The sequence below is a fragment of the Lygodium microphyllum genome, chromosome 25, assembly GCF_053477565.2.
Source record: "Lygodium microphyllum isolate KBCC chromosome 25, Lygodium_microphyllum_v1.1.10, whole genome shotgun sequence".
NCBI lineage: Eukaryota > Viridiplantae > Streptophyta > Polypodiopsida > Schizaeales > Lygodiaceae > Lygodium > Lygodium microphyllum.
In genome coordinates, this window is record NC_141159.1 from 24,406,511 (window position 1) to 24,478,599 (window position 72,089).

General features: G+C 36.6%; 1 protein-coding gene across 3 annotated transcripts; it reads left to right on the plus strand.

Moving 5' to 3' along the window:
• Positions 1-24,689: 24,689 nt before the first annotated feature.
• On the plus strand, positions 24,690-58,948 carry EMB1379 (embryo defective 1379). 3 transcript variants are annotated; one of them, XM_087666782.1, is made up of 7 exons: positions 24,699-25,051; positions 25,152-25,357; positions 25,467-25,547; positions 25,749-25,979; positions 57,986-58,063; positions 58,158-58,358; positions 58,521-58,926. In XM_087666782.1, the coding sequence occupies exons 1-6, from the start codon at positions 24,943-24,945 to the stop codon at positions 58,350-58,352; spliced, it is 900 nt and encodes a 299-aa protein (XP_087522908.1). In that variant the 5' UTR covers positions 24,699-24,942; the 3' UTR covers positions 58,353-58,358; positions 58,521-58,926. The 3 variants fall into 3 exon arrangements, with proteins under 3 accessions (XP_087522909.1, XP_087522908.1, XP_087522910.1); XM_087666784.1 differs by having other exon boundaries at positions 24,722-25,051; positions 58,451-58,948; XM_087666783.1 differs by lacking the exon at positions 58,521-58,926 and having other exon boundaries at positions 24,690-25,051; positions 57,986-58,073; positions 58,158-58,294.
• The last annotated feature ends 13,141 nt before the right edge of the window (positions 58,949-72,089 follow it).

Here is a 72,089-nt window from a genome sequence, read left to right on the forward strand (position 1 = left end):
CAATTTAGATCTCTTACTAGAGCTTCAAGTTAAACTAAACTTTTCCAATGGTAGTTCTCCATAAATATAACTCAAGTAATGCCATACATGTACTTTAATAAATATAACTCCAGTTATGCCATACCTGTACTTTAATAATTGTGAAATTGACACACCAAAATAACAATTCTATGCAAGTTAAGGCTTGGTTCATCCAAAGAAAAAAAAACCTTATGACCAAAATTAGAATTTGCCAAACAATTTTGGACTTTATTAGTATCACAAAGAAATACTAATGTAAAAATTGAGCTAAGTACCATCTTTGACAACCTATGGGTTACTTGTCTCAACCTTCCCTGGCCTTCTTGCTTTTCACTTTCCTAGGTTCTGCCTCTATTAACTAGCATGCTACCTCTCAACGCTTTTATGTATCTCACAACCCTATTTTCATGCTACCTCTCAGACCTCCCCTCCTAATAATCTTACGCTCAACTTCCCAGCCTTACCACTCTTGTTTAGACTCCTTTTGTCTTCACCTAGTTTTCTCACATGTATCTCAAGCTACCAACCATCACAATAGCCTCTTACATCCCTTTTTCATTTTTCTTTTCTCTCTAGCCACCTTTATCTTGATTCTCTCAAGTTACCTATCATCACAATACCCTCTTGCCTCCCTTTTTCATTTCTAATGCTTCTCTCAAGCTACCCACCATCATAATAGTATCTTGCCTCCCTTTCACCTTTATCACATCTCTCTCAAGCTACCCAACCACCATCACAATATCCTCTTGTCCCCTTCTTCCCTTCTCTTCCATACCCCATGGCCTCTACTCCTAAAATCCCTAGTATCCCTCATCCAAGTCCTATCCATGGCTATCTTTGTGCCTTTTCTCCTTTCTCTTCTATCCCGTTCAATCATCGCTCAACATGGGTCCCTTGCCTTAGCTAAGGGACTTAAATGTAGACCTCATCATTTCCACATCCAATGCTTTGTCACCTCTATCAAAATTGATCCTCACATGGAGTTCAACATCATGCACAAAGTGGTGGCCATGGCAACATCATATCTAAACTACAAATTGGTGAGTGAGAGCCCAATACCACACATATTACATTTTCTAGGTAGCTCTCCTAGGCACCTACACAAGGGTCATGAATGTGATGCCCTAGGAAATGGGCATTTCAAGGTCAATTTCATCACTCTTCAATCCTCAAGGTAGTAATTGCTAACACATTGCTACATATTCAACCCTTGATATCTATCTTTAATAGGTGGATAGAGGGAAAGGATTATCCCATGCCTGGTGATGGCATGACTATCACAATCCATCTCCTAGCTTTTGAAGAATACCTCATCCCCCCTATTGATAGAATTGGTAAAGCCTTTGGACAGGTCATTAAGGGGGGCAAGACTTTTGTGAATGCAATCTCTGAGGGGGGTGTCCTTAGTAGCCTTGATAGTCAAGGTCATAGTCTCTAATTCAAAATAAGAATCCCTTTTTAAGGCCACAACCATCTCCTAAGTGCATGGGGAATATCTAATTTGGGTAAGTTACAACATTAGCCTTTGAAGGTAATGTTTCCCTTACAAGATGTTGGATTAACAACTTTGTAGTGCATTATCACGATGGGGATATCTAATTTGGGTAAGTTACAACATTGGCCTTTGAAGGCAGTGTTTCCCTTGCAAATGTTAGTCCAACCACTTTGTAGTGCATTATCATAGAAAACACCAAATATAGGTTGATCAATAGGTTTCCTTCAAAGATAAGAGAAGGAAATCCAAGCCTTACATAAGAAGAGAGGGAGAGTGAGAGAGAGAAGATAGAGATAGAAACACGGCAAGTGGTTACAGAATGGCTAGGGATAGGATAGTTAGTTTGAGATAAAGTTGAGAGTTCTTAAAGATCTTATGCATCTATCGCCTTTCATAAGATAGTAGCAACTATCCCCTCACATCAACCCCTAGCCACCTAGGAGCTAAGTCAAGTTCAGCTTTCTCCTATCCACAAGAGCCAAGACAGTGAAACTTGCACCTCCATCTCCACCTATGAACATGGTTTCTTAGGTAGTTGCTAGCCAATTATTTCTTCCCACAACTCCAAATCCTACGCATATAGAAATCATGTTTTGAGAACATTGAGGATATGCCATCCAAATGGTTGAGACTTTTGACAATATAGGGACAAGTGTATTAACATTAAAGGAGGGAACAAGGAACCTTGGATAAGTTTACTTTTCATATTACTAATCAAGGACCTTGGTTTATGTTGGAGCTCTAAGGGAAGATCTTATAAAGATGAGAGAGAGAGAGAGAGAGAGAGAGAGAGAGAGAGAGAGAGAGAGAGAGAGAGAGAAGATGTTGTATTAATGGTGCCTCCAATAGCTCTCTTGAGTGTATCATATTATTTCCTTATCACTAAAATAATAAAGAATAATTGTATACATGTATAGTTAGGGTTAGTGAAACGAGGAAGATGGGTGGCTGGCCACATTGGCCTTTACCCCAACAACCTCCCACTTAAATGCCAATGTGCCTTTAAGAGAAATAAAATAATACATTAATATGTGAGAAAAATATAGTTGAGTTACTCTCACCTAGTGAACATCAAGTCCTTCCAATGTGCAAACTTTTAAAAGGGAAGACTCTTGGTGAGAAGGTCTACAGGGTTATCATCAACATGAACTTTGACAAGCCCAATGCTCTTATCCTCAACCATCTAACAAATAAAGTGATACTCACTTCTATCTACTTGGTTTTTGCATGAGACACCTGATTCTTTGCCAATATTGTGACATTGTGATTATCACTATGCAATAATGGCATGTCTTTGCCAAGGTCCAAGTCTTCCAGTAGATGAGTATGCCATATTGCCATGCCTTTGTGGCTACAACATACTTGGCTTCGCCAAAGAATTATTCATGATAGTAATATTTGACTGCATACAAAGTGATCCATCAAGATCCCATCACATATTGTAACATGTGTTTCTCTCCTTGCATTTTTGTAACATTGAGCCATACTCATCCATTTGTCTTTTGAGAGCTTCGATCTTGTAACCAACTAGTACATGCATCATTTGCACAATGAAGGGTTCAAGAAAATCCTTACATTGACCAATACTATCTTCCAGAATAGCATAAAATAACTAGTTTAGAGAACAGTTCTTCAAAATGAGAAAAGACCACACTTCCCAGAGTGGAACTGTGGTACTCTCAAAATTCAGCACTACTTGCAATAACACGATAAATCTAAGTTAATAAATTCAATTTTCATCACCAATGTGTCAACAAACCAAGTAAATTTAATTGTTTGAAAGTGTTGATAATTGTTCCCACCAAACTTCCTACACATGCCAAGGTTGGAAACCCATCAAACAAAATAACATTCACAATATACCATAGAGAATAAAGACCATAATTGAATGATTAGATCACTACTCTAAGAGCAAAGAGTAACCAGATCAATCACTCTAGCATCTACATCATAATCTTTCATAACTCCAATTTGCATTAGATCAAAATCTTTTTGAACATCAACCCAAACTAATAAAACTTGTATTTGTTGATTTTCAAGCTCTTGAAACTATTGATCTTCAAGTTTGTGTTGTACTTATTGTTATTTAGCTTGTTATAGCACTTCTTGCTATTGTAGGAGTTGCAAGAATGTAGATTGCTATTGTAAGAACAGTAAGAATGCTAGTTGTTACTACAAGAATGGCAAGAATCCTAGGTGCAGCTATAGAAATTACAGGATTGTGGATTCCTACAAGTCTTCCTACAAAAATTTAGATTCTTATAGTCCTGCATGTAATCCTAACACATTCAACAAACTTGAAAACTCCCTAATTCTTGAAACCTCCTTCAATTTTGAAAATTTACTTTTGCAAATAAAAATCCTAAAACTTTATTAATGTAGAAAATTGTAACATATTTTTGCAACTAGCATTTACCTCATTTAAAATCATCATTGTCATGCTCAAAAAATAATTAACATGAACAACACCAACAACCATTTCTGTTGTAACATGAATTGCATAAATATCCAATGTAGGTACTTGCATAATTTTAATTGCTCCAACTTCAATGATAACTTATCAGAGTCCTCAAGAACTTTAGAAATATCAATCTAAATTAACATATCAAAAAACCTCATCTTTGATGCATACAAATCCTTAATAATAACATCCAGATTTTGAATATAAGAAAATACAAACTGAGTATACAAATTAGCAATTTCATTATCCTTCTACAAAACAACTTACTCAAGAGCATTAATAACCTCAATATAGTGAGAAACTTGCAAATCCATTGCATTCTTCATTCTTCCTCGAGAGCATTAATAACCTCAACATAGTGAGAAACTTGTAAATCCATTGTATTCTTCATTTGAGAAACCTCTTGTTGTAGCAATGTTTTCTCTTTTTGAAGCTGTTTAATGACCCACAAAGCTTCAAGTGCTATAATTTTTATTGCACTCCTTTACTTTTCAAGCTCAAAAGAAAGCCATTGAATCATCTTAGTTGAATATTGATTGATTGATTGAACAAAGCTCATACAAAACTTCAAAAAAACCATACAAACTAGTTGAACTTTGCAATTCTTGACATTTAGCTAGTAACTCCTACAAATGAAATGCAATATCGATCATGGTATGCTCAAATTTCAAATTTGTATCAATTATTGCATGTTGATTGGCCTTCTTTAGAACCTCTTCAATATCTATTTGTTGCTTATCTTACACGTTCTAAATTTATTCATCAATATCTTGACTTTCTTGCATGGAATTAGTGGTTACTACTTTTTTGCATCATGTTACCATTTTCCTATATTAATTATACGATTTTCTACAATGGGTTTGCTGTTCCATGTAACGGATTTCTAGTTTCCTATAGTGGGTTTGCAATTTCCTACAGCAAGTTTATAGTTTCATGCAATAGAATTACAGTTTCTTGCAATAAAACACTGTTTATTTTTTTAATTAAATAATGCAATGACCTAAAATAGTATTTTGCATGCTAGAAACATGGATATCTTTAACAAATATATCCAAAGATGATGTATTCCATACTATGAGTAGTGGCATTTCAAGTGCTTACAAAGCCTCTTTGTTGAAATCCAATTTACTAATTGCATTATCTTTCTCAAAAGTAATAAGAGAACCAAGAAAATTATCCATAATAATGTATTCATTGAGAAAAATATAGTCCTCAAGCTTTTTATCCATGACAACAGTATCTTCTTGAATACATAACTTATCTTCTCGATCAAGTAACTTTTCATCTTCCTTATTGACAACTTCATTCCTTCTTCCATCTTGAGTAAAGATTATTGAGGATTGATTATGACAATTTAAAAGATAGCAAACATGGAAATATCATCAAAATTTTTATGTAAGGTATATGATATTCCACTCTCCCATCAATAAGCTCCTTTGTTGGGTTTAGGGCACTCAAGGATCCTTGGCTTCTTTGGCTCTTGTCCTCTCTGATTCCCTTTACCTTCATCTTTGGCAAAACCATATGCAAAGAGCACCAATCATCATCCTCATCACTTGAACTTGAATCTAAAACATCTTCATATCTTTTTCTTAAGCTTTTCAACTATTGTAAGCAATCTCCCAATATGCTTAACACTTGAATAAGACCTAACTTTCTTGCCTTCCATATCATCATGCCATTCATAAGTATCATGAAGACTATTCTCAAAAGAAATCAACTTTCCTCATGTTTTATCCATCTTTGAACTTGAATCCTTCTTTGCTACCATTGAAAACTTCTTGTGTATACCATTGAACTCCTTATATAAATCAACTATGTAGAAATACTTGCATGATTTCCCTTCTTCATAAGACTTATAAATATAATGACAATATTTCGAGATATGTCCATGCTCTAAGCAAACTTTACACATTTTTTTCTTCTTGGATCTTCCTATTGTATTAAACTCAAAGGTTACAAAAACCTCAATGCTTTCTAGGTTGTGCAAAACAAATTTGCTTTAAGTACTTGTGAATAAGTACGACATTTATCCTTGTCTCCTTCTTTTCAAGTTGCCCACTTAGCATTGTGTATGTCCTTTCCACCACGCAATGAGCATTTTCTTCCTCTCTTTTTAGATCTTCCTTCTACATCTTCTTCTTTATCTACATGGTTGCAAGATGCCATCATCAATCTTTTGCCTTTACTCCTCTAACTGCTTTTCTGCATACATGAGCCACCACTCCTTTTTCTTCTTGCTACTCTTTTCTACAAGAGGGCATACTTCATCTTTGTTGTGATGCTGGAACTCTAAAGGCTTCAAAAGAAAACATATTGCAGGTTGTTAAACATGTTCTCCTGATCTACCATTGCTTGGGCTTTGGAAAGCAAGCTGTAGAAAGCACTATTAAGAGGGCTAGATAAACAAGAACCTTCATTATTCAAATTTGTTGAACAAGAAAAGAAGAATTATCAAAATAAATATGATTCTTCAGGCTATTCACCAAAAATAGTCTAGCATTGCATTCCTTCCATTGCACAATATGGGCTCTCTATCAAATAGGTGCAAAGTACTGCTTTTGCTTCTCCATTACTCGTGCAAGGATAATGCATTCTAAAAACTCTATGGACAATCTATCCTCATCCATGAATGAAGGTTCTCATGTGCTTTTTCTCCTTCATTCTACAATAATTGTTGTTGTTGTTGTTGTTGCCTTGCTCACAATTCTTGCAATTCTTTGGAATCCACTACTTGCATATTTGTAAAAAAATCAAATATTTGCATGAAACAATGTCATTTTTGCTAGAATTTTAAACCAAAAATACAAGGAAACATAATTACATCATGTTGGAAGCATAGGCAATGACACGTTAATCTAATGGAGCTACTGAGGATAATAATGAAACACTGTTAAGGTAAAATGAACACGAGACTTAACTAAGAAATGTAATGTGCTAAATCAAGATTCCATTAAGTAGAAGTAGATGCAAAATGACGTAGCCTCACTCTTACATCCTCACTAATGTGTTGAGACTGACACTCTCATATTAATTCTCTAACTTATTACATATGAAGGATCAATGGACTCTTTATAGGCTGAGGCAAATGGATGGATAGATGGCTTGTGACATCATAGATGACTTCAACTTTTATTCTCCTCTAAGAAAATGTTTTTTTCCATGAGCCTAGATGAAGCACCTGATTCCAACACCCTCCGAGGCCCAAATATCATGTAAAGGAAAAGCAAAGTAAAATAGGATGGTTACTTATATATGATAATACTTAGATGGAATATACAAGGACTAGGTGATACTCGCTTTGACTATACAATATAACATCTAGAACTTCAAAACAAGAAGTCTTGTATTACAATACAAATTCCTTCTAGTATCCATGACACTAGGATTACTAAGAAAGACTTCTAGAACTTAAAATAACAAGTCCAAGAATACTAGGAAAACTACTTTTAGAACTTCAAAAACAAGAAGTCTAGGATTACAATATAAAATACTTTTGGGACTTAACTAGTAAGTGCAGGATTACAAGAGGAGATACCAAAATAAAAACCTAGCCTCTAATGTTGATGTAGATCAAAATGCATAATCAAGGTCAAAATATGTTGCAATTTCTCCTTCTTTGTCTTCCACCATGTTTGTTGTTGTAGACTTCTCTGGTGCTCTACAATTCTTTGCTCCACAGCCATTCTTGCAAGGATACTTTGTGAAGCAAATGTCTAACTTGTGATTTGTCTTCTTGCAGTGTTTGCATTGGTCCTTATTTCTCATTTTGATAGCATAGGCTAGCTCTCCTATATAGGATATCAATCCCATGCTCTTCTCTTCTTCAACAGGAGTCTTTATCACACTCTCTAAGCTTGAATGGTTCCTTTTCTTTCAAGATTTTGACTCTTTGGTCAAAGTGGGATGGCACACTCTTTAATATCAGTGCTATCTTTGACTAGTTTTCCAACATTGGAAAGTTGGTTCTTTAAGCTTTTCATTTTGTTAACTACAGAGGCGATACTTTCTTTATCTTTTATTTTTAAACCATAGAGATCAATCTTAACACTAGTAATGGAATGTTTACCATTTGCTCTTTCTAAATGTAGTTTCCAATGTATGCCATGCTCCAAATGTTGCCTTTACCCCATCTACATGATGGACAAGCTCGTCTATAAGACTAGTCACAATGATTCCTAGCACTTGTTCATCTTTCTCCTTTTGCTCTCAGGAGTCAGTTGACAAATGTAGTTTCCAATCTATGCCATGCTCCAAATGTTGTCTTTGCCCCATCTACATAATGGACAAGCTCATCTATAAGACTAGTCACAATGATTCCTAGCACTTGTTCATCTTTCTCCTTTTGCTCTTAGGAGTCAGTTGAGCTACAATAACTTGAGCTACTACGCTTGAGCTACAAATCTTGTAGTGACTCCAAAACAACTTGTTGCAACTTCAAACTATTCACTTTGAGTAGAAGATATAGCATGCCATAGCTTCTTCATGAGATCCCCTTTCATCTTTGCTTTCTAGGTATGGAAGGTAGTTCCATCAAACTTGGTTTTCTTTAAATCCAAGAGAGCAAGATTGATACAAAGTTCATATTGATAGATCTAAGTGTTAAGTTACAATGAGAATGAGCCTCTTATATAGGCTAAGGAAATTGGGTACTTATATCATGAGTGATGTCATGCATTCAACTACTATTTCCAACACATCATCATACAAATACACATGCAAATTTAAGCCTTTAAACTACATCTTCCTACTTTAGGAAAGGTTTCACTATTTTAAGCTTTACAGGAGTTATACTCATTTAAACCTTCTCTATTTGTATTATTGCGTATGTTAGTGTTACAACCCAAAGTAGATAGAGTTTGAATCCTAGGCCTATCACCACACTGATGCATTCCAAAGTGGTACATATTGTTAGATACCTCATTATGGCCTTTGGTCTCATCCACTTGGAAATTATGTCCACCTCGAATTCTTGGTCTTTTATCTAACACACCAACCACACTTTTAGAGATTTTGGGCCTCCAAACGCATCTCACATTCCTCTTTATGTTCTTGCACTACCACAAATTGTCACATTGGTCTAATGGAGTCAATGTGGACATATTGCTATCAAATTCATAAGAATGGGGGAGTTCTTTAGCCTAAGACAACATGGCCTAATCATGGAGGGGGAAACTTTGAATAAAAGCAACCCATTTAATATGACGGTCAGAGATTTGTGGTTGACTAAGGAGATGTTTAATACTTTGTTAGTTAGTTTTGATCATGAATTCAAATCCCATTAGATAGTGCTTCCATTGGCATAAGGCATGTACTACAGCTAACAATTCCTTATCATAGGTAGAATACTTCAATTCAAAGGGTTTAAGTTTGCAACTATAATAGGCTATGGGATGTGAATCTTGCATAAGGACAGCTCTTATTCATAATCCGCTAGCATTAGTGACTACTAAAAAGAATGGTCGATTAAAATCAAGTAATTGCAAAATAGGGACATGTGTTAAAGCATGTTTCAATAAATCAAAAAACTTTTGCTGATTATCAGACCAATGATATACAATACATTTTCTTTAATAATCTCGTTAAAGGCAATGCAAGTAATGAAAATTTCGCACAAATTTTCTGTAAAAGCTAGCAAGACCTAAGAAAGAACGTAACTCATGCACATTTTTAGGGATTGGTCAATTCAAATTTGCTTCTATCTTTTTAGGATCAACTTGAATACCATCAAAAGAAATAATATGTCCTAAGTATTCAATGTGGATTTGAAAAAATTCACTCTTTTCAGGGCTAGCATATAATTGATTTTCTTTCAATAATTTGAAAACCAGAGATAAATGTTCATAATGCTCATTCTCATTCTTACTAAAAACCAATATGTCATCAAAGAAAACAATTACACGATGCTGATATTTCAAAAATATTCGATTCATCATACGACTAAATGTGACTGATGCATTAGTCAAACGAAAAGGCATAACAAGGAATTCATAATGACCAAATTGAGTTCTAAATGCAGTTTTGGAAATGTTAGGTGTATCCAATCGTACTTGATGATATCCAGATTTGAGATTTATTTTGCTAAAAAGGGTGGCTCCTTGTAGTTTATCCATGAGGTCGTCTACCCTAGGGATCGGATATCTATTCTTGACAGTGATCTTGTTTAGGGCACGATAGTCAATGCACATCCTATAGGTATTATTTTTCTTCTTGACTAACATGACAGGTGCACCAAAAGGAGAACTATTGGGCCTAATGAGTCCTCGGGTTAACGGTTCTTCAACTTGGGCTTGGATTTCTTTTTGTTCAATCAGATTGTGTCGATAAGGTGCTTTACATGGTGGTTGAGAACTTGGGATTAAATCTATTTGATGATCTTCTAGATGTGTAGGTGGTAAACTAGGTGGTAAGTCAGTAGCAAAACAATCTTTAAATTGTGAAAGAAATTGTGTATGCCTAGGATGCATCTGATTTTCCTTAGCTTCAATTTCATTCACCCATACTAAGTTTTTTTTTTTTCTCACTACACGTTTAGCTTGTGTGTGACTAAGCAATGGAAAAGTATCTAAGGTGTGCGCTCCATGTAATGTGATTTGTTTTTTGTTAGAATGAATTTTCATTAAATGTGTGAAATAATCTATATTGGGATTATATTTGTGACGCCAAGGCATTCCTAAAATAATGTCACTAGCTTGCAAAGGCACAACCAAGAAATTTATACGTTCAACATAATCACCAATTTTAATTTTTATATCATGAACTTCTTGTGTACCATTGTATCTAGTGCCTAAGAATGCAGCTTTTATGCGATAATCGGTTGGAACAGTATATAAATTCAATTCTTTGACTAATTTTACAAAAATAAAATCATGTGTGCTCCCATCATCATGTAAAACAATCTTTTCTTTACCGTGCACAAGACATTTCATTGTTAATAATGAATGAGGATTTGGCATACATGAAAATATATGAAGCATCGTCGATATCATAATCATCTTCCGTGAAATCTGGCATATCTTGATGGTCTTCGTCTTCGCTCCCAAGTAGTTGATTTGAACCATTGGCTTCTTGGATTGACAGTTTACTGCTAAGTGTCTAGTTCGTTGACACTTGTAGCAAACTATAGGGTTGGCTTTGGAAACATTATTGGTAATGGTTGGAAGTTTAGGTATGTTGGGATTTAGCTAGAGAGAAGTCTTAGGATTTGAATTTGTGTTTGATGGTAAAGCAGGGGTCGTGTCCATGATTTACGGAAAGAAGAAGGAATAAAGTGATTTTAATTGAATCTTTGAAAGTTAGAATTGAATTTCTTTGTACCAAAGTTACCTTTAGTTAAAAATTGTTGTGATCGCTTCTCTCATCCAAAAAATTTGTCTTTAGCATCATGAACATGTTCACCTCCGCATAGAAGTGACTAAGGAAACCAAACATATACTTGTGCTTGTGGATCACCTCAGGAACATCTTCAAGCATTTGAAGTTGCAATAAGGCATTCTAGAAACACTCAATGTATTGCGAAACAGGCTCACAATCTCTATTGTTGCAAAAGATTCCACTATTTGATTGCTTTTTCATGGAATTGAGGTGAAAGAAAATTCTACAAAAATTTATTTTGAAAGGCCTCCCAAGTAGTAGGACAATCAATACTCTTGCGGACAATAGTCCATCATAATGATGCTCTATCCACTAAGTGGTTAGTGGCACATTTGAGTTTATCTTTTTCGGCATACTGTTCTTCATGGAAATAATCATCAAACTGACTAATAAAAGCGAGAATAGTTTTTCCGTCATGTAGCCAATTAAAATTATAGAATTTAAATTTTCTTTTACTTATCTTGGTTTCTTTTCTGAGAGATTGTGCTTCGAGTGTCGCATCGATTGTACGTCGTATAACATCTTCGGGTTGCGGTCCATCTTGATCAATAGTGGATCATTGAAGAGTAGCCAGTTGAGCTTGCAAAGTTTGACGTGCGCTTTGTTCCTCTTATAGTTGCATCATGATTAGGTCCAATATTTGCTCCACCATTGGTTCTGATAAATCACCTTTAGCCATAAAATCTTCCATGGTTTGATCAAACATTCTACAAAATCTCAAACAACCTCACACACTCGAAATCTTGTTAAAGGGATGAGCGTAGCTCAAGTTTGGGTTTACAAGGCTTGCTTTTTTTTTAACATATGGCTTTTTGCAATCTTTCTTATTTATGATTACGGTAATTGATGAAGATTTTCTTCCAAGTGGAAAATAGATTGTGTGTATTAGTTTGCTTGCTGGAAACTGTCTCTGTCAGGGTGTAGGTACGAACAGGGGCTTGTTGGAGTTGCAAAACTAGTTCGGGTTTGGTTCACTGTGAACAGCTGCTAGGCAGGAGATTAAATAGTAAAATCCTTAAGCTTTAATCTAAGTTTAAAACCTTAAGCTTGAGCTTGTAATAAAAAGCCTTGACCAAACAATTTTGCTATGATAGGACGTTAGGAGCTTTTTGACGACGTTGACATCCTGTAGTATGTCCTACCGCCCTCCGTTGATTGATAAAATTAGGAGGTGTAAGCTTTATTATAAAGCTTATTAAGCTTTATAATCCCACATTTAATCAACTCTTCTCTGTCAATAAGACTAGTTTGCAAGAAAGCTTGGGAGGTGGTTTTCTATCGCCAAAGAGTGGTCCTTTGCAATCCAATAGCACAGCATGGGGTTCTTCACTGCCAAGAACACTCTGGTATTCATGGTTCGTCATGAGATTGCATGTAGAGCTTGTTCGTTCCAGAAGCTTCACTTTTGCGTGAGATGATAAGTGATTAGAAGCTCTTGATCTTAGCTTCGCTCTGATATCACTGGTGCACAAATGCTACGTGCGTGCGTAGCTAGTGTCGGAAGGTTCCCAAGAACAAAAGAACTCTACTAAAGCTCATAAAACAAGAAGAAAGATTTGCATGATATGAAGAAAAGAGACCAATTGGGTACAATCTCCCCCCATGCCTTGTGTGAGCGCTCCATAAGGCATATATTTATAATTTATTAATCTCCAAGCTAAAAAATACCCCAATTTACAATTAGCATGCTTTGGCTTTTGTGTTTTCTTTTGTCCAAATAAGGAATAAAGCGACAGGGTGCCCCAAAAGTCGGGATGTGCCCAAATACAATGCCCAATAATGAAATATTTAAATCGAGCACATATAAAATAATAAATATTTGTCAAGCGCTTCAATAAATAAGCGCGGCTAAATAAATATTAGCACCACGCCTTTAATGATAAGGCGCACGCCCATAAAAAATTATAATTTCTTCTAGGTAATCTGAATATACGCTATCGCCCAATGCTTCCCAATGCCATCGTTGTGCCTACTCTACACATCAACTGAAGCATTCATAATTTTTAGAAAAAAATAAATTTAAATTGATAAAAGTGAATACCTAGCAGTCTTTAACTACAAAATAAATAAATAGGTTGGAACTCTGTCCTAATCTTAATTTAATACGAGTGCACTCTAAACCCATAAACATCCATTAATTTAAATATGTATTTTACGGAATCACCCACGTGCACATTAAATTAACATGACGCTTGAAAAGAACAGGTGTCCTCGTCAACTTCTCACACAAGGAATCCACCTTGTGTACGAGCCCCGGCAAATAAATATAGTTTTATGAAATCCACCGCAAAACCTCATGGAATCCACCGTGGAATATGCCTCTTGGCATCAACTTGATAGTATATTCACTTTCTTTTTATACTCCCGCAAAGGCGCATTGGCATTTAAGTGGGAGATTGTTGGGGTAAAGACTAATGGCCAGTAGCCGAGCAAACATGCCTTGTACAAGCACAAATTATACAGCCTTGTATAAGTGAAGATATCTAAGAGCAGGGATACCATTAATTTCTATATACTAAACTCTCTTATCTATTTCTCTCAACCCTCTTACACTCCATAGCTTTGATCTCGCATCCCACCATAGCTTCACTCCCACTAAGGTGGTGGTACACACTTTAGGTGCTTCAATTAACCCCCTACATCCATAATGAGACACATGTCACTAGTCTACTTTTGATAGATATGATTGGGACATGAGGTTTGCCACTATCATTTTGAAGTGCAAGCAAGCCTATGCCAAAACCAACACAAGGATGGTGACTCGTAAGCCAATTGTAAAGTGATAAAGGAGCAATGGAAATGCATTTTCATGCATAAGAAAAGAAGTTTCTTACTTGTTTGGTGCTTTCACAAATGACCTTTGTAAACATACCCTCTCTTGGAATGCAATGGACAACACTAGTGATCTTCCAAGAATCTGATCATTTTTTCAGCTGGTGAAACCTTCTCTCTGGCAATAAACTGGAGACACCAATAATCTTTTATGAATGAAGCCCTCCTTTGAAACGTGATCCAATGATATGAATTAGAACAAAGATGGATAGAGAGCAAATTATAAATGCAGAAGAGAGGGATTGTAAAATCAAATTAACAAAATTATCAAGATTCCCAATAAATGGAAGCTTCAAAACATTGGAATTCATTATAATGTATCTACATGCATAAAAAAGAAGATGCTTACTTATCTAGTCCTTTCTAGATGACCTTTGCAAACATGCCCTCTTTCAAAATGTCAATGAAGTCTTCTCTATTGGATATTTAATGGATAGTAGTGATATGTTAATTTGGCAATCCAAGGCCAACTGTCTATCAGCACAACAATCTTAGAATTTGAGAGACATGTTGACAAATGACAACCAACAATGCAATTTATACTTCCTCTAGATCCTACCATAGACAATCTCCCTCTTAATGCCTACGCAATCTGTCACCAAAAACTTGTTAATTTGGCAATCCAAGGTAAGCAATCTATTAGAACAACGATCTTGGAATTTAATGGTGAAATCAAGACATGACAAGCACGAAAGTAAATTTTTACTTATTGCAAATTCTACCACATGCAATACCTCTTTTAATCCTAGTGCAATTTGTCACCATTGCAATTTGCATCTATTTGTAATCCAAGTGTTTGGAAGCATGATTGCATCTCTACATACTAGCAATGTATGTCTCCACTCTTTGCTAATTGTTTGGAGTAAGCTAATGCAAAGAATGGATATCTATATATCAGGAGTTGCCATAGCCTTTGTAAGAAAGCATAAACTAAAATAGGGCTTCCATAACCACAGGTGCTACTTCTATCTTTGCTCTAACAATCTTATGGGATACCGATGGTTTACTTTGTATCATGTGAGTGAAGATTGTCGTTAGTGGCCTCTCAATCTTATCCCATGTATTTTTGCAAATACGTGGACTTCATATTCAGAGTGCATGCAGTAAGGTTGGGGTCACCAATGTATCAAACACCCACAATTTAGTTTGGGGTTCGTGGAATTAAACATATGTACATTTTTCCTATGCTCCAATTGTTGCATGATCTTTGTCTAACTTGGCAGTAGCAACATCTCACAAATGAGAATGTAGGTCCTGTGAATGTGACCCTTAGATATACATAGGATCTAGTCTACTCAACCATATCCCCTCAATAGGTAAATTGATGCCTCACTTGAGTCATCGAAGCTTGTGTGGCACTAACTACCACCATCTTGGCCTTCCTAAGGTTCATTATCAAACCTCTATCCATGTAGAATACATGCAATGCATTATCTAGGTGTCTCTCTAGGCCATTAGGAGAGCTTGCAATTAGTACTGCATCATATGATTACAACAATATGAATATTAGTATGTCAACCAAGCTCGCACATGGTCCCCCTAACCTATTCACATAATCTAAGCGGTCGCATAAACATCAAAAAAAGTAGGGGAAAGTGGATACCCTTGCTCACCTCGATGGTATTGTTCATGAAATCTGAAAGCCCTATTGGAGCACGTATCCTCCTTGTCATTGAATTATACAAGGAAAAGATCCCCCGTTGTAGATCTTCCAGAGTGCCAATGTGTCAAATGTAGAAATCTACATAGAAAGAGAAAGGGAAAGCTGATACAACTTTGTGAAAGAAAGTAAATGTGAATAACTCAATACTTGACATGATTAGCTCACAAAGCACCAAACAAAAAAGTTTTAGAATAGGTATGTCAACATGTCACATCAAGAAAGGAGAACTAACAATGTGCAACCAAGCTTGCAATAAAGAAATTACCAAAAAAAGAAAAATAGAGCTCAATCTCACATAGAGAAATGACAAGCAACAATGTATATTTTTACCATATTTTGCCACATGCAATCTCCTAGTCAATCCTTGTGCAATGTATCATTAGTGATTTGTCGATTTGGTGATCAAAATCCATATTGCTATAATATTAGCAAAAAAAATCTTTGAATTTCATTAAAGATATTGATAAACAACGAGCAACAATGGATGTTATATTCTTGATGTAGATCCTACCACATCCAATCTCCTTCTCAATCCCCTTGCAATAAAGAATTCCCTCCAACGTACCATGACAATAGAGTCTCCTCCATTGAAGCTACTTTGTTTTCTTGCTATGCAAAAGGGAATAGAAGAAAATATGAAGAAACTATCGATTTTACCTCCATATTATAAATTGAGTGGTAGCTTGGGTCAAAACCTTCAACCATTTGCACTTTTGTGAGTGTTTATGGAAGTTCTAAAATACCCCTTCTAATTAGAGCCTCGCCAAATCCATTAGGTGTGACAATTGTTTGGTGTGGTTTTGAGGGTGGCTATACATCAAGTGACAAATGCTCAATCCCTAGTGAGAGTGTGGGCATGCACTTTTTGAAAGTGGTTAGAGACAAGGTGCAACACCTTTACACATTAAATGGACACAAATGATGAATGCTTAGTCCTTCCTAAGTGTATCAGTGTGCACTTTTTAAAAGTGGGTGAAGACAAAGGTGCAATACCTTTACACACCAAAAGGGCATGCTTAATAAAAACATAAAAAGCATTAAACATATAATTTTATTGATTGGCTACATACATATCCAAAACTTGCACCCTTGTCCATCACATTGTAAAGTGAGCGAGGGAGATTTCCTATCCAAAAGTAAGTGGAAAGTTCACTATTTAGCAAGGGGGGGGGGGGGGGGGGGGCATGTGGCATGCAAATCCCACCCCAAACCTTGTCATGTGGCATGTGGATCTCTCTACTCGAATTGTCATCACTTGCCTATAGAACCTGGCTTGCTCAACTTCTTTGTTGGGGGTAAAGGCGCTTCTACTTAGCCACCCATGTATTACTACACTGATAGTACCCACACCTGCACACTACAGGTGGTGGGCGCCCATCACTTTCACTTCATTATTTATTCTTTCAGTGACATTTGAATAAAGGGAAGGCCGATCACACATTGTGACTATTGGAATTCCCACATTGTGTGTGTGTGTGTGTGTCTCTCTCTCTCTCTCTCTCTCCACCATAGCTCTTGCTCGTGCTTCCACTTCAGGGCTCACCTCCCTTCAATTGGTATGAGAGCCTTCTTCTTCGCGAGTTCTTAAGCTTGGTCCCAGCTTCCTTTCGAATACCTACAGCAATCATCTCTTTGTTGGTAGCCATAGCCACTCCATTCGAGCTTCCTATCGGTTGCATTCTTCTTGGGCACTCTTCGAGCCTTCTCAAGAAAGTTGGAGTAGCCCCCCATATCCCTCACCTTGCTAATGCATCATCACGTTGTGTGAAACATGCCCTTTTTTTAGCAACAACTCATGTTTTTCATCTCCTATAGCATATTTTTTTCATTGGGCAGCTATACAAGCACTTATACCCTTGGTTTTGATGCTTGGCATTGATCCTTCCACTCTTGCCATTCAAATGGAGTGCTAAGCTTCAGTTTGCTTCTGGTTATGATTCGGGTGTTCTATATGCACTCCTGATGTGTACCATTGATTCTACTACATTGGTATATCATATGCCCATGATTTAAGGTAGCTTTGAGATTGATTTGAGGACTGATTTACTCAGTTTTGACTGTGAATTTACTAATGTAGTAACCAGGGCTCAAGCCTATTTAGTCAGTGTATGCTCTATCTATTGGTCATAGGTGCTTCTCGGGTGACTCGTATGACTACATGGATGTATACGGAGGTTGATACATGTCTTGTATTGCTCTGGAATGCCTTTTGAGATTTGATCGAGCTCCATCTTGGTTGGAATTTGATTGACATTGGTCTATAGTGGCATGCTTTGTGATAGTCATTATGCCTATGGTCTATGCTTGACCCTTCAGTACATGCTTTGACACATATGTCGAAATGCATGCTTCTTACATTGTCTATGTTTGATTGCCACTTGGAGCTTCAGTTGTTGGGCTTTCATTTGCATACTTTGCAGCTCTTGGATGCTTATTTGGGTTGTCATAGATTTGACATTGATTGTTGCATGATATATTGGATGTTATAGGTGATGCTTGACTAATCCCTTGCTCTAGATGCTCCATTGATATACAGTCTTGGTTCTATGATGCCTTATGTATTCACATGCTATCTTTGAGCTTGATTGCTCGATTGACATCGATCTTTCTGCCAGTGGGAGCTTCATGCTATCTTTGGATATTACAGAGCTTGTAGTTTATGCATTTGAACTTCTTGAGTAGATGAGACTGGGATCTCTTACATGTCTATGCTCTTGATAGATACTTGTTTGCATTGGATGCTTTTGGGCTAATTTGATCCATCTTCTCTTTGAGTATACACCGACCTTTGTCAGGTCCTATCAATTAGGCATACACAATCTGAGTTCTCTATGCCAGGGCTTGTATCCTCCTATTGACATCGATTGCTCTGATACATTTGGGTGTTTGGCTCATGGTTCTTGGCTGCAATAGTGTTTGTTATATGCATGCTTCATGTAGGATCTGACCTGGACATGATACTTGACTTTGGATCACTGTAAGCTCATTGTTTGCTCTCTGTTTCTCACTACTGTGATTTATTACAACAAGCTGTTGATGTATTTATTGAGCTTAATCATGTCATTTTGATGTACTTTTGGTACTATTTGGTGGATAGTTGGTCATTTTAGCAGTTTCTCTTATTTTTAGCTTGTTTTGGTAGTGGTCTTGGCATGTTTACTACTAATTACAACAGGTTGTTTTTTGCATAGTTTGCCTCTGTTTGACTCATCATCGCTGGTCATCTCAAGGATACGACTTTGTGGAAAAGCATGACACATACGACTGTAGTGCCATAAGATGCGCGATGACAAGTGCATAGAAAAGGGAAAAGAAAAAGTGCAAGAAAAATCCAATGATTGCATCTTATACCTGTGAAGTCCAGCGTAAAGGTTGAGGAGATAAATGTCATGCAGCTTGAGGAGTCCAATGGTGACTACATCTTAGCAGCCTCTTCATGTGATGCCTCTCAGAGCAGTTGATCGATGCTCATTCTATGCATGCACAATGTTGGCTCTTGGATTTGGGTGCGTCTTTTCATGTGACCCTCTACCATGAGTGGTTTCATACCTATCGCAATGTATCTAGTAGTGTGCGCTTAGGTGATGATCAGTCTCTTGCTATTGTTGGCATTGGTGATATCACTCTACAGTTTCCATTTGGTAGCTTTTTTTTTTTTGCATATTGTATGACATGTACTCGCATTGACTAAAAGCCTTATGTCTACTTGGGTAGCTTGATGATGTAGGTTATTATATATGCTTTGGTAATTCTACATGGAAGATAAATCGTGGTAGGTTTGTTCTTACAAGAGGTGCCAAGTCCAGCAGCCTCTACCCCTTAATTGTATCTAGTACTATTGACCATATTTTATTAGTGGGTTTTATCCCACATGTATCTCTCTGGCATGCTCCTCTTGGGCATATGTCGCTTAAGGGAATGAAAATGCTTAGTGCTTTGCAGTATCTTCTACCTTTTGACTACTCACATTTTGAGTCATGTGATCATTGTTTATATGGCAGGCAAACTAGGAATTCGCATAAAAAGTCTAGTATTCCATGCATGGGTGAGCCTTTGGCTCTTGTACATTTAGATATATGTGGACCCATGCCCTCTTAGTCATTATGGGGTGTGAAGTACTTTGTCACATTTATTGACAATTATTCACATAAGGTTTGGGCTTATCCCATAAAGCAAAAATATGATGTCTTGGTTGTCTTTCATCATTGGCTTGTTCTCGTTGAGAATTGGCATAGGTTGAAATGCCTAAGGATCGATAACAAGGGTGAGTACGTCTTACATGCCTTTGAGCAATTTTGTGACGAGCAAGGTATTAAGCATTAATTGATCACCCCTTACACCCCTTCCCAAAATGATATGGCTAAGCGTATGAATAGGACTATCCAGGAGAGGGTCTGCAATATGCTTAGCCAAGCAGGCTTACCATAGCATTTTTGGGTTGAGGAAGTCTCTATTGCCATGCATCTCATTGGCAGGTCACCTTGCAATGGTATTGACTTCTAGGTTGCAGAGGAGGTATAGACAAGAAAGCCTCCCTCATATGCTCATTTGCATGTCTTTGGATGTGAGGCCTTCTGCTATTTGTCCAAGGACAAACACAATAAACTAGATCCTAAAAGTGTGAAATGTATTTTTATTGGCTATGGAGATGCAGGTGAGATGGGATATCGTCTTTGGGATTTGCAAGTGTGAAAAGTGATCCGTAGCCTCCCATAATGTTGTGTTCCATAAGGACAAAATGCATATGTAGCTCGAGAAAGTTGTTGAGATATGTAGGGTTATCTTTCAAGAGGAGCCCCCTGCTCCTACACACCCGTTAGACAATTTGCACTAGCAGCCGATCCTCATGGCTAGGATGTTGGACAGGCAGCACTGCTTGCATTGAGGCATTCTACTAGAGATAAACAACCTCTTAACCACTATGAGCCCTCCATAAAATATGTCCTAGTTATAGATGGAAGAGAGCCTCTCATGATGAGGCTATGCACATGGGTGACAGTCACTCATGGGAGAGGGCTATGTAGTCTGAAATTGACTCGTTGCATAAGAATTGTACGTGAGATTTGGTTTCCTTGCCTAGTGGAAAGAGGGCTATGCCTTGCAAGTGGGTCTACAAGTTCAAAAGTACCCATGGACACCCTAGACCAGTATACAAGGCTAGATTTGTAGCAAAGGGTTTTAAGTAGGAGCATGGTGTTGACTTTGATGAGGTCTTCTTTCCTATGGTTAAGGTGACCACCCTACGGTTAGTCTTGGCTTTGGCCACCCAACTTGACGGACTTGTATCTGTTGGATGTCAAGGCGGCTTTCTTTCATGGGGACTTGCATGATGAGATATACATGGAGCAACCTAAGGGCTTTGCAAAGGCTGGCAAGGAACATCTAGTGTGTAAATTGAGGAAGAGTCTTTATGGCTTAAAGCAAGCAGCTAAGGAACGGTACCACAAATTTGATGCATTCATGTAGTCACAGGGTTACATCTATAGTGCTATGGATCCATGCTTGTACACGAAGATAGCCCATAATGGTTCATTTACTGATTTTGGTACTCTATGTGGATGACATTCTTTTAGCAGGGAAAGCTCATGAATGAGCTAGATGCTCTTAAGACTCAGCTCAAGAAGAGCTTTGAGGTGAAAGATCTAGGACAAGCCTCTCATATACTTGGTATGCACATTACGCGTGATAGGTCTCAGGGACTACTCTATCTGTTGTCACAGAATGAGTATATCCATAAAGTCCTTGAGTGCTTCCGTGTGTAGAATATGAAGCCTATTGGCTGTCCATTGTTGCATTCTCATGCGAAGGTATCATAGGCCGATTATCCGCAAATAGATGAGCGAAGGGCTAGCCAAGATTTCCTATGCATCTATAGTGGGTAGTCTTATGTATGCCATGATAGCCACTCATCCAGATGTTGCATTTTCAGTTGGTGTTGTGGCACATTATATGGCTATACCTGGCAAGAGGCATTGGGATGCCATGAAGGGTATCATGAGGTACCTGATGAAGGGCATTGTTGATATGTGTATATGTTATGGTAGCCAGGATATAGGAGTCATGGGATACACTGGCTTAAGTCTACTTCTAGCTACGTGTTCACTTTTGCTAGAGGTGTTGTTTCATGGATGTGCACGGTACAGAAATGCACGGCCCTTTCTACTACAGAGGCAGTGTATGTTGCAACCATTGAGCCTTGCAAGGAGGCCATTTGGTTGTCGACCCCTTGGTATTGAAGATGCTATCCCTGCACTGCATTTAGATTCTATGAGTGCTATCTAGTTAGCCAAGAATCCGGTCTTCCATGCAAAGACGAAATACAATGAGGTGAGGTATCACTTCATTCCTGAGGTCATTGAGGACAGGTGTGTTGACCTTGTCAAGATCTTAACTAACCAGAATCATGCTGACTTGCTCACGAAAAGCCTCTCTACAGAGCACTTTGCCTTCCTTAGGAGGTTGATGGGCATTGGATGAGATGACATCTTTCCTCATCCAATTGCATCTATGTATATATTGTACTGTATTTTTTTTCCCCTTTTCACTCCTCACTAAGGCAGGTTCACCTTTAAGTGGGAGGTTGTTGGGGGTAAAGGCACCTCTACCTAGCTACCCGTGCAATACTACATTGATAGTACCCATGCCTGCACACTATAAGTGGCGGGCGCCCATCACTTTCACTTCATTCTTTATTCTTTCAGTGACATTGGAATAAATGAAAGGCCGATCACACATTGTGACTGTTGGAGTTCCCATATTGTGTGTGTGTCTCTCTCTCTTGCTATTGCTCCTTCCACCATAGCTCTTGCTCCTGCTCGTCCTTCCACTTCAAGGCTCACCTCTCTTCATCCTCATCACCCACCCACTCACAATTTGGCCACTTGCCCATGATCATAACACACCTGCCCACACACTCTTGGAAATATAGATATATAAAATATATGTGATATGTAGAACATACATGCATACATACACACACACACGCGCATATGTGTAAAAAATAAAATAAAATAAAAATAAATAAATAAATATATAATGTGTGTAAGTGTGTGTGTAACTATACATATATGTAATATATATTATAACAAGTTTTTTTCACACACACACACACACACACACGTAATATTTAATTCATGTATGAATATATAATTAATGTATATAACTCGTGACTAATGTACAATAATTATATCGTCAATTTGTATTTTATAATAATTATTAATATTATTACAATTACTTATTAAAATTCACCCTCAATACTTTGTCATTTACATATTAATATATTTGTGTGTGTGTGTATGTGTGCGCGCGCACGCGCGTGCCACCTTAGGATTGTAACCACCTTAGGGTTGTGACCTTGGCCATACATATTGAGGTATGCATGTTGGTGGGCTATGGCAAATACCTTGATAAGAGATAGGCACCACATTTGTATGTATATGATATTCTTTTTCAATCATTTTATCAAAAGCATATTGTGATTCATTGAGTTGTATGCATAGTTGAGTTTTTAAATATATTTGTGTATACATAAATGATGAGTCATGTGTGATTGTTCAATAGATTCATGGTAGTTAAATACATTGTATTACAAAAAAAGAAAGGCTATGTGTCATGTGGCCTATAGGATTTGGGTGATAGATTATCAAAGTGTCTTAAGCTGCATAACTTCATCGAGTGTATTTTCAATGTTGGGGTTTGAAAGTTAAACAATAACAACTTTTTGTTGCCATTGTTTGACAAAGAATCCTACAAGAGACTTGTGATTGAAATGAGATTTTTGTTGTGAGGCTTATGCTTGACCTTGATGTCACTCTCTCTTTCTCTCTCTCTCTCATCTACATTTAACTCACACAAGATTGCAACACTAGGCATTGATTTGACATGCATAAGGAACTATTAGAAGAGTGGATTTATTGGTATACTTGAAATGATTGTGCAATGTGTGATACTGTAATCAATTCAATGAGTTATAATGTGTGATGTTATATACATGGCTACATATTATCACACATTCTTTAAGACTTCACTTCCAATATACTCTATATTAATAATGTAGCCTTCTCTAGGGTTTTCTTACCCAACCATGCAAACAAATTTCACCCAAATTTCTCGAGAAGAATATCTATGTATTTGTGTCTCCAATCATTTTACTAAAGATGCAAGACATGGTTGTAGCATCACAAACGTGCATATATCCCCCCCGCCACCAAATTAGAAAATAATTTTAATTAATAAAGAATTTAACATTTTATTAATAATGGATCCATGTAAAATAACTCTTTTGTATTAATATACTTTAATATTAATCTTCTATTAAGTTTTGGAGCTCGCACGCCTACATCTCATCTATCTATGCCACTTCCTCTCAATGATATGTCCTTCTCACCACTTTGTATTTTCTCCTACCCTTTGTATCTTTTCCATGTTTTGGTGCTTCATGTCCAAGTCTTGGTTAATATTCCAAAGAGCGCAATAATGGGCAAGTCAAAGCTGTGGAACAAAGAGTTGGGCGTATAAGGGAAACAAGATGAAGATGGCCACCTTGGAGGTGGAGATGACTTGGATGAACTTGGCTTCCATGATTTCATAGTTATATTTGCTTATTTCATGTTCTTGACATAGTTGTTGTGATCACTGTCATGGTTCAAGGACTTCCCACGCACGAGAAGAACACCGCGCGAATCGTCGAGAGAATCTAGGCATAGAGCACGTAGTCCTTTGAGGTGAACAAGAACGCATTCTCAAACCCTAAACAAAGACATTGATATATTAGCTTGCGAAGTAGGCATTCCTCCACTTGGCGTGTAAGCAGGCAGCCTAAACATTCCGTGAAAACATGGTGGGGACGGAGCTCTAAAGTGTACTCTTCCGGAAGGAAGGGCCTTGGTCGGGGCCCGGGGGAGGAGGTGTTACTTTTTGAACGTCTCGTTTTCGCGGGAGCAATCGCAGCAGGATTGCGAGGTATCCTCACAGTTAGGGTTCTCGTCACAAGCATCGCGCGTACATGACCTCTCCCTTCGGATCCCTCTACTTTGTTTGCGAGAAATTTTCAAGTTCCGGTGGCTCTGTCGGGAAGACCCGAGTTTCGCGTCAGCTATGGCCAAGCTCGACCACCGCCACCACGCTTTTATCCAGTCATTGATGACTCGAGGACCTATCTTAGCAGCAGACGCGGAAGCCATGTTTGAAGCTTTGTCTGCTGAAGGTTTTAAGTTTCCTCTTCCTTTCCTTTGGCATTTAACAAGTGCTCTGGTGTGGTTCTCTAGTTCTAAGATGTTTTCTGCGTTTCTGTTTTACTCGTTCAGCCCTCCCAGGTAGTCATCCCGGAGATTTTTCCCAGTTTGTGGCTGCCATCAATAAAGAAATGAACTTTGTACAAATGCAGCTTCGAGCCGGCAAGAATCAGTATGATGGTTCACTCTACTATGGGCTTGTCAACGAGCTCGGCAACGAGCAAGCAAAGATGGGGACACGGTATTCCGCTGCTCAAATCGCCTTCTTTAAGGCTGTGGTAACAATTTCAAGAGCATTTCTTTTCTGTGCGATACATGTATGAGTGTAAACAATCCGTCTAGTATCTGACGAGAGGCAATGCCACTGCCTATATTGCTGAAATGCAGCTTGAAGCGATTGTGTTAGATTCATCCTTGAAGGGGGAAATAACAGGAATTCAAGCTCTGAACTTGCGGCTTGAGTTTCAGGTTGTTGAGATAGTTTAACGTTTTTGAGCTAAATCAGACTAGCTAGCTTTACTGCCTCTAGATTTTCCGACTACTTATTTCAGATAACTTAGGCTTATGCTCTCGTGAATTTTCTGTGCTTGCAGCATTTCTCAAGCTGTCAACTGCATAGTCATTGATTTGAAATCTATATGTTTTTTGATAAATTCCATGGGCTTGCAGAACGAGCAACAATCAACTGGAGAAGCTGCTACACAGACATCAGTAGCTCCAACAACTTTGACACTAGCTCAAAAGGAGAAGACATTGACAGAGCTTGCTCACGATCAGTGGTTAACTCAATCAGATAATGGCAGGGTGGGTTTGGGAGTGCGATCATTCTTAGAATTATGGAATGTGTTCAAGAACTTTGACGTGCCTTCTTGCGATGTATGCAATGAGGCGGGGATCAAGGTATGCTAACTTGCTTCTCAACAACTTTGCCAGCATTTATCAGTTAGCTGAAGGCATAAATGTCTAACATCAGTGTACTTGTGCACTACGAGCAAGATCACCCAGTCATGAAGATTGTGGCCATAAAGTTTGAAATTTTTTTGCCACTTTAGTGTTGAAGTGGAATACACATAGGTGGGGTGCAATTAGGTACTTGAAACACAGAGCTGAAGTAGCTAACATAAAGATGCCAGGATCTTGTCTTGGGAATTCAAGTGAGTACCAGTACATGCCTATGGCTGCTATCATGGACCATACATTTTATGTTGATGCCAATATAAACACAATGGAGAACATTGCTTGATTGATAGGTCACTCCATTAGTGTCATAAAATTTCGTGGTTCATGGGCTTAGTAATAAGACAATGTAAAGCATAAGCAAGAGTGGTGAGAACAATGGAAAGCAACTCGACCAAGAATATTCATAGCTAACTAAAGCCAAGAGTGAAGTACCAACTAAGAGAGAGTGTGTAATAAATCATAAATGCCTTAGTCTAGGGTAAGTATAAAAGGCGGAGATGTAACATGTGAAGTATCTTTTTGTCATTTTACAACATTATATGTTTGAGGTTTCAACCTCCCACCATCTAAGAGGGTGAATACTCTTGGCCACCATAGCTTGGGATGCATACCATGCTGCAATCACTCATCATTTGATTCTCAGCTAACATTGGTAATATTATTTCATGCCTAGCTACCTTGGCTATGGTTTCTTGGCATTTTATGTCTATTTATTGTATTTTTAGTTTAATGGCTTCCTATGGAAATTAGCTTCTTTACATTGGTATCATAGCACAATTTTGATCCAATGGGAAGGTTATTTTCATGGTGAATCTGGTTACAGTTTAAGCATAGAGTAACTCAAGAACAAGAATTAGTCATAGGATTTGATTTAGTTAAAACTGTGACTAGTTAAGATCTCTACAATAAACCGTGACTAAATTTGATGGTCTTGAAGAATGTTTGAAGAAATAATGGCAGATTCATGGTCATTTTAGTGATTCGTGGTCAATTTTGGGCCGTTTTGAAGGATCATGGACTTAACTGAAGCCCAAACAAGTTTTAGAGAGGTTAAACCGTGGTTACTTTTTTGGAACAAGTTTCTCTTTTCTCTTTTCAAACTTCTTGTTGAAAACTGCCATGGAGATCTTTGCTCATTTCTCTTTGCCATGGCCAAATCTCTTCATGAGACCTTCAAAGAATAATTCTTGATGTCTCAAGCAATCTGTGGACTATCTATTTGGCCAAGTATCATTAAGTTTATGATCACTTGGAAAAGAAAAAGCTCTTGGACAGTTTGCGTCAATTTTCAGCCTCCTGTTGATCATCTTAATCAGTTCACTCCTTTATTTTGAAGCTATGCTCTCTCTTTCATGGTCAAATGCAGCCCTAACTTAAAGTATTAGGCATCTCTTACTTGATCGTTCATTCTTATTCAGCCTCGAAGCTTTCTTCATAACCCTAGCTATGGTTGAAAGTGGATAGCATGAAGACTTCAGTATTTTCTTGAAGTTTTGAGTCAATCTTGGTCTCAATTAGCTTCAAGAAGTGGAAAGCAAGCATCTACAACCGACATTGAGCAAACATTGGAGCTCCAAGTAAGATTGAAGCATTTTCTTAATCTTAGATTGGGAAAAAACAAGGCATCCATCAATCTTCATCAAGTCCTGCTTCATTGAGTCTGTAATTCATGGGGCTTTTGTTGTCTACAACCTCGGGAAGGTTCAATTGAAGCTCAATGGATCTTCTCCAACAAGCTTTGTAGACTTCTATTAAATCATTGGCTTCTCTTGATTGCATTGGAGCAATCTTATTGATCGGGAGCTGAAGATTATATGGGAGTAATTATATTGGACAATGTTTTCTTGAAGTCGGTCTTATGATCTAAAATCTTGGTATATTGATGGTGGTTTATGTTGAATGTTTATTGGTTGGATTCATCTACTACACTTTATCAACATTAAAGAGGTAATTCTATTACTTTTAGCTTAATCTTTCTTTTTATCCAATTGTTGAACCAATCCCATTGTTCATAAGAGAAATTGAGTTTAGTCTAAGATTGATCATGATTGCTTGATGAATTTCTTTTCTACCCATTCAAATATTGATGCTGAATTGATTGCATAAATGCTACTCATTGTTTACTTAACTTGGATTTTTGTTGGATGATTGAATATTGATGCTATAGGACTGAAATAATGATGAAAATGGTAAGTGGGAATATTGTAAAAGCAATGAGTCACTGCAAAAGGGTAATGCCCTATCCATAGCCCCTTCAATTTAGTCAATTTCCAATACCCACTTGCATTTCATTAAAGAATTTAAAGGCTTTTTTAGTTAATGCATAGTATCTTTGTTTGATTAGCCATTAGAATGTACTTGCTATGTTGGTTTCCACGAGGAAAAGGAGATGCAAGGTGAGTTGGGAAGACAAAAGAGAGGTGACCCTCCTTTCTCGATTAAGACTTTGAAGGGGTGCATAATCCGGCTTGAGGTGGAACTTTGTACACTCTTGTCTCAGAGCCCATATGATTTTCAAATTTAGGTGCAAGTACATTCTCCATTATCAAAGTTTGGCAATAGTACAGTAGTGAGCAGCCCTATTCAGGGTACCACAAGTGGTTAAAGGTTCCATTGGAACAACATTGGAAGAGGTGTAAGGCCTCTCCTATTTTTAGGGTACCTATAGGTGTTGGATAGTTTTTACAGATCAAACAGTAGGTATATACGAATCTGTAGGTTATCCTTGAGTCCTACAGATACCCCACAACCCTCTTTTGGTTGCTACATTGTTTTACACAGGTTTCTTCCACTCTGGGTATTCCTACAAGGTCAAACAAGGTACTTACAGGTGGTGGACAAGGTGCAGGAAATTTCTGTTTAGACCTAAAGATTCAAATACAAAAAATTCTGTCCTGATCCAAATTAGGAACTTGATAGCTCCATTTGAAGAGGGGATCCTAAGCTTCGATTTGAATAAAAAATTTTGGCGATCCGACATTTGAAGCTCAAGTTATTACTGATTTTCTGACACTAGGTATACTAAGACAGCAACCAGACAGTATACAGGGGAGCACTGTTTGACATTGTTCCACCCAAAGTATCCAACCCAAGTCCATATCTTTTGAAATTTGGTATATCCCCATATAATAAGCGCTTTCCATAGAGCTATTAAGCATTGGGATTGGTGCTATATTTTGAGAGAAACAAGGGATTAAGTGACAAAATGTTTACTACTATATCACTGTCTCCTAATGGCCAAGAATAAGAAGAAAGATCTTATTACTAAGGCATTGAATGATGGTGTTAGGGACTATTAAGAGGATCAAAATTACACAAATGAAGTCCATAATATTGAATAAATAGATGAAGATTTAAGCATTGGGATTGCTTACAACACACATCAAGGACAATATGACATACATGAAGTGCGTGTAGGGAATGATTATCTTTTACTGTCAAAAGAGTTGGGACATATCAATGAAGGTCTTTCTAAGGATTTGAAGACTTTGAATGAAGGCTTAACACATATGAATCAAGGTTTGTTGCAAGGGATGGCACAAGTAAACCAAGGAATCTTTGATTTGTAGCAAAGCAATAAATCTTTATTCCAAGAATTCATCTCAGCCATAAAGGAAATTGGAAGCAAGCCACAAAGGGAATCTCAAACTATTGAAGACTCCCATGCAATTCCTTTTGTTGGTAATCCTTCCCATCGAAGCAAAGAGAAGTCTCAGTCAGTTATGCACACTTTTGAAAGGGGAGAACCATTTAGAGTGAGGGGCAACCATCATCCTTCACAAATCCATGGCATTCATACCCCAAGGCCTCAGTTTAGCAGTCCAAAAGATAATCGTAGACATGAAGGAAAATAAGAAAATACTTGATGGGATAATGATTATCATGGATGTGACCCCCTTCTACGAGACTTTTTATCATTAGCCCTCAAATGTATAAAAAGAAAATGTAGTCAATAATCAAGTTCATGAAGGTGGAAGGTATGATGAGCGAAGATTGGCCCATGACATCCTAAACTAAGAGCATGTTTCAAATAGTCAATATTTATCTCGTAGTCTTGGACCATCTACTTTTAAGCAAAACTTATGGAACGAAGATTCATGGAAACAACATTCTTATGGGCAGCCATCTTACAATGAAAAAGAATATAAGGAAAAGATCAATATCACTAATTTCAAAGGAGATAACACTTCACCTTTTGAATAGGAGGAGTAGATTAATAAGCTTGAGTTGTATTTTACCCTTTATCCTAGAGGTGAAGAAGCTAAGATTTATTTCACGGCTCTTTATCTTGAAGGTTACGCCCATACTTGGTGGCATTACATGCAAAAGATTGGGTAAAATTTTGACTCTTGAGAGGAGTTTAAGTAAGCAATGATTAATGTCTTTGTTTCTCCTTTGAAAAAAGAAAGGCTTAAAAGAAGATGGTAAGCATGTGCTCAAAGAGGAATGTTCGTTAGAGACTATTCCAACATCTACTTGAATCTCTCCATGTATGTTGAAGGCATTTCAGATTTTGCTAAGCTGAATAAATACATTTTTGGTTTTGACCTTGCTGTATTATCAGAGGTAGGAACTCAACAACCAAAACATTACATGAGGCCATACAATTGGCTGAAAGATACTTCTTAAAGTACAAGAGAGATGCAAGAAATCTTCAGCAAAGGAGTATGGACAATAATATTTCCAATCAACCTACAAAATATGGGCAAGTTTTCAGCCAATCAAAAGACTCATTTAAGCAAGAAAACCGGGGTTATAACAGTCAAAACAATTATAACAGCAAAGTACCAACATTTTCGACTGTTTATGCCTCTAAACAAGGTGGAAATTATGCACAAAAACGGGCGTAAACTTTCAGAAATGTGGCTGAGACAAGAGACACTCTTTTCAAGATCTGAAAATGCTCCTAAGCTGTCCCAAAACAGTTTTAACAACTTTCTTCCTCACGATAAGCTTAGAGAAATGCATGTAAAAGGATCATGCTTCAAATGTGGGGAGAAGTGGTCACATGATCATAAGCTAAAGTGTAAACCTAAGAACTCAAAAATCAACATGGTGATGACTCAAGATGTAGAAGTTGAAGAAGAAGATCAAGAGGGAAATTTACTGCATGTTGATCAATGCTAAGTCATGCATCTTCACTCTTTTGCTCGTAAAAGTAGATGAAGGGCAATCATTAATCAGCCATCTTCTTCTTTAAAGAAAATGAATCTAAGATTGAAAGAGCTATTGGAGGAATATAATGATTTATTTCAGCCACCATCATCTTTACCTCCAAAGCAAGAGGTTGACCATCCTATTGATTTGTTGTCTAACACAAACCCCATCAATAAACCTTCCTATCGCTTGTCCAAGTTTGAAAGGAAAGAAGTAGAGTGACAAGTCAAAGAATTGTTGCAAATGGGTTTAATTCAGCAAAGTCAATCACCGCTTGCTTCTTTTGTGCTCTTAGTAAAAAAAGAAGGATGGATCATTTCGCATGTGTATTGATTATCAAGATTTGAACAAGTCAACGGTTAAGAATAGATATCCTATTCTTCGAATTGATGATCTTTTGGATGAGCTTAAAGATGCAAAGGTCTTTACTGAAATAGATCTTTAATCGGGTTATCATCAAATTCGAATGAAGAAAAGAGACGAGTTTAAAATAGCTTTTAGGATTGAAAGAGGGTTATACCACTTCTTGGTTATGCCATTTGGACTTTTCAATGCACCCGCTACTTTTCAAGCGCTCATGAGTAAAATATTGCAGCCCTTTTTGTTCAAAATAGTACTTGTTTTCTTTGATGATATCCTAATCTATAGCAAATCCAAGGATGAGCATTTGAAGCATATGAGAGAGGTCTTTGACGCATTATGAAGACACACACTCTTTGCCAAGATGAGGAAGTGTTCTTTCATGGAATATGAAGTTGAATACTTAGGTCATGTTGTGGGAGAGCAAGGCATTAGAGTGGATCCCAATAAGGTAAAATGTATTAAAGAATGGTCTACTTCTACAAATGCAATATCTTTGAGAGGATTTCTTGGGTTATCATTATTCTATAAGAGGTTCATCAAGAATTATGCTCATGTGGTGGCTCCATTGACGGATAGACTAAAAAATGAGTCTTTTTTTTGGGACTCTATCGTCGATCAAAGTTTCAATGAGCTGAAATCTCTCTTAATTTCAGCACCTATCCTTGTATGTCCGGATTTATCTAAGGAGTTTATCATATGTGTGGATGCTAGTGGAAGAGGAATTAAGGCTGTTTTATATCAAGATCATGGAGTCACAGCTTATGAGAGCCGAAAGCTTGATGATAAGGAGCATCAATTACATGTTTATGAGCAAGAGATGTTAGCAATATTGCATGCTATCAAAAAGTGGTATCATTACATCTATGACAACCATTTTAGTGTCATAAGTGATCATCGTGTGTTGAAATACTTTCTTTCACAATCAAATTTGTCTCCCAAGCAATGAAGATGGGTAGCTACTCTTCAAGGATATGACTTTGAGATATCTTATATGGTTGGAAAAGACAATGTGGTGGCGGATGTCTTATTAAGAATATAGGCATGTTCTACCTCTACCATTTCAACCGTGCATAAGGATTGGATCCATGACATTCAAGAGGAGTATTTGCCTCCATTGGAGGACCTTCTGAGGCAATTAGGGGCAAAAGAAGATCAATCAACAACAAGAGACAACATTTACAAGTTATTGAGGTAGGGCAACAGCAATAAATGACCAATTTTCTTTAGTTCTTTGCATCTACATGGTGTTATGGTAGGGCAGCAGTTACACTTGATCGATTTTCAATCATTCTTCGTGACGAAACTCTGAAATTTCTCTCTCTACAGCTTTCCCTCTCATCTTCGAGTCATTTCACAGCCTTGCTTCAAAGATCTCAGCATTTGGATCCTTGGAGGTTGGGAAATTGCAAATTTCTTTGTTGTAAACCCTAATTTACAACAGAAATTAGGGTTTAGCATCTTTCTTGGGAAGCGTGCCAAAAAATTGGAAGCTCCAAGACTTGGGTTCAACAAGGTTAGGTGAATTTCAGCTGAATTCATGTGGAGGACTAGCCAGCTATTGAATTTGGGACATTTCCATCGTCTATGAAGTGGGTGAAGGCCAATTGAGTGTCCAAATCATGGGGCAAAATAGATTGAAGACTTGCTGGTCACTTTGGACAGCAAGGGGAGTTGAAATACCGAAAGGGATTGGGAGAATCCCATTGTAAGTCAACTTTTTCTTGAATAAAGCTGAAGAAATACCGAAAGGGGTGCCAATTTTGGGGCCAATCGGGTGTGCATTGTCCAAGATCAGTAGGTAAATTTGTGTTTTTAGATTTACATTTATTGTTTGCCATTGTAATTAAGTTGTAATCAAGGATTTACCAGCCTGTCTGAGGAGGAAGGTTGATTACATGGTTCCATTGTCGGGATACCACTCAATCCCTTGATATGGTGGGTTCGAGGCGCCTGATTGTAAGCCAAAGCTTTGTGCTAGTGCTGATTTTTACTCTTAGCTGAGAAATTACAGCAATATGTCTTTATACAGTGAGATGGACTCAAGCAATGATGATGCCTCTTAGTATGAACGTTTACATGGGAATGAAGGAAATACGATGCTTGACCTTGGACAAGGCTCAGACCATGGACAACAAGCTGAAAATGTTGTTGTTGGGCAAGATGCATGGCCTTAAGGGCATAAGGAGGCTGATGACCAACAAAGTGGAGGAATTTGATGACCAGTTCAAGAATCGGATGAGGACAACAACAAATCTCTTTGCTGAATTGGCAAAGGATCCTCAATTTACCTAATTTTTGAATGCTCCAAAGAAAAACAACAAAGACAAGAAGAAAAATACGTCCTCTATACCTTTGGGACAGCAAGATGCACTAAAGATAATGCCAAACCTTTCATTTGAAGCTCCCAAAGATGCTAATGAAATAAAACAGTTGGTACTTACGGAGCAAGGAATGCAAATGCAAGGCCATCACGGAAGTGCCAATCCAATGGATTTTGGACAGCTGGGCGTGCATGTTATGAAGGGGCAGCCATGATATTTTGGTGGAAGTACGATTTTTCATGCTATGGTTGGACAAGGACTGCATACGGGAATGTATGGCACAAATCCCAATGGTATGCAGCAACCAATGCATGGTGTGCAAGGCCCGATGTATTCACGTATGGTTGGAAATATGTAAAATCCTATGTACGGTAGCATTGGCTTGATGCTTGGGGCACAAAGTAGCATGTTTGGTATTGCATCTCCACCTCCGAATGCTTATAGGGCTCAAGGAATGAATGTTGGTTATGCAAATGCTCCGTTTCACATTGGTTTTGATGTGAATTCAGCAAATGCACCCTTTTTGCAGCAGCCAATGTATGACAACTTGACACCCAAACGAGTAGCAAAAGACTATGATGAGGGTGGAAAAGGAGTGAAGTTTGAGTCCTTCAGCGATGTACAAGATAGGCTGAAAGCTTTGACTTTCATTCAGCAGTTTGATGTAGCCTATTTAGGAGGAATCTTCACGGAGTCCTCAAAGATTCGAAAGGCAGCCACTTTCTTGAAAGGGAATGCATTATAGAGGTGGTCCACTCTTTTGATGCAAGGTAGAGCACCGTCAACGTGGATACAATTCAAGCAAATGTTTGTATCGAATTGGTTGACAAGTACTTTTGAGGTGGACATCATGACAGCTTGGAATAAGCTGGATGCTAAGCAATGTAAAAATTTGGAGCAATATAATAAGAAGTTTTGGGGTTGTTGCCTATTACTTCTTGTTGCCCCATATCCCTTCATGAGCAAGTGGAAAAATATGTTTGTGGATTATCCAAAGAAATTAGGGATTTTTGTATTACTCAATGCAATAATGTTTTGCAACTTAGAACACCAAGAAACAGTCCCACCAGCAACTGTAAAGACATACCCTTTGGTGGACCTATGAGTGTCCAAGTCACTTGTCATGCTTGCATCACAATAACCTTGCAAACTAAGTGCATCTTGCCCATAACAAATTCTTTTTCTATGTGTACCCTTAAGGTATCGAAGAATACACTTGACAGCCTCCCAATGTGCTTTGCCAGGATTTGACATAAACCTGCTAATAACTCCCACTGCATGAGCAATGTCTGGACGAATAGCAACCATAGTATACATAAGAGAGCCACAAGTTGATGCATAAGGAACTCCCTTCATAGCATTTTCTTCCACGTCATCTTTCGGGCTGTTGGCTTTGCTAAGCTTGAGATAAGGAGATAAGGGTATCCCAAAAGGCTTAGCTTCAACCCTGTTAAATCTATCCAGTACCTTTCCAATGTACTTTTCTTAAGATAAAAACAATAATTTTTGCATTCTATCTCTACGAATCCTCATGTCCAAAATATGCTCTGCATTCCCTAAATCTTTCATGGAGAAAACTGATTTCAGTTAATTTTTGAGAGCATCCAAGCTAGTCTTTCTTTTCCCAGCTAGTAACATATCATCCACATACAAAACAAGTATAATGGGGTTGCCATTTGTATCCTTTTTCATGTGCAAGCAATGATATGCATGGTTGGGTGTAAACTCATGAGATAGCATAAAAGTGTCAAACTTTTTGTACCATTGCCGTGGTGCTTGGTTCAGCCCATATAGGTTGCGTTTTAGCTTACACACCATCTGCTCTTTTCTAGGAACTACAAAGCCCTCGGGCTGTTTCATGTAGATTTCCTCATCAATGTCACCATGCAAAAAATCTGTTTTTACATCCATTTGATACAGCCCTAAATCCAAAACAGTAGTAAGAGCAAAAAGCACACGTAAAGTGGTCATCTTCACAATAGGTGAGAAGACCTCTTGGAAGTCAATCCCTTTCTTTTGTGCATAACCTTTGGTAACTAGCCTTGCCTTGTACTTGGGTTTTCCATCAACTGTCTTGACTTTGTACACCCATTTGTTTGGAAGTGGCTTTCTTCCCTTTGGCAATGACATAAGATCCCAAGTATCATTTGCATATAGAGATTTAATCTCTTACTGCATAGCTAGCTCCCACTTATTGTTGAACTTACATGACTTGGCCTCTTTGTATGTAAGAGGCTCACCCTCATCTGTAAGCATCACATAATGCAAGGAGGTATCAAACCTATGTGGTTGTCTCTTTACGCGTGTAGACTTGCGTATCCAATGATCAACATTTTCAAGAATTGGGTCTACATTTGGAGGTATATTATTTTCAGCATTCATTTGCTACTGTAAACCATTTTCAGCATGCTGTTCATGCTGTACAACACCTTCATTTTCATTTCTAGCACTTGTATTTTCATAATCAGCAAGCCTTGTTGAGAAACCCTTCACCCTTCACCCACAGTTTGGATTTTTGCGTTTCTGCATTTTGCGTTTAGGGTTTGTAGCCCCATAAAGGGGCGCCATCCTAGACTGACTGTGCCTATTTATAGGCCACTCTCTCATTCATTCCTTACGGTTGATTCATTCAGTCCGCCACCTTTTCTCTCCAACCTCTCCTCTATCCTCACACGTCTTCAGGAGGACATTGCGGTTCGTGGTTCGTGGCTGTCTTCATCATCTTCCTTGTGCTATGGCATCCTTATTCCCTTGTATCACATTCACTCCATGATTCAAAACTTCATCATTCCATTCATTAGAGTTTCTACTCTCTTCTCTTCTCTTCTCAATGTTTGCTGAGTTCACTCCGTGTTCCTCCCTGCCAACCCTACTGTATTGTTGGTACATCATCTTTTGCATGGTATCAGAGCTGGATCTGCTTAAACAGCAGCAAAGATCCTCCTTCCCAGTGAAGGAAAGATCGGTGGCAGGGTCGGCATCTACTTCTCTTCTTCTTTTGCTACATCAAAATCTCGTTTTTGCAAATTTCAAGTATTTTCAGCTTACTGCCCACACTCCTTTTGTGGAGGACATCGTAGTCTTAGCTATCCCTTACTGTCATCTACAGTCTAGCACTTGTTTTCAGCCTTCCATCCATAGTTTGCAGCTGTTTACAGTAGAGTGACTGTTGTTGATCACTCTCCATTCTGGAAAACAATCTCTTACTGCTGGTCGCATCCTCCTCCCACACTAACAGCTCACTTCCAGCCCTTCCACTACCCTCCCACCCCTTGAGGCGGACATTGTGGTTCCTGCTTTACACTGCCCTCACACCCCTTGAGGTGGACATTACAATTCGTGGTTGTGGTGACTGACCTCTTTCTTTTTCAGCAAGGCACATTGGTATCCATGGCTTTTTTACCAACAGATGTCTAGACTACTGGGTGCTCCTATTGTGACATCACCGAACATACCACCGATGCTTGCCGACTTCGACCTTTACTCCCTACCCCCTCGGAGTACATGTGTCTTCCACCAGGCACTCCTTGTGCCACCTCTCCTTTCTAGGCCACAAAGATCGTTTTGCATCAGCTATCAAAGTACTATGCTCAAGGCAATAAGACGCATCCGATGTGCACTAAGTCCTTTCGAGCACATGGAGGATCGATTGGCGCTACGACCTCCTGAAGATCATTGCAATGCCAATGGTAATCTTCTTCCACTTATTTTCAGGTGTTGTGGGTTCCACGACCTACGGATCTATAGTCCGCTCTACTGAGAGACAATGATTGTTTGATACCATCTCCTAATCAGTCCGCTCCTTCGAGAGACAGTGGTTGCCCGACTCCTTCCTTTTCTTCGGCTACCCAATCCGCTCCATTGAGAGACAACAACTGTTATCCACCTCTTGCTCATTTTGAGTCCCACTCTTTCCCACCCTCCACTACTTAGGTTCGAGAGGCTACCTCTGGGAGGTCTTAAGCACCCTAGATACCTTCTTCGGCACAATTGATTGGTCATCAAACATTTCGGAGTTCGTGATCCATGATTTTTTGGATTCCCTATCTACTTCAGAGGGGGATTTAGAGGGGGATGTTATTTCTTTTCCGTCAGAGGGGGCATCTACTTCTTCTTCGACTTCAGCGGGGGCCCCTCCAGCTTTCACCTCAGAGGGGGAACCTACTCCACATGAAGTTCTTCACCCATTCTCTACTTAGGGTGGTTGTCTTTGACTAGTCATCTCTTCTACTGATACCCAGGATCTTCAGGTACTACCTAGATCGGGACCTCGGAGGTTCAGCCGCGACTTGGTGATGAGGCCTTCGTATTCCTTTCAGCATGGATGCTTGGAGCTAGTGGCTTCTCTCTCGAGGTTGAGTTTCAGGTTCTCCAGATTGCTCTGTTTACTATTATTTATTATAGGTTCCCTTTCCGATGGAAATCTTGGATCTTAGGGATCCTCTACATCTTCTTCCTCCTCTTCTCTTCTTGCCTTGGTCACTTGGTTAGCATGGAGCCATCTCCCAAGATCGAGTACGGGCATATCCTTATGGTTCTTGGTATTACACGAAGTCCGACATTCCTCCTATGCATTGCATGATTTCATCATCTATGTACTAGGGTGCTTGGGCAAGTGAACAATTTTCCCATGAGGGACATTGTCCAAGTGGCATCTGTTGCATGAGCATTCTTTAGCATGTAGCATTGCATCTCCACCTCACTCTTCTCTTGTTTCTCTTTTTGGGCTTGAGAGGGGGTGTTGAGAAACCCTTCATCCTTCATCCGCAGTTTGCATTTTTACGTTTCTACGTTTTACGTTTAGGGTTTGCAGCCCCAAAAAGGGGCGCCATCCTAGACTGACTGTGCCTATTTATAGGCCACTCTCTCATTCATTCCTTACGGTTGATTCATTCAGTCCGTCACCTCTTCTCTCCAACCTCTCCACTACCCTCACACTCCTTCAGGAGGACATTGCGGTTCGTGGTTCGTGGTTGTCTTCATTATCTTTCTTGTGCTACGGCATCCTTGTTTCCTTGTATCACATTCACTCCATGATTCGAAACTTCATCATTCCATTCATTAGAGTTTTTTCTCTCTTCTCTTCTCTTCTTCATGTTTGTAGAGTTCACTTCGTGTTCCTCCCCGCCAACCCTACTGTCTTGTTGGTACGTCATCTTTTGACAAGCTTATCTTGCTGTCCATGACCTACTTGTACTTCTATTTGCTGTCCATCATCATTTGGCTAAAAAATAACCGGCTGATCCTCAGTTTCAGCCTGTGGTACAGCACCACGAGGCTCATTTTCTAAAGTAATAGGTGGCTGCAAACAACATTACGGCTGCGAATAATTTTCTTGGATTGAGGTAACCACACTCTGTAGCCAAATTCACCCTCATCACCATAGCCCATGAAAATGCCTTTGGTGGATTTTGGGTCAAGTTTATTCCTCAGCTCATTCCTAACATGTATGAAAGCATCACAGCCAAATATGCATAAATGGTCATATGAGGCTGATTTGCCAGACCAAACCTCCTTAGGGATGCTATTATTTAAGGACATGTTGGGAGAGCGGTTGCAAATGTGAACTGCGGTTTTGAGTGTCTCTCCCCAAAGTGCATGAGGGAGATTTGCAGTGGATAGCATGCACCGCACTCTTTCACATAAAGTCTTGTTATATCTTTCAGCGATCCATTTGAAGAAGGGCTGTAAGGGGTTGTAAGCTCCCTCTTAATACCATGTAAGTCACAAAATGACTTGAATTTAGTCGATGTGAACTCACCTCCATTATCAGTTCTCAAGTATTTCAGCTTTCTACCTGTTTGAGTGGTCACAAATGCACGAAAAGTTTTAAAAACAACAAACACTTGACTTTTCTTTTTCAGCAAGTACATCCAAATCTTCTTGGAACAATCATCAATAAAGGAGACAAAATATGCAGCATCACCCAATGATTTCACGGACATACTACATATATCAGAATGCACTAAGTCCAAGACATTGGACTTACAAGAGACACCGGAGCAAAATGAATTTTTATTTGCTTTCCAAACTAATGCTTATTACAAAAATCAAGTTTAAAGCCTTTTCCATCAATCCTCTTCAGAGAGGTAAGGACATCAAGTCCTTTTTGGCTCATATGGCCTAATCTCTTATGCCATAACACCAAGTGGCTGCAATTTCAGCAACTGCAAGAAACTTGCTATTCAAGGCTTTACAGTGCAAACAATACAATGTGCCCTTTTTGGTTCCTTTTGCAATCAGTATGGAATCCTTTTTTACTTTCCACAAACCACCACCAAACAGTGTGGTGTAGCCATGAAAGTTAAGCTAACCAACATATAATAAACTCTTTTTAATGCCAGGCATATATCTGATATCTATCAACACAAGCTCTTGACCATTTTCTAAAGACAAGTGTACGGTGTCAATCCCATCAATGCTGCAAGCATGGTTATTTCCAAGGTACAACTTTCCATAATTGTGTGAACCAACATATAATAAACTCTTTTTAATGCCAGGCATATATCTGATATCTATCAACACAAGCTCTTGACCATTTTCTAAAGACAAGTGTACGGTGTCAATCCCATCAATGCTGCAAGCATGGTTATTTCCAAGGTACAACTTTCCATAATTGTGTGCATTGAACATAGCAAAACACTTCAAGCAAGGAGTTACATGGTGAGAGGCACCAGAGTCTACAATTTAAATTTGAGTGACATCATCATCAACTGGCAAGAGTGCATCAATCACATCAGCCTTGGTAATCTGCATATCCTGCATGTGACATACAAGGGCATCATGATCAACTGCACATAATATATCAGCCTTTGTATCTGAAAGCTCTTCTATGACCACGCTAGAGGCCACATTGGCCTTGTCTTTGCCTTTGGTTGTCTTCGATGCATCTGTCTTTTCTTCCTTCTTCTTTTTATCTCCTGCATTCTTCTCTCTTTTGTTCCTTCTTATAATTCTTGCAATCAGGTTTCTTGTGGCCCTTCCGACCACAGTGATAGGAAGTAATGTCACTCTTATCATTTCCTTTGCTCTTGCTCTTGATTCTTTGCCTTGCATTTGCATTTTTCTTTTCAGCCCTGCCTCTTATATCATAAGTTGAGTTGTTGCCTTCTCGACTAGACATATGCCTAATTTCTTCATTCATGATAGAACCCCTCACCCTATTATATGAGAGATTGAGGTTATTGTTGAGTGAAACCACCAAGGTTTCCCACGAGTTTGGCAGTGTCATGATAAAAAAGATCACCCTCAACTTATTATCAAAGTCCAAGTTTTTATCTTTGAGCTGATTTAGAATCCTTGTAAATACACTCACGTGCTCAGCTGCAGGCTTTGACTCATCCAGTCGCATATTCACAACCTTGTACGTTAAATGCACCTGATTAACAGGTGTGGTGATCTCATAAGTAGTTTTCAGCTTCTCCCATATTGTATAACTTGTGTCTAAATCCTTAATGTCTGTCAGAATGTCATCAGTGATACCTATCTTTATGTAAGCCACATCCTTTTTATTCACTCTGGCCTAATCTGCATCAGACATTAGTGCGGGTTTATCTTCCTACAAAGCATCCTCACAATCCTTTAGAAACAAAATGCTCTGCATACGGTCATTTTATTACGAACGCAATAGTAAATGTACTAATCTGCAAAAGCACAAGCTGAACCAGCAAAATGTAATGCTATTCTTTCTCAACCAGAAGTAAATCTTTGCTGTTTATACATCAACCAGCCAATGTTCGGGCAAAAGATGCAGAAATTTACCAAATTCTGCACAAATCCCCAAAATTTCAAGTCTAATATTGCATGAATGTCAGTTAATCTGACCCAGTTGAGTAAAGCTTTGCCAATACATGAAAAGTCCCAAATTTTTGGGATTCAATGTCAAGAAATTTTACCCAAAAAATGTAAAATTTTGACAAAATTGACAAAATCCCCAATTCAATTGAGGTTACCGCTTGTGATATCTACAATTTTTGACTCAAAAGTCATTGACATGCATGAATTATGTCAAATCTAGGAAAAGCCTCAAATTTTTGGTTGCTTGAATTCTCACAGATTTGTAATCTGTGCTTTTGGCGTGTGAACTCTCGTCAATGGCAAGTGGTAATGAGGAGATTAGAGAAAATTTTGATTTTAAGACCAAAGAAACTGACAGGCGGGGACGCGGAGGGGTCCGTTGACCCTTCAGGCAGGTTGTGTGGCCTGTCCGTCGACGACTCGACGACTGGCCATCACAATTCGCCTGCGTCGATTGCTACCTGGTCCCTTTTATGTGCCACTGTCCGTTTTGCCCACGACCAACACGCTTGGTCGCTTCGCCTGCACGGGTGATCTTCTGCCGTCGTGCTCGCATATGCCCTGCAGGTTGTTGTAACTCCCTATAGCGTGTGCCTGCTAGCATTGTCTGTTCCACGCTGCGACTTTGTCGAGTGCACCTGTTGTCTTGTTGAACAATCAGTTGCATTAAAATTGCAAGCCCAACAGCCTCGCCTGAAACTTGGGAAGCGTGCAGAGTTTTGGCTCTGATACCAATTGTTGGAAGCGATAGGGATGCAGCTTGAGCAGGAGTAAATGAGTGAGTGTGACGGCTTGAGAGAGTGTGAGCAGAGTGAAAGTACGAGACGATAAGAGTGTATTAATAATATGTTGGTACATAAAGAATAAAATGTATTTATACTTATGGCACGTAAAGGGTGCGTTCACATGTACAATATGTATGTACTATACACAGAGGGTACTGGATCTTTATATCTCAATAGAATCGTATCTTCAGGCCACATAGAGGATTTGTGGACACTTTCTTTGATGACATGATTGTCTATTCAAAGAACGAGGTAGAGCATAGAAAACACTTGGATATGGTGTTCAATGAACTGCATGACCATAGGTTAGTTATCAATGATAAGAAAAGTGAAATTTTCTTGTATGAAATCCACTTTTTGGGGCATATTGTATCGGTTAATGGTATTTGCATGGACCCTGCAAAGGTTGAAGCAATACTATCATGGCCACCTTTGAGGAATATGCATGAGATCTGCAGCTTCTTGGGTTTATGTTCTTACTACAGGAAATATGTATGCAGGTTTGCTGAAATTGCATCTCCATTGCATGCCTTGCAGAAGAAGGATGCGCCATTTAGATGGACAGCAATGAAAATTTCAGCATTTTGAAAAGTTGAATGAAAAGATGACTTCAGATCTTGTGCTTGTGTTGCCCGATCTAAAGAAGTCATTCATAGTTCAATGTGATGCATGTGGTAATAGCATTGAGACTGTTCTTATGCAGGGCAGCCAAGTTGTGACTTATGAGAACAGAATTCTCCTCGGTGCAGAAAAGAATTTGTAGGTCTATGAGAAAGAGCTCTTGGCTGTAATTCACGCACTGTCTACGTGGAAACATTATTTGTTGGGGAGATTGATTTTACAGTGTAGACAGATCATTAAACTTTGAGGTACTTTCTAACGCAAACAAAGTTGTTAGAGAAGCATATGAGATGGGCAAATTTACTCTCTGTGTTTTATTTTCAGATTGTATATATTGATGGTAAAAAGAATGTTGTGGCTGATGCACTGTCACGTAAGCCACAAATTTCAGTTGTCAGCATGGTTTATCACACTGAGTTGGATGTCATAAAATAGCAATATGTTGTTGATTCAGACTTTGCTAATGTTTCTGATCAGCTTTGCAATGGCCAAAGGCATGAATACTTTGTGCTAAGAGATGGATTTCTGATGATGCATGGATGACTATGTGTCACAAAGCAGTTAAGGCCTAGAGTTATCACTGAAAGTCGTGTTTCTTCGTATGCAGGACATAGAGGTATTGATGTCACGGTCAAGGCAATGGAGCATTTTTTTTATTGGCTAGCTTTGAGGCATGATGTAGAACAGTTTGAAGACATGTATCGCATGCCAGAAGGTAAAGCACGATAGATAAAGTTGTCGGGTTTATTGCAGCCATTGCCTATTCCAGATTGGCCTTAGCAGAGCATTGCAATGGACTTTATTTTTGAGCTTTTTAAGACACCTACAGGGAATGATGGGATATGGACTATCATTCGCAGGACTTATTTACGGGTTTATTGTAGCCCTTGCCTATTCTAGATTGGCCTTGGCAAAGCATTGCATTGGACTTTATTTTTGAGCTTTCTAAGACACCTATAGGGAATGATGGTATATGAACTATCATTTGCAGGTTTAGTAAACAAGCCCATTTCATTCTGGTGAGGAAGAAAATAAAGACTGATCATATGGCACGATTGTTTTTGCAACTCAGCTTTAAATATCATGATATGCCAGAGTCGATCATTAGTGATCGAGACCCCTCGATGACTAGTTTATTTTGGAAGAGCTTGTTTGAGAATATGGATACCATGCTGAAATTCTCATCATCCTTCCATCCGCAAATAGATGGACAGTTTGAGGAAGCAAATTCCACAGTGTTAGATCTTTTAAGGTGCTATGTTTCAGACCACAAGACACAGTGGGAGCAGTATTTGCCCTTGGTTGAGTTTGCTTATAATAACACAGTGTATAGTTCTATGGGCAAAGCTTCATTTGAGGTGGTTGAGGGTAGCAAGAAGATGCTACCTATTCTGCAAACTAAGGATAAGATCTTTGAGGTTGATCGTTATGTGGAAAACTTGGATGTAGCTTACGCAAAGATAAAATTGCACTTAAGAGATCGCAAGAAAAGCAAAAGAGGGCAGTTGATCGACATAGACGTGCTTTGTAGTTTGTAGAGGGTGATTATATATTGCTGCGTTTTGAAAAGGCAAGGCTAAAAAATATGAAAGGAAGAGAAAAATTGTATCCGAAGTTGTGTATGAGATACTATGGGCCCTTCCAAGTATTGGAGAAGATCAACGATGTGGCATATCGGCTGAGATTACCTCCACATCGGCGGATATATAATGCCTTTCATGTCAGTTTGTCGAGGTCTTTTTATGGTGATGTGCCAGAAGATATGTTTGTTGAAATTCAGCCTGAGATTGAGGAGCTAGGTGAGATTTTGGTACCTGAGCAGATTTCGGCACATAAGGAAAGAAAGTTCAAAGGTAAGTTTCCAGGAGATACTTGGTGAAATTTCAGAATTATTCACCAATGGATGCCAAATAGATGGAAGAGGATGACTTGATAGAGCATCCTCGGTTGTTGCAGCTTTATCTAGATGCCTTTCAGTTGGAGTTGACATTAATTCGGGCTCTGTCAGGTTCAGTCGAGCAAGGGTTTGTAGTATTGCTTGATGCTCAAGGGGGAGGTAGCACTTTCCCTCCTCGAGTTAAGGACAACTCTCGTATGTAGTGGATCTCGGATGTATTCAGTTTGTATCCAAGGTATTGCGCTAACAGTATGTTTCCCATGAGGTCACTACTTAGTGTACTAGTCACTATGAAATGTATGCAGATATATATGAGTTTCACTCGAGCACTGGAGCTATACTTTTGCATCGGCTTATGATCAAATTGGCATGAATTTTACCTCAAATTTGAGACAAAAATTTTAATCGATTCCAGCTCAGTTTTTGATCAGCTTGAGAACCATTTATGGTCACTTTTTGGATTAATTGTGCATTAGCTTTTGCATTGATTGCTGGTCAGTTTTTGCAATGAGTTTGTGATTAGTTTGGAGTCTCATTTGCAGTAGCTTGTGATTAGTTCTCAGATTAGCAAGTGCTTAGTTTATGATCAGATTATGCTCAGTTTTCAATGGCTTACATCTAGTTTCATGGACAACAGCATATGTTATGATGCCATTGCTGTTTTAGCCATAGTTTATGCTTGGTTATGCAATGCTATGGTTTGATTTTGCCAGATGAGTTGAGCTCATAAGAAATAGACATGTCACATGATAATCTGGCAATGTTTTTGAGATTTTTTGTGAGTCTTATGATATATTATGTTGGTTGGTAATTTTCTGTATATGTTGGGCATATGGAATGATTGAACAACAGTGCGCAATGTTGTGTTGACTATGATGCCCTATGGAAATTCCAATGTAGTACATTGCTTTTGATGCATTTAGCAGTGCAATTGAGGACTATTGCAAGGATTTTAGGGAGAGGAGTATGATGAGGACATGTATTTTTGAAATCTCACTTAACATCTGGATTAATTTTTAATCTAATGATTAAGTAAATGATGCATATGTGAGGTGTAACTGGGGTTAAAGTAAATTTACGAGTACGGGATTTGAAGAAATCACAGGATGTCAAAGGCAAAAGTTGTTATAAGTTATGCTGCACGGGTACTTGGTGGTATCTGGTGCGAGTTGTTGGCCTAGATCATTCATTTGGCCATTAGTGTCAGTTGGTGGTACTAGAGAAGTGGCATTTAATGGTACCTAATATCCATTTGATGGTCAAAGATGGTACAGAGACACTCAAGAATGGAAGTTGCCTAGTCAATTTAATTATCGGCAAGTCATATTATTTTTCAAGGCATCAAAAAAAATTATTAGATTAATTTTCGGTATATAAAGTTGAAAGGTAATATTTAACTATAGAAAATGTTGGAAAAACCATTTGGGAAGGCTGCCTCTTGTGAAAAATGCCCATGCAAGACTGAAAAACGTCTTTAGAGGTTGGAGAGAGGCATTTCTATAAATTCAGCTTGCAAGAGAGAGAGGGGAGGTTGTTGGTTTGATTTGCCTCCATTGGAGGAGCTTTTGAGGCAGCCAGGGACAAAAGAAGACCAATCAACAGTAGGAGACAACATCTACAAGCTGTTGAGGCAGGGCAGCAGTAGTAAATGACTGATTTTCTTTAGTTCTTTGCGTCTATATCCTGTTGTGGTAGGGCAGTAGCTGTACTTGACTGATTTTCAGTCATTCTTCGTGACAAAACTCTGAATTTTCTCTCTCTACAGCTTTTCCTCTCATCTCCCAATAATTTCACAGTCTTGCTCCGAAGATCTCAGCATTTGGACCCTTGGAGGTTGATAAATTGCAAATTTCTCTGTTGTAAATCCTAATTTATAGTAGAAATTAGGGTTTAGCAGCAGCCTTGGAAAGCGTGTCATAAATTTAACAAGACTGAAGGTGAATTTCAGCTAAATTCATGTGGAGGACTAACCATTGAATTTGGGGCATTTCTATCGTCTATGAAGAGGGTGAAGGCCAATTGAGTGCTCGAATCATGGGGCAAAATAGATTGAAGACTTGTTGGTCACTTTGGATAGCAAGGGGAGTTGAAATACCGAAAGGGATTGGGAGAATCCCATTGTAAGTCAAGTTTTTTTTCAATAAGGCTAAATAAATACCGAAAGGGGCACCGATTTCGGGGCCAATGGGGTGTGCATTGTCCAAGATCAGTAGGTAAATTTGTATTTTCAGATTTATATTTATTGTTTGCAGTTGTAATTAAGTTGTAATCGGGGAACCCTATCCGAGGAGGAAGGCTGGTTTCAGCAAGCATCAAAGATGATGAAGGAATTTCAGTAAGGCAAAGGAGAAGAGTATCCCAATTTCAAATGGCACAACGGTTTTTTATGGCATTATGGTAGAGTCTTCTTGACACCACAATCTTCTTTCAAAGACCGTATCTTGCATGAGATGCACTCTTCACCTTTAGTGGGCCACCATGGATTGTTCAAAACATTTGACAATATCCATAAGAGTTTCTATTGGAAGGGCATTTGGAGGAATGTCAAGAATTATGTTATGCATTGTCTTAAGTGTCAACAGAATAAAGATTCCTCTCTCTTATCAGGGAGTTTACTTCAGCCACTCTTTATTCCTCAAGGCAAGTGGGTTGATATTACGATGGATTTTATTGTGAAATTACCTACAACAAAGCATGGGTGGAATAGCATTTATGTGGTGGTAGACCGGTTGACTAATTCAGCTCATTTCATTCTTACCAAGGCTCAATTTACAGCAAAGCAAGTGGCTGAACAATTTGTGGAATGTATTTTTAAGTTTCATGGTATGACATTAAAAATAGTATATGATCATGATACTAAGTTTATGGAAAGTTTTTGGAGGAGTTTATTTACCTCTATGGAAACAATTTTGACTCCTAGCACGGCATATCATCCTCAAACTGATAGCCAAACGGAGCATGTCAATAAATGGTTAGAAGTCTATCTTCGACATTTTTGCCATGACACTCAAGCTTCGTGGGATCATTGGTTACATCTTGCTGAATTTTGTTACAATAACACTCATCATATGAGCATTGGCATGTCACCATTTGAAGCACTTTATAGATACAAAGTACAAATACCTTTAGCTCTCTTTCATGAAGACGTGAATCCATAAGCCAAGGTTGAAGTTGAGAAAATGGAAGCTCTTTTACATCAATGCAAAGAAAACATTAGAAAGGCACAATATGTTATGAAGGCTTATGCTGATGAAAAGAGGAGGCCTTTGGAGTTTGAAGAAAGAGATTGGGTATTTCTCAGTGCCTAAATTTAGGTATGCTTCTCTCAAAGGTGGTCACAATAAGTTGGCTCATCGTTACTATGGGCCTTATCAAATCCTCAAGCGAGTTGGTGAGCTTGTATACAAGCTTGATTTGCCTTCTTCAACAAGGATTCATTCTACCTTCCATGTTTCCCAACTTAAGAAATATGTGGGTCCACCCATAAAGGTTTTAGAGGAGTTATCTCCCATGGATAAAGATGGTCTCATCATATATGACCCTGAAAAGATTATTGGTAAAAGAGAAAATGTTTTAAGGAACTGTTCACTGCTGGAATACCTTATTAAATGGCGAGGTTTGTCTATAGAGGAGTCTACTTGGAAACCATCTTTATACTTTGATTCTTTTCCATGGCTTTTGCATGAAACAAAGTAATATCCGAACAGGACAGCTTGTTGTATTAAATTTCTGTCATAAAAATAATTGCTCTGCGGTTATCAAAATTGGGTTTTTATGGCATGTTGGATACTAGGGATTATCCTCTACATTTCTATAGCTCACATATGGTGATTGGACATTTCTTCTTCAAGTTATGGTCATTCTTGTGCAGCAGCCTGTTTTGAATAGTTTCCAGTAGTATACTAAGATTTCATACTTGTACTTCATCGACATGTGAGATATTCTTTAACTTGGAGTTTCATTTCAGCATGGACTTTTTACTTTCAAAGCTATCCTTGTAACCTTCCTTGTAAATTGTCCCAATTCCAGCTTTGAGAATAAAGGTCTTTTAGGCCAGGATAGCTTGTAATAAAGCATAAATGCCTTAGTCTAGGGTAAGTATAAAAGGTAGAGATGTAACTTGTGAAGTATCTTTTTTACCATTTTACAACATTACATGTTTGAGGTCTCAACCTCCCACCATCTAAGAGGGTGAATACTCTTGGCCACCATAGCTTGGGGTATATACCATGTTGCAGCCACTCATCATTTGATTCTCAGCTAACATTGGTAATATCATTTCATGCCTAGTCACCTTGGTTACGGTTTCTTGGTATTTTATTTCTATTTCTTGTATTTTCAGTTTAATGGCTTCCTGTGGAAATTAGCTTCTTTACAAAGTGAACAATTTGTGTAGCACTAGATGCGTAGAATGTTAAATAGGGTTGTCTTATATAGTTTGCAAGCGGGACAAGATTGTGAGAGTGCACAATAGAAGAGAAACTCGACTACGAAGAAAGAAGAGAAGAGAGAGACTACAATGAAAGAAGAGAATGTAAGGAGAAATTATACATTGAATTGATTGAAAGCTGAATGCAAAAGAGAATTGATCAGTCCAGGCCAATGCATCAGTGAGGGCATCGTTCATGAGACAGAAAGCAAAATTGAAAGATGGAGAAGAGTTCTTGTACGTGGAGTATGTTGATACTTGCAAAGGATAATTTTGTGAATGATTTGCCAAGTATGGAGGTTGGCTATAAATAGTCAAAATCAACTAAATTTGTCGATTTGTTGTTTTGTGGTATCATGTTCAATGGATGAAATAGTGAAAGAGTCTACTTGTACGAGAAGTTTACTTATGCGTCCACTATGTGTTGGAATGGATGGCGTCGTTGGCTGATACCAATTTCCTTGCGCTAAATGTTGTGGATGATGAACAAGCTACATTCGATGGCCCTATCTTGTTTGATGCGTTAGCCCTCTTGTGCGGGGGGTATGATGGATGGAGAGAAAAGATGTAGGTAATATAGAATAAAGAAGATAGTAGGACAAGAAAGAGAAAGGTGAATAGTGTGTAATAAAGATATGGCTAAAAAAGACATGTAGAATGACGTTAGAAAATTTTGGCTTCGCCTTGTTGCTCTTTCTCACAAGCGCTTTGTCTTTTTATCACATCTCTCTTTTTAGTATCGCTTAACTCTCCATTGTTTCTTGCTTCCATTACTCTCAAATAGTCACTCTTTTATAGGTGGGAGGGGAGAGAAGTTGATGCAAAACTAATCATAAACTATTGAAATGTGACCCGAAACCGATCACAAACTCATTGCAAAAACTGACCAACAATCAATGCAAAAACTGATTCCAAAAGTGACCATGAACGGTTCTCAAGGTGATAAAAAATTAAGTTGAAACTGATCATAAATTTTGTCTCAAAATTGAGGCAAAATTCAGGTCAAATTGATCATAAGTTCATGCAAAAGTATAGTTCTAGTCCTCGGGTGAAACTCATACTCATCTGCATACATCTCATAGTGACGAGTACACTAAGTAGTGACCTCATGGCAAACATACTGTTAGCACAGTACCTTGGATACATGCTGAATACATTCGAGATACATTATATATGATAGCTGTCCATAATTAAGGGAGTGGAAGTGCTAACTTTTCCTTGAGCATCATTCAATACTGCGGACCCTTGTTGTGTTGAACTTGACGGAGCTTAAACTAAAGTCCGTTCCAAGTGAAAGGCATCTAGGTAAAGTTGCAACAACTGAGGATGATATGCCAAGTCATCCTCTTCCATCTATTTGGCTGGTGAATAATTTTGAAATTTCACCAAGTATCTCTTGGAAACTTTACCTTCGACCTTTCTTTCCTTATGTGCCAAAATCTGGTTAGGTACCAAAATCTCATCAAGCTTCTCAACCGCAGGTTGAATTTCAGCATACATATCCTTTGGCACATCACCATGAAAAGGCCTCAGTAAACTAACATGAAAGGCATTGTATATCTGCCAATGTGAAGGTAATTTAAGCCGATATGCCACATCGTTGATCTTCTCCAACACCTGGAAGGGCCCATAGTATCTCATACTCAACTTCAGATATAATCTTTTTTTTTCTTTAATCTTTTTCAGCCTTGCCTTTTCAAAACACAGCAATACATAATCACTCTCTGCAAAGTGCAAAGCATGTCTGTGGCGATTAGTTGCTCTTCTTTTGCTTTTCTTGCGATCTTTGAAGTATATATTTTATCTGTGTATAGGCTACATTCTAGTTTTTCACATAATGATCAACCTCAAAGATCTTGTCCTTAGTTTGCAGAATAGGTGGTATCTTCTTGCTTCTCAACCATCTCAAATGGAGCTTTGTCCGTAGAACTATGCACTGTGTTGTTGTAAGCAAACTCAACCAAGGGCAAATACTGCTCCTACTATGTCTTGTGGTCTGAAACAAAGCATCTTAAAAGATCGAACACTATGGAATTTGCTTTCTCAGGTTGACCATCTGTTTGTGGATGGAAGGATGACGAGAATTTCAGCGTGGTACCCATATTCTCAAACAATCCCTTCCAAAATAAACTGGTCATTCGAGGGTCTTGATCAGTAATGATCGACTCTGGCATATCATGATACTTAAAGATGTGTTGCAAAAACAATCGTATCATATGATCAGTCTTTATTTTCTTTCTTATCGGAATGAAATGGGCTTGTTTGCTAAACTTGCAAATGATAGTCCATATCTCATCATTCCTTGTAAGTGTCTTAGGAAGCTAAAAAATAAAGTCCATTGCAATGCTCTGCCAAGACCTATCTGGAATAGGCAAGGGTTGCAACAAACCCAACATCTTTTGCTTATCATGCTTTACCTTTTGATATACGATGCATGTCTTAACAAACTGTTCTACATTATGTCTCAAAGCTGGCTAATAAAAGAAATGCTCCATTGCCTTGATCGTGGTATCAATACCTCTGTGTCCTGTATACGGAGGAGCATGACTTTCAGTGATAACTCTACACCTTAACTGCTTTGTGACACATTGTCAACCATGCATCATCAGAAATCCATCTCTTAGCACAAAGTGTCTATGCCTTTGGCCATTGCAAAGCTGATCATAAATATTAACAAAGTCTAAATTAGCAACATATTGCTCTTTCATGGCATCAAACTCAATGTGATAAACCATGTTGATGATTGAAATTTGTGGCTTACGCGATAGTGCATTAGCCATAACATTTTTTTTATCATCAGGTATACAATCTGAAAATGAAACAGAGAGAATTTTTAGCCATCTCATATGCTTTTGCGACAACTTTCTCTGCGTCAGAAAGTACCTCAAAGTTTAATGGTCTGTCTGCATTGTAAAATCAGCCTTCAACACACAGCTGTTGATTGGTCTTCTCCTACTCGTGGCTATCTCAGAAAGTCCTTCAATGGTTGTAAATCAGACCAGTAGCATCTCCTCCCTCTCTTTTGCAGATTGAATATACTAAAAATGCCTCTCCAATCTCTAAAGACGTCTTTCAGTCTTGCATGGGTATTTTTGATAAGTGGTAGCCTTCCCAAATGGTTTTTCTAGCATTACTCATAATTAAATTTTAATTTCAGTCTTTAATTATTGAAAATTAATCTAATAATTATTTTGATATCTTCAAAAATAATCTGATTGGTCAATAATTAAATTGGCTAAGCAACTTCCATTCTCGAGTATCTTTGTGTCATCTTTGACTATTAGATTGATGTTAGGTACTATTAAACGCCACTTCTTTAGTGTCACCAATTGATACTTATGGCCAAATGAATGACCTAGGCTAACAATTGATACCAGATATCACTAAGTACCTGTGCATCATAACTTATAGCAACTTTTGCCTTTGACATCTCGTGGTTTTCTTGGGTCTCGAGCTTGTAAATTTACTCTAATCCCAGTTACATCTCACATGTGCATTATTTACTTAACCATGTAATTAAAAATTAATTCACATGCTAAGTGAGATTTGAAAAATACATGTTCTCATGACATGTGAAGTGGCGGATGAGGCTGTGAAAGGGAGGGGTGAGAAAGGGAGGGGTGATGTACCATGGGTTAGGAATCAAAATTAGATCGCTTTGCTATTTCTTTATTTAAAAAAGAATCGATTAAGATTTAAAAAATCTTATGATTTAATGCTTGTTTTTATGTGCTTTTGTGTTGTTCGCTCTTACTCTTATCCGCATGTTTTACATGTAGCTTATCATTTTCTCTTTATCTTTTATAGATATTTTTATTCTTGAAAGTGATTTTCGTTAGTTTGTTTTTATTAGTCATGTCAGTCTGTCATTTCTCGGTTGTGAGTTCCTATTAGAGTCTGGAGCATTGGAACATGTAATAAAGGATCCACTTGAAGTAGATGAACATGAGATGATATTTCAATCAGAGCATATAGTCTTTTATATGATCATGAAATGAGAAAGAAACATCTTTAGAAAATTCATTTTAAAATTTAAAAATTACTCTAATTTAAATTTTAAATGGATGTTAGAAGAGTAGTTTAAAGGCTATCTAAGAATACTTGTAGCTTATGAAAAAGTTGTAGGATCAAAATACTTCAAGCAATGTCTTGAGAATAAGACAGATTTCAAGAGAGAGGGAGATAAGAAACCTTTTATATATCAATTGTTACCAAGACATTGACTCTATGATTCCAAATTAATTTGATGCTTATGTACTTTAAAAGGTGATTTGTATTATTAAGTGTTTCAAAATATGATTAAATGTTCATGTTTCTATTTCAAGGTGACTAATGATCAGAACGCCCTATAATTATTATACTTAGGTTGTCATTGACAAGATGTCCAAGAGATATTAAAAGTTTAATCGAGTTGTCAGATTGACTAAAAAGCTCAGATGACTAAGACTTTACACTTAGATAGTCATATTGACTAGAAGCAAGATTGATGTGTACGTATTGTACGGCACGTATTTGTACGTTATTCCGTATAGATAAATTTTTTTGTGTACGTAAAAATATATACCATTATAAAAAATATCAATCTATATGGCATTTCATATCAAAATAAATATAAAAAGATCCAAATACATTTTAATAAAATTTCCACGAGGGATATTGTCTAAGTGGCACATTATTATACGTGGATTCTCATAATGTTGCATTATTCTTTGTATCTCATTGTGCAGAGCACCCTTGAGTGGATCTTCAGCTATTTCCATCGATGACTCTCTTACTATCGCATCTCCATATTTCTTGACTCTTTTTCTTCGTTATCTATATCCACAAGTAGTCAAGATAGAGAGTTTGTGTGTTTTTGGATGTGTTGGATCTAACAATCTCTTTTTATTCTTTCCTTGAGCCACAATTACTTGATAGAACGAAAATCTTTACCTAAAAGTCGCATTCATAAGAATAATAAAAAAAAGGAGAAAAATTTCAATGTTGTTCCATTTGTCTTTGTAGATCTTAGTATGCCACTGGACAGTTGATGAGTACCCTTTGTTCGATACCTTGGTCTCTCTAGGGTGATTACCATCGCCTTGTGGTCTTGGTAGACCATTGGGCAATTGACATGTACCCTTTGTTCAGTGCCTTTGTTGCTTGTGAGATGCCTTGTTCAATATTCCCAAGACCTACAAATCACCCAAAGTTTCATTAAACGATGTACGGTCCTCAAGAGTATCTATGTTTCATAAGCCAAAACCCTAATTTGCAAGGATCTAGTTATCTTTAAATAGATAGGTTGCCCACCACTCAACCTAATCTCTTATCTCGTAGGTCTTAGCCATGAGCTTCCCTCAGTGGCTGTCTAGCCTATTGTGATTGTTGCCATGTCATCATTAGCTTGTGGCCATGTACCCATTGTTGTTGCCTTTTCGTCCAACCTCTTCTTGAGCATCATATAACTTATGTTTACTACAATGCAAGCCCAATCTGCGTTATATTTTCCTTCTATAGCTTATTGCCCAGCCTTGCCCAGCATCCCATTGTCGTTAGTGATTGGGCCATCATCTTTAGGTGGTTATATTTCTGTGTCTAGTAGTCTGATTCCCTAGAGACTATTGCGTTTTGGTTTCCAGCCTATTGCCCTTCCACTTTCTTTATAATCTTAGCTTCAACTAGTTCTTACAACACTCCAGTTTGATTGTGTTGTTTTGGAACAGGTTTGAGCACTTGTGCATTATTTTGTTGGATCTATGTTCTCTATGTTGTGTTTTGTGGACTTTGGGAAATATGTGTTGTAATAGATCTTGTCATAGGTGTTCTTTTGTACTAATTGTGAAGGATTTGGACAAGATTGTGATTTCATATTTGGACTTGAGTGTTGGGCGTGTGCTAGTGAAGCTCTTCTCTAGTTCAGGCTGTCCTAGCATTGCAAGAGGAGAACCTAACAAGATCTAGCTTTTAGGCAAACTGTTCTTTTTTTGCTTTGTAGATTCATTAGTGGGTATGGGAAATATGTTCAAAACTAGTATTGTATGTCTTGCTTGGCGATAGTAGTTGGAGATAAGTTCTAGAGTACTATAGATTTGTTGAGTAATATTAGTCAATTGGCTTTTTGAAGACTTAGATTGAAGATCCAAATAGCAAGGCTTTCAAAATGGTTGTATTAGAAAATCAATATTGATAAAGAAATATAGTAACAGGTACCGGGCTTTTAGGCCAATCTTTTTGTGCCATGGTGTAGAAACATTCTAGCTTAATTGCTTTATTTGTTGTTTTCTAGTTGAATTTTAATTTATAGCGAGATGGTCTTCTTGGAAGGCCTTGATGCTAAATATGGGTGGATTGGTGGATTGTGCCCATATATGGGTATCTTGGTACTTTGGATATAGGTCCCGGTGTGTAAGGGGCAGAATGTTGGCATGGCATTGTACCTCGGAGGTGGAGATAAATATGTTGGTTGTAATTGTTTTCAAAAGATTGTTTGAAATTGTGTTTGTTTCGTGCTTAATTTACATGAATAAACATTGTTTTAAAGGGCTAATTATTGAAGTTGATTTCTACATGTCTAATTAAAATGTGCTAGATTAATTAGAGAATGAAAGAAAAACCCTTGAGAGAAGTGGGTGGTTAGATTCTTTATGGGTCTTTCCAATGACAAAGTGGTCTTGGTTAGTCAAGAGGCTTTCATCGAAACTCAAATCTTAGATTAGGCAAAGCCAAGGAGGGTTGAACGTCGACTATCCTAGCATGTTGTCATTAGAATCCAATCAGTACCGTTTTAGGGGGGGTAGAGTTGAGACTTTACTCTATGGGTAGAGGGATTGACATGCATTGCTCCTTGTTTCTTACTCTCTTTGAACCAAGTGTGGCAATGATTCACTTCGGCTTGAGGGATGATAGCAATGCAGTCACTTCAGTAGCTAACACTAGATGGTTGATAGGAGACTATAATATTTAAACCAGGTTCGTTTTTTCAGGTCAAACCTTGTGGGGTTGAGGTGGAGCTTCCCCTACAAGGTAGACTCAAGTTGTTCAAGATTATGAATGTTTAGTTATTCTAATGAGCATTAGAGGTGATAGTATTCTTGATAGGCTACTAAAATACACGCTATCGATGTTTGTTTAGGTAGGCACATTTCATCCACCAAGGTCTGTAACACACACAACCATGATTTTTGTTTTCTTGATTATCATTTGCTCAAATATCTAACGTTGTCATGGCAATAGAAGTCCAAGCAATGTTGTCATATCAATGTGCATGACACGTTGCAATTGAGAATTTTCCCATTGCCTCTAAGGATGTGGATCCCATATACCATCATATGGAAATGCCATAATCCATTGCAATGGGAATTTATATATGCATGTACATGCGTGTGTGTCTTTGTCCTTACAGTTTGCTTCAGCCAGATCAGTCTACAAGCATGTTCTTCCCTTCTCTTTGGGTAAAGGATCATGCAAATCATTTTTCATATTTGACATTTAAGGCTTTGAAATTATGGATAAAAATTGTGTGGCATATGGAAAAATAAGTTACCTTTAAACTCAAGATTGTTCTTTGGAGAGGTTTAGTGGGTGTTTTGCCTTTTGGCATGTTTCTGGCAAAGAGAGGGGCATTGCTAGTTTTGCTTGCAACTGTTTCAATGCACCTCTGGATGGGTTATCTACAGATTTGAGAACTTGTTTCCCTTTGTATGCATTTGACAATCTTTTCTGGATGTTTGAGATTCTACCTATGTCTCTTAATTGATTTTAATTTTAATTTTTTCATTTGGGTCAGATATTGGGTACCTTGGACTATCTGGAAGAATGTTAGTAACTGTGGATCTTTTTACTTTCTTTAGGAGATCTCTGCAGCAATATTTGTATGGTTGCTTAAAGCTCCATGAGATTGATCAAGATCAGTTTTCTCTATTTGGACAGTGTTTTTGGAGTCTTATCTTCTTACTTCTTATAAACCCCCTTGTATATTGTGTACTTTTGCAATGTTCCTGATATATTGTTTGTGGTGTTTACCACACCACCTGTATTTTACTTAATCAGAAAATTGGATTCACCAAAAATATATGCATGTTTGTGTATCTTTTTGTAGTCCATGAACCCAAATGAGACAACTCAAGATACAAGTCTTCTGAATCCAATGAAACTATTAGGGTTTTTGTTTGTGAACCTAAAGAAAGCAGTTGAAGCTTTCTCAACTCAACAGTTCCATCTCTTCAAAATTTGTGAATCTAAATGAGAGTCGAGACATTCTGGTTTGTTCTTCTACATATTAAAACATGTATGAACGAATTTGAAAATGATTCTTGATTCATAAATTAAGATCAATCAATCACATTCCATGTTTTGAAAATGGAATGTATTGGCTGGGTAATATGCAAAGTGTTGTAGTAGAGTTCAGAATGCTGAATGAAAACCTTTAGTTTTGGGGGAAATTTCTGGAGAATGGAGCACATATATTTCTTGAGATTTTTTCTTCTTTGTTTTTTATTGTGCGCTTTTGATTTAACATATTCTATGGAAGTGACTTGTGATTAATGTGCGTGGATCACAACATTCCATTGCTTTTCTACGTTTTTACAAAGCAGGCACAAGCATGCAAAAATGAAGGTTGCAGAGTGCGCATACATGATTATTGTTTGGAGTTCAAATTTCGGAATCCCCAGGTACTACAAGGTAGTATACAGGAATTCCTTATCATGTAAATGCCAGATCTAGTTTGAGTCATAAGTTTAATGTATTGTGATATTCTTGCTGAAGGTCCCTAGAGTTTGCCCGAAGTGTGGAACTCGTTGGGAATGTCAGCCTGGTTCTGCTTCACAACGAGAGAGAGGCTCACACACAAACTCCACATCATCTCAAAACCCTAGTCCTCCTATCCTCTCCTCAGGGCTCAAGAGGCCTCGCAGCACCGGTTCACGGAGAAGTGCTTTTAGTGGTCAAATTGGAGACTAAGCTTTGGTATATATTACTGTCTTTTTTTTTTTGGGCTTTGGAGAAAATCATGTTAAACTTGCTATTTTCTTACTAAACAATTTAGAATCTACCTTTAGGATTTGTTTCAGTCTGCTGCTCAAACGTGAACAAGTTTGATTCTTCTAAGACAAGTTGGGACTCCAACAGATGGATGCAGCATGAGCTGGTTTCACAATGTCTATGACCTGAAGCGAAAGCTCTTAAGGAGACAGATGATGAAGTTGTGAAGAGGAAAAAGTCCCCTTATTCGTTAAGTGTAAAGAGGCTAGCAGAGCATGTAAGGGACTATGCTAGCTTTAAAGAGCAGTACAGTCTCATGTTTTTGTTTATGGGTGATGATGCGGTAACTTTTGAGTATTTATTACTTAATTGATCTCAGCCATCTAGTATGCAGAAAAAAATGTCTTAGTATTTCAGTCCTGGAATATATATTGAATATAGTAATTGTTGTGATGAATCTTGCAACATTCCTGTAAGGAGTTAAAAATTGAACTTTGGGCATATGCCTAGAAACTAAGATTCTGGTCTGCAGGAAACATCGTTCTATTGTAAAGAGTCTCTGAACCACTAGAAGTCACCCGTATCTTAGCACATTCAATAGGAGAAACCTTAGATTCTTCTCTCCAGGAAAAGTCATTCTATTGTAAATTTCAGAGTCTTTTAGCGACTAGAAGGTAACTCCTTTTTGTCTTAAGTGGTGTCGGTGCAACTGGAAATTATGATATTGGTAATCCTATGATGCAGTAACCCAGCTACCCTTCTACGCTTCCAAATTTCTTTCTAACACCTGGGCGAATGTCGGTTTATAGAGTTCTAATGCTGTCTGGCAGCCCTGATATTTGGTTTTTTGCTTTATACCTAGTTCCACAATCGTTTCATTGGACCACAATTCAGAGTGCGTTGGTGGCTTAGTTAGCCAGATCAATGGTGGTTAGTCCTAGTGGCAATACCAAGGGGGTGTATGCGGACAGCTTATATGTTCTTTGACCAAGTAAATTGAGGCAAAAGTCAGAGTGAGATGCCAGAGATCATCATGGAAGAGCATGTTCAAACACCGCTATGGAGTTCTAATGAAAGCACAAGTTAGATTCATACTACATTGAAAGACTTAATATACATCCAAAGAGTTCTAAAGTGCCTGTACTTCAAGAACATCAATACATTTTAGCTCATTAATCCAGCTACATAAGTACACGATTGCAATACATATCCGGTCAATACACTCAATAGTAACACCTACCTTGTTTATTGTATATGATTTGTACCTTGGGATTTTGCATAAACTGTGCATGTGTCGATTCATTCCTTTTTTATCAAATGGTATGCAAGAAGATTTACAAATCTCGCGTATTTTTTGAAGTGGGAAAGATTGCTCATGGCATGAGATGGAAACTTACACGGGCCTGCTTTAAAGGAGGGGTTGCCTCCCTTGTGGGTCTGCGGTTGGCTGCGTTTGATCTCCCTGAATATAGAATCTCCCCCTATAAACTTCTCTACGGTTGTTTTTGAGACATCCTATTTTGGTTGATGGAGGATCTTGTTGCAAGCTTATGTCTTGGCTTGGTCAGATTCCACATTAGAAATCCGTAGGAGCTGATTTGAAGGCAAGGAGTTGATTTGCAAGCAAGAAGTATGTGTCGTGTGCGATTAGATATTATTACCTTTTAGGCCTCCCTCAAGGCTAGTTGTTGATCCCTTCCCCAAGGGGCATTTTTTTAAAACCACCTTGGAGGGTTCAAATCAACCCTAATGTTAGGTCACTTTGTTCTGGATCCTTGGGTAGGAGTTGAGGGTGCTAGGGGGGCTTTGGCTAGTAAACACTTAGGTTCTTAAGAACCACCCTAGTTATGTCACCATGAAAGATATCATGATGGTGTAGCCTATACTCCAGTAAAATGAGTAAAGCATAAAGGTATGGTGGATATGAATATACATGAAATAACTTATGAAGCAAATTAATTAAGTGTCTTTGTATAGCCTTGTTTGTAGGTCTCAAAAATCTCATTATTATATAGTTTATGAACTCCCCATTGCCAAAACTTGTTGCCTCTTTAAACATCACATACATTTGCCCCAAGATTGTCGTAAGCTCTCTCTCTTGTTATCTTTGTGATCTCTTGGAGCTTTTGAGAGAATGAATGACACAATAAAGCAACTCTTGTTGGTCTTGCTTGTAAAGAGCAAGGCTTTAGTATTTGGGTCATTATAGTCTTGTTTGTAAAGAGTAGGACTATAGTATTTGGGTCGATCGTTTAAGAAATTAGTTCCAAAGTCTTTGTTGGAAATTTGGAAGCTAGAGAGAACGTGGATGGATAAGCATGCTATATATGGATTAGAATGAGTATAAAAAGTTTGATTTTCTTTTGTTATGTGGAAAGGTACATGGAGGAGAGATGCACAGAGAGATAGAGATAGAGAGAGAGAGAGAGAGAGAGAGAGAGAGAGAGAGAGAGAGAGAGAGAGAGAGAGGGAGATAGGTTTAGAATACCAGTAGCTCTTGAATGATTAGAGGAAGATATAGGGAGATACATTTGGAATAAGCTGCTTGTTCCACCTCCCCTCTTGATTGGTGGCTTGTGGTTTGAGAATGAGAGATTTATAGAATTCTTTTTATTTTGAAAATAATATATTTATTCTAAATTGTTGAAATAATTTATTGATCGTCTTTTTTTTTAGTAGTGCATTGATATCGCATTGAATTAAAGGTAGGTTTCTTAATTATATTTTTTAAAATTTGAATTTTTTAATTTTAAGTGTGTTTTTTGCTAATTTAATTAAATTATATATTATGTTATTACTTTGTACTTTTAAAATAAAGTGAGATTTATTTCTTAGACTTCTTTATGATAAAATACATTTTAATAAAAAGAAATGGTTTAATATTTGATGGTTAATAATACACGTTTTTATATATTTGCATGTGTTTGGATAAATATGTGTGTTTTTTAAGAATGTGTGTATATATACATTTATTTTAGTGATTTTAAGAGAAATTTTTTGTTATGAATTTAATTCTTAAAACGATATGTAAGATAGTGATATAGTAGTGGAAGTGTGTGTGTGTGTGTGTGTGTAAAGTTTATGTTAAGTGAGAAAAAAAAAGAGATAATAAAGAGACTTTAAATTACTAGGTTTATTTTGTAGATTGTTATTTAAATGTAAAACTTAAGATAATAAATAGGTTAGTTTTTAAATACTTTTAATGCTCTTATTTATTTTTTAATTGTGTTATAGTTCATGTGATTTATCATTTACAAATAGATTTTCTAATATAAAAAACATTTACCATATTTGTTATGTATGCTTTCTTTGAGATGAATGATGAAAAAGTAGATTAGTTTTTAAAATAATAAATCTTTTATAATTAATTGTTAGTTTTCAAAAATTATCATTGTAGTTGTGAATATGTTTATGCAAATACATTCTATAAAAACAAATTTTAATGAAGTCATATTTTTGAATATAGAAATCACATTTTGACATTGAATCATTGGAAAAATGATGGCTCATTTTTCTCTTGGTGTTATGTGTCGTCATGTAATTTTGATACATACTTTTGGTATTTAGAGTGATAATTGTTTAAGCAACTTTTCAAGTTAAGTATTGCTTTTATGTATCAGCTTTATATTGATAATTAAATAATAAGAATACAAGAAAATAAATAAATAAAGTACAATAATATAAGTATGTAAAATTTCTATGTTTGGTTCAAAAAAGTTATGTATTGAGTGTTTGTAAATATTACTAAGATTCTTATGTAAATTGGTTATTGATTTGTGTGTTTTATTAAATTATAATTATGATAGAGATTGATAAATCTTAATAAGATTTTTACATAAGTTGATTATTGCTTTATATGTTGTCACAATGAACTATTTTTAATAATACTAAAGATATTAATAGCTTGTAATATGATTTTTACTTAAAAGGGTTATTGATCTATATAATTTATTAACGTAAAATCATAGATATGTATATATATTATAATATAATTGATATAGAGGTTGAGAAAGTGATGATAATTATTAATATTTTTTAAAAATCATATGAATATATTTAAATTACAATAGTAATTATCAATATTTAAAGATAACTAAATTCTAACTCTTTAGATGTATAAAATATTATCTTGTTACATATATACATATGTTGTATAATGTTATTGATATATTGACTTAATATGATTATAATTTGACTAATAACTTATATGCATGTGATTATGAAATTTCATTGATAATTTAGGTAGCAGTTGAATTATATGGTTATTAAATTATATTCATTTCTTATGACTCGATTTGCTAAATCTAATAATTCAAAATGATTTCCAAGATTAGTCCATAATAAAGAATGATAACTTTTCTCCTATTAATAAATTTTTGAAATTGTAGCATTGAGTTGTAGATTTTCAATTTTAGTTGATACAAATAAAAAATTATATGAGTTGATAATTGATAAATTTAGCTGAAGTCCATAATTTTGCTCAGTGTTGTGATTTAGTGAGATTTAGGAATAGATTTAATATACAATATATTAGTTTGCTGAAATCTTATGATAAAAATATTATTAATATCGATGGTTTCTTTTGTAGATTTACATTTAAATATTTTTCAAATTTAGTGGACTATGTAATAATCCCAAAATTTTCAATGTGACTTTCTTTTTGTGTCCATACATGTGTAATCAATATATATATTATTTATATATTGTGACTATCATTATGCTAGAATTTTAGGCAATAGCTCATATATATAGTTATTATATTGTTTTTTGATTGTGTATTTATGCTTTGATTTACTACATTCAATTATTTGAATATTTAAGTAGAATAAAGTTTGAAATTAAAGAAAATCAAATTTAAAGTAAGGTTTTGGAAAGTGTTGAAAATATACACAAAATTATAAAACTACTTGCTTTACATAAACATGTATTTGTAATCCCAACCAAAAAATGATTTTTAAATGTTTACAATAATGTTTAAGTTTTGTGTACAGTTGGTCCCTTGTGAGAAAAAATATTTTAGTCAACTGGGGCTTGTCGATATCTCGTACAAGTAAAAATTCACACAACGATGGAACAAGTGATATGATAATTATATAAATATTTTAAAAATGTGTTTGTTATCCATATGTTAAAAACAATGTGTGTAACACATTATTCTTAGGTGATGATCTCATTACTTGAAAGATAACACATATATAGATGACACATGAGTGGGAAGAGGTTGGAAAATTATTCTTTAGGTTTAAAAGATGCTAATACTTATTGAAAAAAATATTAATTTAGTACATACATAATTAGAACGTGAATGAGGTAGTAGTAGAATTTAATCTTGAGTGCAAAGATTATGAAGGTAGTACAATATAAGTTACTAGATTAGCTTGAAATATGCTCATTAGTCTTAACAATCTTCGTTGACATATGACATAAGAGAGAGATCCTTTAAATAGTGGGATTAAGAACTAAGAGTAATGCATATATATATATATATATATATATATATATAAGCAATTTCATTAACAGTGGGTGATTCTTCAAATATTGGGATGAACAATTAAGAGGAGCGATGTATAGATTTGTAAGCAATCGAGTTGAAGATAGTAATAGATATATTGCATCTTTATTAGGTTGTGTCTAGTGTTAGTATGATTGGTTAAATATCCTCTCTTTAGCAACTCTATTCATTTTAAAAGACTAGCTTGATGAGCCACCTAGTAACTTTATTGTAGACGACGCTTTTAAACAAATTGAGCTTTTTTGAAAAATTCATTATGCTTATGAGCAATTTAAATTTATTGATTCCATTTCATTTGTTTAGTCGTATTTCTTCCTAAAGACCAACTTTATAAGCTATCTAATAACTTTATTACAAATCATGATTTCAAACTACCTAAACACAATCTTACATTTAAAAAAATAATTCCATTAGGCCTATAAGGAATGTGCAAAAATAGTAACATGTTATCTTTGCTAAAATATAATTTTAGAATTGTATGAAATCTATTTTGACTTTTAGAAGATCTTATAGTTATACATAAGCAACTTAAAGTCACACAACGTTGTTTACCCAAAAAAGAAGAAGGTATATTAGTGAATAGATTTGTAAATAATCTCATTGAAGATAGTGAGAGATTATTTAAATAGTTGGATCAATAACTAAGAGTAATGTATAGAGTAATATAATAAACATTTTAAGGGTGTGTTTGTTATAATACACATGTTGAAGACAACTTGTGTAAAAGTAATAAACTATATAAAAGTAATAACTTATAAAAAGACAATAACCATTTTGTAAGATGACATGAGTGGTAAGAAGTTGTCAAATTGAATTTTGGGTTTCAAAGATTCTAAAGTTCAGAGAAAAATATATTCAATAATTGGATATGTAATTAGGATGTGAATAAGATGGTAATGAAATTTAATATTGAATGCAATGATCATGAAGGCGATATGATATAAGTTATTAGATTGCCTCGAAACAGATACATGAGTCTTCATAATATTAATGAATATATACTATAAGGGAGAAAATCTTTAAGTAGTGAGATCAACAACTTAGTGATGTGTACATACATAGATAACATATGAGTGAGAAAAGGTTGTGAAATTGGTTTTTAGGTTTGGAAGATGCTAATACTATTGAAAAGAATATTAATTTAGTGTATAAATAAGTAGGTGTGAATGAGGAAATATTAGAATTTAATACTAAGTGGTAGATTTATGAAAGTAGTACAATATATGTTATTAAATTGGTTCAAAACACGTGCATTACTCTTGATAATCTTCAATAATGCATGATATAAGAGAGAGATTCTTAAGGTAGTAAGATCAAACTAAGAGTAATGTATAGATTTGTAAGGAATATCATTGAAGACAATAATATCTATATTACATATTCATTAGGTTGTGACTTGTGTCAATATGATTGATTAAATCTCCTTTCTTTAGTATCTCTATTCCTTTTTAAAGATGAGCTTGATGGGCTACCTAGCAACTTCATTGTAGATGATGCTTTTAAACTAGCCAAATATAACTTACATGTGTTTTTTAAATATATTAGATTTGTAAGTGACATATTGATTAAATTTCTTTTGTTAAGCACCTATGCTTCTTTGAAAGACCAAATTTATGAGCTACCTAATAGCTTCACTGTGAATCATAAATGCAAAGTATCCAAATATAATCTCACCTTTCTTTCATTAAATCCATTGGGCCTATAAGGGATGTACACAAATAGCAGTCTTTTCTCTTTACTAAGATATAATTTTGTAGTTGTGTAGATGCTATTTTAACTCCTAAAAATCTTGTAGTTATACTTAAGTAGCTTAAAGTCATATAATGTTGTTTATTAAAAAATATTGAAAATGTATGTTAATATAGAGATTTATAAGCAATCTCACTGAAGATAGTCGGAAATTCTTTAGTTACTGGGGTGAATAACTAAGAGTAATGTATAGATTTGTAAGTAATCTAATTGAAGATAATAATAAACTAAGATAATCAATAGCCATATTTTCTGCTATCTAATATAGTTGAAAGATTCATACATTGATAAAATAAAGGATATGACAATTATGTGTGTCATTTTATATAATGATTATTGTTTTTTAAATAAGTCAATGTTAATACGCATGTTACTTTTTTTAAATATATGAGCAATAAATACATTTCATTTTATGTAATGATTATCATTTTTTAAATAAGTTATTGTTAATACATAGCATAGGTTACTTTTTTTAATAAAATATGTGAGTAATAAATACACCTTTTGAATAAATGCATAATGATCATATCCTTTATTTTACCAATGTATAAATCTTTCACATGTATTAGATAGCAAAAAAGCTTGGCTATTGATTATCTTAGTTTATTACTATCTTTAATGAGATTGCTTATAAATCTATACATCACTCTTAGTTATTCACCTTGCTAATTAAATAAAATTTGACTATCTTAAATGAGATATTTTTTAAATAAATAACGTTGTGTGACTTTAATCTGCCTAAGTATAACTACAAGATTTTTACGAATTAAAATAGTAACTTCACAACTACAAAACTGTATCTTAGCAAAGAGAAGTGGTGGGTACCATTTGTGCATATCACTTATAGGCCCAATAGTATAAAAAAGAAAGGTGGGATCATATTTGGATACTTTGGAAGTATGATTCAGAGTGAAGCTATCAGATAGCTCATAAAGCTAGTCTTTTTGAAGAAACATAGGTGTTGAACAAAAGAAATTTAATCAATATGTTGCATACATGATATTTGGGTGGTTTGGAATCATCGTTTGTAACAAAATTATTAAATAGTTTATTAAGTTCTTTTTTATAAGGAGGACAATTGTTGAATAAGTTTCTTATAAACAACATTATGTGACTTCAAGCTACTTAAATTTAAATATGAAATCTTTAAGAGTTGAGATAACATTCACATAATTACAAAAATATATTTTAGTAAACATAAGAGGCTACTATTTGTGTATATCCCTCATAAGTGCAATAGATTTAAAAAACAAATGTGAATTCTTGCTTAATTTAAAAGCATAATCTACAATGTGGATATGCAATTAAGATGTGGATAAGGCAATAATGGAATATAATCTTGAGTGCAAGGATTATGAAGGTAGTACAATATAAGTTATTAGATTGCCTTGACACATGTGCATTACTTTTGATGATATTTGTCAATATAATATATAAGAGAGATTGTTTAAATAGTGTAAGTCTTCTTCCTTTAGCACCTCTACTTTTCTAAAACAGTAGCTTGACGAGCTACCTAATAACTTCATTGTAGATGATGCTTTTAATTTACTTAAATAAAAATTCACATTTGTTTTTTGAATCTATTGTACTTATGAGGGGTACAAAAATAGTAACCTCTTATGTTCAGTAAAACATATTTTTGTAATTCTATGAATTCTATTTCAACTCTTAAAGATCTTGTAGCTATATTTAAGTAGCTTGAAGTCGCATAACTTTGTTTATAAAAAATGTATTTAGCAACTGTACTCCTCGTAAAATAGAGCTTAATAAGCAAGTTAATAATTTTATTGCAAATGATGATTCTAAACTACCCAAATATAAACTCAGATTCCTTTTCTTATATCCATTGGGCCTATAAGGGATGCGTAGAGATAGGAGCCTCTTATCTTGATTAAAACATGCTTTTACAATTGTATGAATGTTATTTTAGCTCCTAAAGAACTTGTAGTTACACTTAAGTGGCCTAAAGTTATACAATGTTGTTTAATTTTTTTTAATTCAAATCATATGTTAATACTACATGTGTTTATATTTTATAAGTACGTAGTTATTGTATATGAATTTGATTACTTCGCTAAATGACATATGCTTACAATTGACAAGGATGTAATTACTATACATCAATATGATCACCCCATTATGTCATAAGAATTTATTTGTACGAATAATTGTCAGTATTTTTTACAAAAAAACTTTACCTATTTGGATGTGTAAAATATTATCTAATTGTATACATACATAAGTTATTTATATATTGTGACTATTATTACATATGTAATTTGAGTAATAGCTTATATACATATGGTTATGAAATTACATTCATAATTTTGCTAGTACCCATCATACATGATTATTAAATTATATTCATATGTTACTAAATCTAATCATTCAAAACAATTTCTAAGATGAGCATGGAATATTTCAAAAAATAAGAATGGTAACTTTTGTACCGTTAATAAAGTCTTTAAATTGTAGCATTGAGTTATAGTATTTCAATTTTAATTTGTACAAATAAAAGATTTATACAAGTTGATAGTCGATAAATTTTTGAATGTTATGTTAAAAATATTTTTGATATATGGTGATCACTTAATCAAATATATATTTAAAACTTTCTACACTTCTTTGAATTATGTGATAACTTCAACTTTCTAAATCTATAATATATTATTTTCTTAGACATAAACATATCTTTTATTGATATACATGTTATTTATATGTTGTGATTATCATTACATTGGTATTTTACATAATAGCTCATGTATTTAATCATACAATTGTATTTTTAAAAATATTATTTTTGATATTAAAAAGGTTACTTATTCATAAAAATAAATAAATTTTCAAATTCACAAATTGTTAAAAAAACTTTGTAAAAAAATGCGATTTTTGTATTCAGAAAATGTACAATCTTTGGGAATCAAAACCAACCACAAAGATTAGTGATGGAAGATCTAGCATTTATTGAAGAAGTACCAAATGACATCAAATGGGATATAGTAAACAAACTTCAAGAATTTTGGGCAATAAAACTTCAAACAAACAATAAAAGTTGGGATCTCTACGTGGATGCTCTATAATAAAATACATGGATGCTTGGTGTACCAATAATGTACTATTCATCTAGTTAGCCTCATTGGAAGCTCATAGATGGTATCGTATATACAACTTTACCACTGAAACTTTCAAAAGTTTAAACTATGATCAAAATAGTGCAACATTAAATTTGAAAAGAATGGATTTTGAAGAGTTCAAAATCAGATTTCTTCCTCTATTTAGTAATATAAAACCTAGATTTAGTGACTTGGATATGCATATTCTAAATAAAAACATGTTATTGGCAAATAAATAATGATATTGATTAGATATGCATTTCTATTTCATATGTTAGAGTAGTTCGAAATTACTATTAATATTATTCTTATAAAAAATTTAAAGAAATCACATAAAGCAAGGCCATATTCATTACATGATGAACTTGCTACCTTTTTTCTCTCCTGGAGAATAGTGAGCCAATAGAGCGAAATAAATTGGAGTCTTTGTTCTTCTCCATTTTAACTCTCATTTGGAGGCAAATAGTTGGAAGTTTGGAGTGTCTCTTGTCCTTTCTTTCAATACACCCTTGGGAGGCAAATACTAGGAAGAGGATTTGCAAGGGAACATCATTGTTGGTAGCAAAGGAGTCTAGTAGCAAAAGGAGTCCAAAAGTGAGGTGACTTACCAAAGGAGTATAGTAGCAAAAGATTAGTTGGTAGCTGGAGGCGAGATATCAAACATTTTTCCATTCCCCATCATAGTGAGGTCCAATCATATGGATTGGCAATGGCTCAAAGTTCTCCATGCTATCACATCAACCTTGAATGCTCAATGTCTTAAAATCTTTCAAGCCAACAAATCATGCTAGAATGCTCACCCTCCAAACAATTAGATCAACCTAAAATGCTCACGAGTGCATAAGAAATCATAGAACAGGTCTTACTAAGCTATCAAATCAAGCTAGAATGCTCATCCTCCAAACAATTAGTTCAACGTAAAATGCTCATGGGTACACAAGAAGTTTTATAGTAGGAGGCAAGCAAGACCACTTACACCATTTTGGTTTTATTTTTAGGACCATACATGGCTCAGAGAGAATCGTCAAAAGGCATAGTTTGAGCTAGATTAGGAGAGTGAGATAGGTGACATTGAGACTTAGGTGAGCTAGGCTTATAATTAAAGTGTCAACCTAATCTAGAGTAAGAAAAATCAATATGTGATAAGTGCTATGTAGTTTTGAAAATTTTTGAAATGACCTTAATAAGACAAAGCTTTTCAAAGTGATGGAATGAATAGATTTGCAAAAATGAAGGAAAGATACCTCTTTCATAACAAAGGATTAAGTAAGGATGATGCCTCTTAATCTGAAACAAAGTGTTGGGGAAAATGCAATGCCTGATCTTGGACAAGAAGGCACACAGCATGGACAACAAGTTGATATTGTTGATTTAGACCAAAATGTGGGTCCTTCTAGGCCTTTAGAAGCTGATGATCAACAAGAGAAAGAGGAACTTGGTGACTAGTTTAAAGATCAAATGAGGACAACAGTTGAAATGTTTATGTAATTGAAAAATGATCCTCAATTCATGTGCTTTTTGAACCCTTTAAAGGAGAGCATCAAAGGCAAGAGAAAATTGTCTTCAAGAGCTTTGAAACAACGAGATGAGTGAAAGGAAGAGCCAATACAACAGCATGATGTTCCAAAACATGGGTAGTGAGCATAAGCAAATGATGTTGGTGGGGAAATTAATACATATAAAATGCCAACCTGGAAGTGGCAATCCAATGCTTTTTGGATAGCAAGGCATGGATGCAATGATAGGGCAGTCAAGGTACTTTCATGGTGGCACTAGTTTCCATGCTATATGTTGAGATATCGAGCTCTACATGACATGGCATCCATTACATGCCTCGGTGATGTGGTAGGATATTATTCACTAGCAATTTAGGTGACCGACATGAGGATATGCCAGTGATTCTACAACAACTGGCATGCACCCATGTAGAGTATCCTTGGCTATGGCACATTCATTGTGCCACCTCTTCTTTCCTAGTAGCAAGTTCACACTTAGTGACCATGTGTACATTTGTTGTGGTACTTTTATATTAATATTTTATCATGTTGTAGACTTACTTCCTTTGTGTGGAAAAAGAAGAAAGAGGAAGAAGAAGATTTCAGCTCTATCTCTCTGTGTTCTCAAGTCTCCATTGCTTTTGTGTGTGTGTGTTCCTGGGTGCTTCACCTCTTTCCCCCCTTGTCTATTTTCTATGGTGGGTCAAGGACCACATATGGAGACGTATGGCACAACTCCTTATGGCATGTAGCAACCAATGCGTGGTGTGTAAGGCCCTATGTATCCAAATATGGTTGGTACCCCATGTAGATCAATGTTGGCATGATGTTGGGGCACAAAATGGAAAGTTTGGCAACACATTTATGCAATCCACTGTGTTTGGGACTCACAATATCAATGTTGGTCATGCAAATGCTCCATATAGTATTGGTCAGGAGAAAAAATGCAACTAGTAATGCATGAAATGCATGGAAATTTTTATCTTGATATGATTGGTAGTATGCAAATTCCTATCCATAGTCGCATTGAAATAATCCAAAGTATGCAAACAAGAATGTTTCCTAATGCATTCAATGCTTCTAGCATGTCAGGTACACATGAGGGGCTAGTCAACTGGATGAAATGTTGCATATTCGTTAAGTTGGAATTGTAGCAATGTGAAAGTATAAAGCATCGCAATGCTTAAGGGGAAGAAAGGCCTACAACCTAGTGAAGGTTAAAGGCAAGTAAAGTTAAGAGGTAAAGTCTCCATAGGCTTCTTGGTGAAGCTTCAATATTGTTTCACCAATATATGCAAAGTGGATGGAAGAGGATAACTTGGTGGACCATCCTTAATTGTTACATCTTTACTGAGATATCTTTCAGTTAGAGCTGACTTTGGGTTCGGCTGAATTAGGTTCAACAAAGCAAGGCTTCGGAGCATTGCCCGATGCTCAAGGAAGAGGTAGCACTTTCATTCCACCATTTTTGAAAAGCTCTTGTATGTAGTGGATCTTGGATGTATTCAGTATGCATCCAATGTATTGTGTTGACAACATGTTTGCCATGAGGTCACTACTCAATGTACTAGTCACTATGAGATGTATGTAGATGAGTATCAGTTTCACCCAAGTACTAAAACTATACTTTTGCATCAGTTTATGATCAATTTGGCGTGAGTTTTTGCGTCAATTTGAGAAAAAATTCTAATCACTTTTAGCTCAAATTTTTATCCGTTTGAGAACCGTTTACAATCACTTTTTTGGGATTATTTTACATAAGTTTTTGCATCAGTTTCTGATCAGATTTTGCAATTAGTTTACAATCAATTTGGGGTCACATTTGCAGCAGTTTGTGATTTACTTA

Excerpts from the sequence above, each read along its gene's own strand:
- EMB1379 (XM_087666782.1), top strand. The coding sequence starts at position 24,943 with ATGGCCAAGCTCGACCACCGCCACCACGCTTTTATCCAGTCATTGATG. Across the intron at positions 25,052-25,151 it reads TGAAGCTTTGTCTGCTGAAG|CCCTCCCAGGTAGTCATCCC; the intron begins GTTTTAAGTTTC and ends TTACTCGTTCAG. Across the intron at positions 58,064-58,157 it reads TCAAATTTCGGAATCCCCAG|GTCCCTAGAGTTTGCCCGAA; the intron begins GTACTACAAGGT and ends TTCTTGCTGAAG.